The sequence below is a fragment of the Phalangium opilio genome, unplaced genomic scaffold, assembly GCF_054372755.1.
Source record: "Phalangium opilio isolate 3A_F unplaced genomic scaffold, DU_Popi_V2 ptg000055l_1, whole genome shotgun sequence".
Taxonomy (NCBI): domain Eukaryota; kingdom Metazoa; phylum Arthropoda; class Arachnida; order Opiliones; family Phalangiidae; genus Phalangium; species Phalangium opilio.
This window is the reverse complement of record NW_028324174.1, coordinates 3,411,859-3,483,947: the sequence shown is the minus strand read 5'-3', so window position 1 is coordinate 3,483,947 and position 72,089 is coordinate 3,411,859. Positions and strand designations below refer to the sequence as shown.

Genomic DNA, 72,089 nt, shown 5'->3' with positions numbered 1-72,089 from the left:
AGGCTTTCTTGGATAGCTTCTTCCTCTTCTCCTTCGGGATATGGACATAGCAATCAGTCCCATAAACTCGCAAGTGCTTTAGTGACGGATTTGGTTTGCCAGTCCATAACTCATACGGTGTTTTACCAACCACACGAGTAGGAGCGGTGCGATTGAGGATGCACGTCGCCGTGTTGACAGCCTTGGCCCATAGCTTGGGAGGTATATCCGGTTTTGAGTGGAGCATGGCACGAACTGACTCCATAATTGTCCGGTTCTCTCGTTCTGCAACTCCATTTTGCTGAGGAGTGTAAGGCATTGACGAGCCGATTTCTTGCGTCGCTATCTGTCGGAATGCCTCATTTACATATAAGGTACCATTGTCAAATACGAGTTCTCGTACGGTATGATCGTAATTCTTGCAGAACGCAAGAAAATCCTTAAGGCGTTCAATAACTTCAGACTTCTTTTCCAAGAAATGCGTGATACGGATACCGGAGTATTCGTCTTTGAATAGAAGATAGTAGAGTTTTCCCTTCATTGACGGCGTTGGCGAGGGCCCCCAAAGATCAGAGTGAATTCTTTCTCCTGGTGTTTTAGCCTTATTCAAACGAGTGCCAAAACTATGAGGGGTCATCTTCCCATATATGCAGCCTTCACACAACTTGCCAGCTGCTTTTTCGATGACCTCGTAACCGAGCTTCTTCAGAGTAGCCGCTACATTTCGCTTATCCTGATGAGCAAAACGTTCAAGACATACTTATAAATCCGTTTTCCTTTCACTTCCTGGATTAGCGGTATGGTGTACAGAACTTAGGGGCTGCTCTACTGTGATATCCAACCGGAACAAGGACTCGACTTTGCCCGGAAGACGGAGACGTCTCTTTCCCTTCACGTTCTCATACAGGCATCATGACGTCGCCGTAGCTTGAAATTCCAAATTTCCATTTCGGTTCATGGCACTTTTCAGAGAGAAGATATTACAAGCAAAACCACTGATATGCCAAATTTTGTGGATGATCTCATATCGTACAGTGTCTTCCATCATAAAGCTTATGCGGATATCTCCCTCACCGTCTGCTGTCATCCGTTCTTTATTTCCAACTTGTAAGGTAGCTGGATTTTCGATCTTCCTGAACGTGATAAACTTGGTTCCGTCATTCGTTACGTGATGGGCGGCTCCTGAATCGAAATACCAAACAGGTCAGGGTTGGCACGCTGGTACCCAGTCCGGTTTTATCCACCTGGATTAAACCGGTTTAAACCACGTTGAAAAATCCAGTGGATTTTTGAAAAAACATAATAACAGATTAAGCGCAGGCACCATAAGGTGAGATGGAAGGAAAACTTTCACCCACATGTCTTTACCACTTTATTTCATCGAAATGGTCTCACTGCCCCACCTGAAGCTCGTGAGACTGAGTTGATGTTCTTTAGACACTGACTCAAGGTTATTTCTTTGAATATCTTTGCTGGTCTCAATCCAAAGACGCTCTCACCCTTTGAACACGCCAGTCTAAAGTGTCTGTTATTTCGGTGGAGAAGTTGAATATATTTCTTGATCTGTCTATCGAAGTCTTGTTGTGGTTTTTTTTATAATGCTGATGATCATCGTATTTTTGAGCTGTGTAGGTTTAATCTTTTACTATACTGGTAATAGCTATGATGAATTATCTTTCTGTTGAAGCTTAGCAGTTGGCACGTGTTGATACGATACGCATGTAGTTGCACGAAATTTGTCTTTAAATTGTATGTTTCAAACTTGAAAATATACACTGCTTGTAGTATTTATGTCGAAATAATTTTAATCTTCGTTATATTAGTTATGTAAAGGGGCGGGGGTTGAAAGAAAACTTTACAATTTACTGGCAATTATATGTTCATTTAAATGTAAGATTTTGAGGGTCTATTTTTAAAATTTTGTCACGCAACTCTTAATTTTAAGTTTGGAAACAGTGCTGCTAGAACATGGCAATTATTGTTTTGCGCGTGGGTTACCAAAGGGACAATGAAAAGGTTATTAATTTTTGGGGAAAAAAAATATTCCAGAAGGCTTTGCAAATTGTACCCCTGTTGGATTTACGCAATGCAACCTGCCACGCAGACTACCCCAGCTGGTCAGAAACACAAAGAGACTATGCAAAACTTCCTGGAATATTAATTGGAAAAATTGTTTAGTTGTTTTAATTACAAGGGTAATGTCTATATATATTGGTAACCACAATTTGGGAAATAATTTTGACACTTTATAAAAACAAATTATACAACAATAGTTTGATATTAGTTATAGGACAAATTAATAAGTTCATATGGCTTTTTTAAGCCTAACTATTAAATAGTTTAAAAATCAATTTTTTTAAGTGGTATCGGATTGGGTCGGGTACACATTATTGATAAGTTATAGAAAGAAAAGGTTATATTAATAGATAATATTTAAACATAAAATCTTTGCTAATCTTTGATATTGTAACAGGATAATATTAGATTAGATTAATTTAATTTAATGTTGTTGAATGGTTTTAAATTGTTAATGTAATAAATTTATGGCCGTCTTAATTTTAAACCAGTTGGGAAAGCCAAAATATTACCTCTCCGAGTGGAGATGACTATCACTACCCCTTAAACAACCTAAATATATGCATCTATCGCTTTTTTTAATTCTTTGCAAGTGCAGGAATTCAATTTTAAAATAGTCAATTGTTCAAGCCTTTTCAATATCTCTCAATTGCTGTGGAAACTCTACTCTCTCGCTATACCTCAACCGTATTCTTAGTCTACCAGTATGATTTGTAGCATTTGTCCATATCAAAGCTGAATCATACCTCGCCACACAAAAAGCAAATCTCCCCAAAACATGGAAGCCACAACCCAATCACACATAAGCTAGGCTCCCACTTAACCAAAATAATTATTAAACAGTTAAATACTCACAAAGATTGGCAAAATCAATCTCCTTCAGTAATACGTAGCGCTTAAATATATTATTTTCCGAACAAAATTAATCGTGCAAATTTAACGCTTAACTTCTTCTCTTGAAATTCTATCAAAGAGTGATTCAACTGTTTAAAAAAAGGTTTTTTTCGCAAATAGGGCGCTATCATATCAACCGCAATTCCGTCATATTTAAAAAATATACATTGCCAACACTTTTTTAGACACAATAGTGGAAGTTTTAGCCTCATTTAAAACATGTAAAACAATTATCTCATCTACAAATAGCTTACACATGTCTTTTTTACCAATACCTAGCCGTTTGGATTTTTCTAAAGCAATCTTAGCACCAAAATATTTTTTGATACAAAATAAATGTTCTATATTCTTCATTTTTGAAAATATATTTTTAAGCGTTTTTAATGATTACTCTCTACACCTACACTAATCTTATACAAACAAGGAGTATAAATCCACTAGTGGAAGCGGTGTTTTTATTGAAAATATATATTTTTAAGCGTTTATCATGATTACGCTCTACAGCTACACTAATCTTACACAAACAAGGAGTACTATAAACCCACTACTGGAAGCGGTATTTTTATTCAAACGTAAAACAATTTCGCTTAAGTTTATCATCTCTAGACATCGGTAAAAATGTCTCTATCACTCCTAGGTAACTGTATGCAGAAGATTTTACGGCATTGTAACTCAAATTCACCTGATTATGTTTTAACAAGGTTAAATCTAACTGGGAGTAAGATGAAAGGAGTAGAAGCTTATCTGTCTTAGGAAGTATGAAATTTTATCTTCTCGGTTCGTTAAATCATAAGTTTAAAAGGAAAAAACGCGGAAGGGGAAACCGAGCAGACAAAAGCGATTTTTGGGGGTAGAAGGTTAAGAGCGCCATCTGTCGTCCGTGCCAAAGTTGAACTTCCTCTCGAAACGCAATGAGAAAGTGCATAAAATAATGCCATCAGCTATTTAACTGCGTCGATATATTTAACGACTTGACCCATGACATGCCCTTAACACTGGCTTCTATGAATCCTATTTATTCTTGGATGCTAGGAAACTTGGTATACGTAACAGTCTGTACCAAGTACCCAAGCATCCTTCAATAAACGCCTGGCAACATTGTGGTACGCATGGTACAACTAAAATATAGGATGTGTATTTATCTTTCGACTCACTCAATCGCTTCAACACTTACAGAGAGACGAAGTATTGAAATCCATATTATGTAGTGAAATTAAAGGTTGCGTTTACGCTATATATAAATGTAGTAAAGCTGAATTAAAAAGTAAACACCAAATTTGAAATGTTAATATCAAAAGATGTTCTTGGAATATTGAGATGAAACAGAGCTTTATAGCTACACAACTACTAGAAGAATCGTAATGCCGAAAATTATTTAAAATATTTCCATTTAATATTCTGCAAAAAGGAAATGTTATCGTTTTGTAAGAGATCTTATCATCCTACTCGCTTTATATTAACTTTGATATGCGTGTAGTGTTTCGATTCAGATGTAATCTTCATTACTCGTTCTATATAAACTCTCACTTGTGTCACTTCAAAGAAATAAGTTTATCTTAAATAATTAATTAAATATAAATGATATTAATTATTTTATTCGCCAGTAAATAACTTTAAAAATAGTTAAATCGTTTAAAATAAAGTTGTTCCTATTATCTTTCGAAACTTTGCTAATATTGACGTTCAAAGTGAAGGGTACCCCTCTTGCCCGCTTTCTTCAAATTTCGGGGTATATATACGATTCGTTTCCATTATAATAACAGATAAAAACGCATTCGCGTGAACCGATGGTGGAAGCCCTGCCATTGGGAGGCTAGACGTTTCTCGTAACCCTAGCCGATCGCCGCGTATATCTTGAAACCAATAATAGATAAAAACGCATTCGCGTGAACCGATGGTGGAAGCCCTGCCATTGGGAGGCTAGACGTTTCTCGTAACCCTAGCCGATCGCCGCGTATATCTTGAAACCAAACGATGACGAAGGAAAAGAAGCCAGAATTGACTGACTGGCGTCCATGTGGAATGGACAAACACCTGAAGATGGTGGTGCATAGAAGCTGGTGTCAATGTGAAATTGACGAAGAACAGAAGATGGTGGTGCTAGGAAACCAGCAAGTACAGACTAGTGTCCATGTGGGATGGACAAAGAACAGAAGATGGTGGTGCATAGAAGCTGGAGTCAAGGTGAAATTGACGAAGAACAGAAGTTGGTGGTGCTTGGAAGCAAGCACGTACAGACTAGTGTCCATGTGGGATGGACAAAGACTAGCAGATTGTGGTCCTTAGAAGCCAGTTAGTAAAGACTGGTGTTGGTAGATCAATGACCAAATTTCCGTGAACCGCGAACGCGTTCCGGAAATCGGGTATTTGTTTGCTCCGATTTGTAAATTGCGAACGCGGTCACGTGGGGTCTGACAGACAGACAGACACACAGACACACAGACACACAGACAGACACACAGACAGACAGACACGGCCGGTGTAATACCTCTCCGTGACATACGTCACTCGGAGAGGTAAAAAGAATATAAGCGCGCTTAAAAGAGAAAAAAAAATGGAAGTTTGAAACTTATATTTAGAAAACTCTTCGAATATATTAATTTTAATCAGTATTTATTTAAAATTTGGATACGAGTGTCTAAATCTCAGTTCAAAAAATCTGTTCAATGTTAACCAATAGTACGAGTTTGTCTCAATGGTTTCACCAGCTTATTAAAGAATTATATTTAATCACATAGCATTACCAACAGGGGTTACGTTTTTAGCGTGTTTTTTTACATAAAACACCATTGGGGCAAGACTAATACAGAGTACTAAAAACCCTTCACTAGAAAATTCTAAAATTAATGCAAGAACCATCGCCTTTTTTTCGTAACAATAGCATGGCCCTACAATCCTCCCTCCTCTCCCTTTCACGGTGATTATAGTAGGCAACATCAAAATTACTCCTGAACCATCGTAAACCTTAAATTTGCCCGAGGATTAACAATCTTACCCAATCATAAATTACTTAAAAGGGAATATGAAACTATTTGTATATCTTTGACAGATATGATGCTCCTTTCGGGTACGAATATTGAAATTTTGGGCTTTACTCGGGATAAAATTTGGTATGGATTCTTCAAGCACGTTAGATTCCCTTTAATGTGTCTGGACTCTTTCCAAGAGCAGAACAGTGACGTCAGTCAAGTTACTGACGAATCTCTCCCTTTTCCTGATCATTGTATCACTGACCTCGTACCAGCCGTTGTCTTTTCTCACAAAGTTCACATAATGTCCCTCGGCCAACGATTCACCTTTATGAATAATCACCCCTTTAGTTTTGAAAAGCATCTTACTCATAGTGACATTTTGATTTTCAAAACTTGATATTTTGGTCGAAATCTTAATTGGTCGACCATCTTTGTAATCGCCACGGAGAAGACACAAAAATACGTACTTCCCGCTGGATATCAATACATCACGCTCTTGTATTTTTGGGTTGTTACAAAATACGCATGGCACCTCTGTTAATCTCATCCTTTTTTCTAGAGATTTCCAATCAATTTTATCTCGGTTTTCTAGTGGAAGATTGAAAATGTTGCTTTCAACAATATTCTACGAATTTTGTTCAACTTGACATTGGGGGCATTTGGTAACGTTTCGCGACTTTGACCAAAAAAGATCTTTTAGAGCCTTAGAGTAATTGGCTTCTATTTCTTGACTTAGTGTCGTCAAGAGCACCATCAAAAATTCACTGGCGTCTTGTTGATCGTTTTGCGTAAAATGATTTCCGACAGCCATTCTCAGTTCCAACCCTTTTCGACTGAAACTTCCTTGAGAACTCTCGATGTCGTTTATCGTGTTATGGAGGCAACGTAAAACTGGTTTTTCAACGAATGAGCCATTGTAAGATTTAACCAATTCTTTTGATTCCGGCACTAATAAGAGTAGTTGCAAAACGCTATTAGAATAGCATGTTACTTGGTCATCGTTAGCTAAACCCTTCAAGGGCAAACTATCCAAACTCTGTTGGGCTTTCCTTTTCTTCTTCGGTGTTTCTGCACATCTCTCTTCCTCGTCTTCTAAAAGGCTTTTAGATAGTGTAGGCGCACTTCTTTTGCCACCTCGACTTTCTTTCGACTCCGTTATTTCCAAAAGAGGCAGATCTGGCCTATATTTTTTGCGAAGCCTGTTATACTCCATTATTGCTCGTCCATCCGCCTTAATTTTAGTCGGATCGAACTGTAATAGATGGAGTCCGGCCAAGGACGTCACTCTCGATAAAGCCACGTACACCATGCCCGTTCCGAATAAACTCGGACCCAAATCCATAATGGCGCATTTTAAACTCATGCCTTGGCTTTTGTGTATCGTAATAGCGTACACCAGGATGACGGGAAACTGGGAGCGTTTAACGTATATGTTTGCCATGAGCAAAAATTTGACGCAAATTTTCTCAACTAAAAAGTCAGTGTTAGCGTCGTCGTTATTAGGTTCGCGATCTACTCTTAGAAAAATCCCAGTAACGTTTCCTTGTTCGTCCTTCTTGAACCCAGTTACGAAACCCATCGTACCATTTACAACGCCTTTTTCAAAACTGATATTCCTTCTGACCATTATTCGGCAGCCAACGCACAGAACTAATTTGCTCTCCAAACCGGCCGTTTTGGACGGTTCGTTTTGTAGCCTTTGCAGTCTGCTGAGAATGTTTAATTCATTTTTCTGCCATAGTCAGCGAGTCTATCCTGACAAGGAATTACTTCAGTTTTCTGGCCGTTTTTTCGCAGCATATCAAAGTTGAGTTTTACGCACATGGCTAATTTAGGCATCAAACAAATTGGACAGCTTAATGAAAAGCTCCATAGCCACCTCGATGTTATTTCCTCCAGCAACCAATATAGTTCCTAAGGTTGCAACATCAGCTTCGGAAATATTTCCAATTCTAACTCTGCTTAGAATGTCGCCGTAACTTTGGTCGTTGGCTTGTCTAACATTTTGCGTTAGTTCATCGTATTTAAAAAACTTCCAAAGATCACTTCCTCCGATGCAATTGAATCTAAGTCTGGCTTCTTCGGAAGTGATTTTGATAAACGCGGGAGTTCCTTGAACCGGTGGCAATTGGAAAAAGTCTCCCAAAACAAGAATAAATACAACTCCACCAAATGGTTGGTTCATTTCCCAAAATTCGTTCAGCCTCAAGTGAACGTGAGTCAGTAAAACCGATGAGACCATAGAAATTTCATCAATAATTAACAGTTTTAAATTACCCAAAGTTTCTTTCATAATGCTTGTATTCTCAGAACTCAGGGAATGGTATTCGGCGATACGCCCATGATCTACCGGCAACATTAGTAATCTGTGTAACGTTACGCCATTAACATTCAACGCTGCCAAACCCGTTGGCGCGGCAATGGCCACGCTAGCAGGATTTTGAAAGCGTCGCCTTACAGCGCTGGCGAGAGTGTCGATAAGAAACGATTTGCCAGTTCCACCAGGTCCCGACACAAAAAGGCACTTGTTTCTAGATTTTTCTCCCTCTTGGGAGAAGTGATTCATGATCTGATCATAAATTCTCTTTTGATCAGAGTTAAGTGACGCCACATTGTCAACATCAGTCTCGAAATTCATTTCCATGGCATTTTCCACATCAGCCATCGCGTGTTCGGTTTCGATAACAATTTCTTTCCCTTGCAGCGCATTTTCATCGTCCTCACTTTCTGCCTCCGAAACTATGGTTTCTGGCTCTTTCGCCTTTTTAGAAGCCTCCCGTTTCTTTTCAACTTCTTTGGAAACCGAGAGTTTCTCGTGATATTCTCTCATGTCCTTCAACACCGAAAGCGAGTTTTCGAAAGCATCGGCGTATTTTTCAAAATCGCCCAATAGCTCAGTTTCAGCACGCCACGGTTTGAAGAGGATCAATTAGAGCGTGACAATACTGTTCTTTCTCCTCTATCGGGTCGTGAGTAAAGTGCTCTATTATGTAGGGCTTAATTCTCTTTCTCATGAAACCCAGATTGTTTTTCAACTGGATTACATTCGCATTTTTCTCGACACCCTCAGAGCGCATCGCATAATCGTAAAACTGACCAAATTCCCGCAAACTAAGATTTTCCAAGCTCACAGGACGATTCGGATATTTGTCGTCGATGAACCCTTTTTGGCAAGTGTCCGTGCTTTCGGGGTCAGTTTCCCCTCAAACGCGCGAGTTCCTTGTAACCTTTCAAAACTATCGATCGGTTTTCTTTTAAGTTGGTGTTAATAAATTTAGTGCTGTCGGACTTGTTGTAAAGGTCTTGGCCCAGCATCATATCGAGAGCTTCATAAATTCCTATTTGCTTGCACGTCAAAGATTTCAATTTAATCATTTCGCATTCTTGATAAGAATGGAACAAATAGGCGTAATCTCGTCTAAAAATTGGACTTTTGTTCAAAAGACGGGATAAACGATACTGGGTTTCCGTTATTTTCCCAAATGGTCTATCATCGTGCTTGCCAAAGCGACCCCGAGGGAACAAATGAACGAAGCTCATGTATTCCAGTTTCATGGAAGCGCAGCGGAACCACGTGCCACCGCATCACAGCCATCGTTGATCAGCGCAAGTGGATCTGGTACGCTCAGTAATTCAGCGGGAATCAATGAATTTTTCCCGCCATCAATATATTGCGTCCCACAAATATAATCCTCGTTCATTGCCGAAATATCAATATGTTTGTAAAAAGGATTATTTTTTTTTTCAGCACACTGAAAGCTTTCAACACTGTTTCGAGGCAAACAACCTGCTGCCAAACCTTTTTGTCCCCAGTGGGAACGCCATTCACCAAGATATGCAGTTCGTGATTTTTGGGCAACGTCTTGGGAATCATCTTCAAATTTTTTTCCACTGGAATTGGAAGATAAATTACTCTTCCCTTTAAAGCTTTAACCGTATCAAACTTGACGTTGGAATTGGTTTTAGTGCCTAACCGCACCACAGTGTGGAAGGGCTTCACAAGCTGAATTAAAACTTTCTCGAACATGTTTAAATTGGTGACATCTGGCGGAGGATTGTCAACCGCTAAGTTGTTCAGAAAACATCTAATGGGAACTTTACCCTTTCCCAAATCCGTAGCGCAGTAACGACATTGAAGCATGTCCGCTTCTCTAGCGTCCGAAGTATCCATTACCCAGCCAGCTCTTAAAATCAGATAGGCCTCGTTATCAAAAACAGCACTGTTTACTAGTTTTTCTACAGCTCTTAAATCAGTTTTTTTCAGTAATCTAAAACAGCAGTCGCAAGGCGTGTTGTGAAACTCGTTGGTGTTTAGCATTGCCCGAACGAATTGATTCTCGTAAATGTAATATTCTTTATTTATTTTCTTAGAATATCAAACTTGCTTAACCTTATTTAGTTGGTTAAATAATTGTGCACTGTCCTTTAATGTTAAGATAAACTTTAATCTTATTCGGCATACATTTAGACATCGACTAGGCGTCGATCATAACAAAACAATACTCGTTAATGCGCGATGTGGCGAGTCACGGGGACCCAACTGCTTATGCTTACAACGCCATCTTGCCATATTATAGTACACTAAAGTAACATATATATCACGCTCTTTTTTTTTAAATATTTAACAGATATTGTATAGATGACTTTCTATAACCAAAAAATTTTTTATGTGGAAATGTTTTAAATGTCTGTGAACCGCTAAATGTCTGTGAACCGCTTCGGTGGAATTACTACTCGACCACTCCTAGTTCGCCTGACAAGTGGAGTAGTGGGAGTAGCAACACGCTCGGTGGGTGTTTCTGCAGGCCTTTTTAGGACCGGTGAGGAAGACAAAACTGTGCTTTCCGGTGAAGATCTTTTGTGAGGCGATCGAGACAAAACCGGTCCTTCAGGGTTGCTGATTTCAGAAAGAGGGTCGGATCTACTCGGAGGCGATATCGCACCCGAACCTCTAGTCTCTGATTGCGGGGATGGCATGACAGGGTGTTGAGCCCATTGTGTTTTGGGCAGTGACAGTTCTTTTGACCTGTCCATCTCCTGTTGCAGCACTCGACGAGGTCGTAAATGCTCGCGGTTCCGTCGATATACGGCTCCAGTGGCTGTTCTAATCCAATAGCTATTGTCATCCGGACCAAATGATTGAACAGTGGCCGGTAACCATTCTCTGGTCTTAGTTGAATACCAGACTTCTTGATTAACTCTGAACTGGGAGAGTGGTTTAGTGTGATGGTTCCCGTATTTGTTCATGTGTTCCTGGCGTGCTTGTAATTGTCGAACATGATCGGCTATCGGAAACTTGGGCTTCAGATCGCTGCGGTGAATCGGTAAAGTAGTACGAAGTTTTCGGCCCATCAACATTTCACCTGGAGACGGTAATGTCGCGGTTCTCGATGCGCGATATTCCAATAAGGCTCTGTATACGTCATTTCCATCTGCTTGAGCTTTAATCAACATGTTCTTTACAGTCTGGATATGGCGTTCGACCATTCCATTCGATCTAGTATAATGGGGACTAGAGGTAACGCTTGTTATACCCCATTGGTCGTAAAACATTTTCATGGCTTGAGAATCGTACGGTGGGCCATTGTCAGAGAACACTGTGACTGGTATACCGTGTCGAGCGAATATGGCCTTCATGGCTTGAATAACAGGACCACTAGCTGCTGATGTTAAACGTTGTATTTCAACATATTTAGAATGATAGTCCATAACGATGAGGTAGGTATCGTTCTGTATTTTCATAAAATCTGTTCCTACTTTCTCCCATGGGAATTCCGGAACCTCATGCACAGTTAAGGGCTGGCGGGCATTACCTTTAGCTCTTCTTTGACAGATTTGACAGGACAATACATATTCTTCTATGTCCTGAGTCATTCCAGGCCAGAAAAGTCCTTGACGCACCTTTAACTTGCATGACACCACGCCTTGATGCGCACTGTGAATGATCTGCAATATGTCTGGCCTTATTTCTTTCGGAACCACTATTTTGGTTTCCTTGTAAATTAAACCGTCATTCATCCATAAGTCGTCTTTTACTTTCCAATATTCTTGGACTTCTAGCTTGACAAGTTTTTTATGCGTAGGCCACCCATCGTTTATGTATTTAGCCACGAGGTTTAGTGCAGCATCCTTCTTAGTTGCTTCTTTAATTCTGGCTTCTGTCGGTGGAATTACCACAGAAATAGCCAATACTGCTTGTCCTTCACAGTCCAAATAATCGGTGTTCACCAGGTCTGTTTTAATTGGGTTTCTTGACAACGCATCCGCTATCAAGAGCTGAGAACCTGGAACGTACTCGAGTTGAAATTGATATCGCATCAATCGAAGCAGCTTTCTTTGTAATCGAGGTGATATAGCATCCATGGGTTTTTTTCACAATGGCAAGCAGGGGTTTGTGATCCGTTTGAATGGTAAAATTGCGACCATAAACGTAATAGTGAAACTTCTCGCACGCTGTTGTAACTGCCAACATTTCTTTCTCGATTTGAGCATATCGCATCTGTGTAGGTGATGGCGAGGTAGAAGCGTATGCGACGGGTTTCTTATCTTGTAGCATGGCAAACCCAAGACCATATCAACTCGCATCCACGGAAAGAACAATGTCTTTTTTAGGGTCATAAAGTTGCAAAACATCTGCACTGCATATGATCCGCTTTAAATCTTGAAAAACTTGTTCAGCTTGGGAGTCCCATATCCATTGGGATTTAGTTTTCAATAGGGTTCTGAGATACGCAGTCTTTTCTGACAAGTTGGCTACAAATCGAGATACGTATGTGACTATGCCCAAGAATGTCTGCAGTTCCTTTAAGTTACTTGGCGAACTTATTGCTTGAATCGCTTCAAGTCGACTTTGGTTTATCTTGATACCCGCTCCGGATATCGTATGTCCTAAAAACTTGACTTCTGGAGTAGAGATAACTCTCTTTTTCTTATTAAATTTGAAATTGGCGGCTCTTGCTCGTTGAAGTAGCGCTTCTAACACGTCATCGTGCTGTTTATTATCTATGCCTCGAATAATAATGTCGTCGTAGAAATTTGTACAATTATCCAAACCCGAGATAATTTCTTGCACCGCTTTTTGTAATACTTCAGGTGCACTTGCTAATCCAAAGCTAAGTCGAAGAAAAGAATATCTTCCAAACGGTGTGGCTATCGTGCAGAGTTTAGAACTCTCTTCATCTAATTTAATTTGCCAAAAAGCATCCGAAGCGTCTAGTACTGTGAATAAGGTAGCTGCTTCTATTTGCGTTAAACCGTTTCTTGTGTCGGCATGGAATGATGCTCTCTCAGTATAAATTTATTTAGCTCTCTTGGATCCATGCAAATTCGAACCGTTCCATTTGGTCTGGATACCACCACGATTGGGTGAACCCATTCCGTAGGCTCATCTATTCTCCGAATAACTCCGATCTTTTCCATGCGATCCAATTCCGTCTTGACTTTGTCTTGAAGCGCTAACGGTATTTTTCTAGGCGCTGCGACGTATGGAATTGCATCTTTTTGTAGTCTAATGGTATGCACCCGTTTCAGTTCACCCAGTCCTTCAAAAATATCTTTATATTGTTCTAGAAGATCTTGAATCTAGGACTAATAGCCCAGTGCAATTAGAGTTGGACCTAGAACAAATTAGGGACAAGCAAATCGCGACGGAAATGCAAAGTACTAGTGGTTCTTGTTAAGGGAAAAAATTTTCCGGACTTCCGGTTGGGGGAAGGCACTTAAAAATGGCCGCCATTTTGAAATTTTCGGTTTTTCGGGTTTAACGCCGAACTCGTCTCTCATATCAAAAAATGTGTTCCAACATTAAAGATGGAGAATATAAAATTCTATCTAATGGTATATGAATTGATGTCCTACGAATATCCATTCGAAAGATAGACCCATTTTTGTGATACGCCATTTTGAATTTTCGATGTTACCTGCAAATCTTCTTTTGAAATTTGGAAAAGTACATGCGACATATATGGGAAAAGAAATTATACTATTTATTTTATTTATATTTCATCAAAAATATCATTTTCATCTTCGGACAAGTCTTTAAAGCATTTAAACAAGAAACCCCATTGCACTCCCCGCACATCGCAGAGCATTTCAAGTCGAATTTTCGACACGTAGATGTTAAAAAATAAAAGGGTCTACAATGCCATTGCCCGTTTTATTTTATAATGCCCTCTAGCAGTTATAGTTCTAGTCGATAGAATGCGGCGAAGTCCAACATCCACTTTGAATGGTGGCCATCCTTTGAGGACGCTCCAGTGTTGCCAATGGCAGATAACCCCGCCAGGAAAATGTTCAAAATTACCTTGGTGGCGTTTCGTCACAAAAAGGGGATTTTCGACTATGAGTATTGCCTCTTTCCGAGTTTTATTACTTGTTAATGTATTTTGAAACTTCCTATGTAAACCGTCCCGCTCAAACTTCACCGTCTAACATAGCCTTTTATTATATAGCTGCTATTATGGATTTTCTGTGTTTATAGTTTAAACACTCACCCTCTGGTTCCCAAGAAATTTTTTCAGTTCGATCTTGAATACGGATCCAAGATGCAGCGTTGCTATTTGTGCGCTAAAATATCTTAAATTTGTTTAGGGACTATAAGTTTTACTTACGCGAATAGCATTAGTATAATATTCATAATGGATAACGAAACGTGTGTTATTTGTGCCGCGCCATTATCAAGCCAAAAAACAGTTATTGTGAAAAAAAAAAGGAATACAGACGATTATTAACGCGAGTGTTGCTCGGGGTGACGAAAAATTTGATGACGTTTTAGGCCGACTGGAGTCACTATTAGTGCATCAGAAATGTCGTGTTAACTATACTAGAAAGGACAGTATAGAGAGATATTTAAAAACAGGAGTGAACCATCAACTTCTCCTACAGCAGCAGAAACTAGAACTCTTACGCCTGATTTTAACTTTAAAGAAGATTGTATCTTTTGCGCGAAGAAATTGCAATTGGGAAAGAATGAAAGAAGTAGTTCCATACGTCTGGTTTCTACTCTTGAAATTAAATCTTCAATTGAAAATAAATGCAAAGAACGAGGTGATGAATGGGGAAACGAAGTTCATAGACGATCTATTTCATGCATCGACTTGGTAGCGGCTGAAGCTAGGTACCATGTTAAATGCTACAAGCAATTTTTTAAAGCACCTTCAAAACATGCACCGGGAAGACCAAAATGTGATGTTAGAGAGGAAGCGTTCCACAAGCTTTGTTCTTTTCTTTTAAATTCAAAGGATAGATGTCAGTTTTCCATAAAAGAATTACAACAAGAAATGAAGTCCTACATTACGGATGGTATTTAAATCTTGTTTTCTTAATAATAAATTTAAACGTATAAAAATATAGACATATACATCACTGTTTATATAGACGACGAAATTTGGACTTTCAAGCACCTTAAGAGCCGATTAAAAGCTTTCTTTGGAGGCAACATTGTCATTACAGAAAACATTGGCGAAAATAATATTTTGTGTTTCTAAGGCACCATGGGAAAAGCAATTAATAAAGAATGGTACAAAGATAGAAACGAAAACGAAACAGAGGAACGGAAAAGAATTGTCGAATCAGCTGCTAAAATAGTGCGTGAAGATATACGTTTGAGGGTTTGCAAATGTGATACTTATCCATCCTACAACGATATCACTACTGGCGGTAAGAATGACATCCCAGAAACTTTGGAAATCCTGATGAGGACATTATTAGGCATCAATGATAATGATAAGTCAAAGATTGTTAAAGCAACAGCCTTGTCAAACTCAATAATGTCAGTTGTAAGAGCACGGTCTTACGTCTCGCCAGTTCTTGTCGGTTTATCCATTCACCTTCACAGAAAATTCGCTTCGAAACATTTGATAGACATTCTATCGAAACTTGGGTTTTGCGCTTCATATAAAGAAGCATTGAAATTTGAATCCGCCGCTGTCATTCACTCACAAATCACCTATGAAAAAGAAGCTTTCATACAATTCATATTCGATAATGCTGACTTCAATATCCGAACCCTGGATGTGCACGACACTTTTCACTCCATGGGAGGAGTGGTTTGTGTTACCACAGAACAATCTGCCCAAGTGAAGCAAGAAATTCCAAGACCGAAAAGTCCATTTAGCGCTACAGAAATTCGAAAGTTTGGAAACATGCCTGTTAAGGCTTTTAAAAGGACCTCTTCAAATGCAATTGGGGAGATTCGAGTAAATGCCTTAGAATTTAGTTTGGAAAGCACTGAAATAGTTAAGAGCACCAGACACATCAACACATTATGGGCTTCTGGAAAGTATTTTAGCAAAGACGGCACTGTATCTTGGAATGGATATATGAGCATCGCCGCTTCTGCTTCTGAATTCTCTACAACTAGGATCCTCGCCTTACCATTTATAAACTTGGATCCAGGAAACGTAAACACCATTTACACTGCCCTTAGCTACGCCAAGAAAATGTGTCAAAAACAAAACCAAAAGCATTGTTTGGTTACCTTTGATCAGCCATTATTTTTTAAAGCGGTTGAAGTAGTTGAATCGGTTGAAAAGAATGACCCAATTGTTGGAGTTATCGTTCGCCTTGGCGCCTTTCATACAGTTATGTCTTTTCTGGGCTCAATTGGCTATGTAATGGGTTCCAGTGGCCTTGAAGAGCTATGGAAAACGGTTTACGCTAAAAATACTGTGGTACACATGCTTAGTGGTCACGCCTACTCAAGATCTATCAGGGCTAATTTTCTAACGCAACATGCTTTGACTTTATTAATACTGAAGCAATGCGGATTAGAAGACCTGTCACTAGAAGAATTGCAATTAATATACGCGAATCCCACGGTCGAAAATGCAGAAAATGAAGTCCTGAGAAAGATCCATTATAAATTTGAATCCGAAATAGCTAAATGTGCTGAAGAAAGCAGAACTGGAAGGTTGTGGAAACAGTTTTGGTACATGGTGGAAATTGTCAAGCTGTTTATTCACGCTGAGAGAAGTGGAAACTGGGACATGCATCTCTTCTGTGTTTCGGAAATGGTTCCTTATTTTTGGGCAAGTGGTCACCTGAATTATGCTAAGTCATCTCTAATTTACCTCAACCAAATGGAAAAACTGAAACGTGACTATGAAAAGCGAGGGGTCGGACGTTTGTCAAAATCCCGTACACTTCGTTTGAAATCTGTTTAAAATCTCTCTCGAAAATCTCGAAATCCCGAAATCTCACGTCAAAATCTAAAAATCTTAAAATCTCACGTCAAAATCTACAAATCCCAAAATCCCTATTTTAAAATCTGAAAATCCCGAAATCCCTATTTTAAAATCTGAAAATCCCGAAATCTTCACCTAAAATCCCGAAATCTCACATTAAAATCTAGAAATCCCGAAATCTTAACGTAAAATCCCGAAATCTCATCCTAAAATATCAAAATCTCATCCTAAAATATCAAAATCTCATCCTAAAATATCAAAATCTCATCCTAAAATATCAAAATCTCATCCTAAAATATCAAAATCCGAAAATCTCCTCGAAATCTATAAATCTCCTTCAAAATCTGAAAATCTCCTTCAAAATCCCGAAATCTCCTTCAAAATCTGAAAATCCTGAACAAAATCCCGAAATCTTCGAAATCTGAAAATCGCGTTCAAAATCTGAAAATCTCCTTTAAAATCCCGAAATCTTAAAATCTTGGACTAGATTTCCAGATTTCTAAAATCTGAGTCAGAATCTCAAAATCTGGGGCAAAATCTCAAAATCTTTGTCAAAATCTTGAAATCTCAAAATCCCGTACACTAAAATGACAAACGTCCGACCCCTCGATGAAAAGTTTTCTAAACAAGGTATGTTTACAATTCGCCGAACAGAAACCTTTGGTCGGGAACTTGGATCGATATGATTATTGAACAAAATCTCATGCGTTCCATGAAAACATCTGGCGGACTTACTCAAGGTAGAGGGTTAAGCAATTCTTCACATGCTAAATGGGTAACAACAATGCCCCATTGTTCCGATGTAAGCAATGCTTCGGAGAGGTTAACTGGTGTTATAGCATCTACAAGCGAGCAGCACGTAGATCTAAGAAGTTCCCGGCGTCTTCGTGACCAAAAAGATCTGGAGCGGTTTGAGAACTGGTTTGAAGATCATTCTCCGTTTAATAAAGAACTCGGACCGAAACTTGTTTCTCTGTCAAGCGGACGAGTTGCTGAAGACGAAATTAATTGCGACATGACTAAAGAGGTGGGTGACAAATTGATGCAAAATGCCTTGGGGAAAAAAATGGCGGACGTCAAATTTCGTAGATTGGATCGAGTGAAAACTCTTAACATAACCAACAGCAAAACCATAAAGATTAAAAATGATCTAGTACTGGTAAATCCTCTACAACTGTTTAACCGGATTTTGTGTACCAGTAAATCCCCAGATGATCTCGAACATTGCTTTGAATTCGAACTAGCATCTTACCCACCATCTCTTTTTGTAGATGGTTTCTTAAGAAAAGGGATAAAATCAAACCTCTTAAAGGAAGTTGACAAAATTGAAAAATCTAGTTCATTGCTTCCTAAAGGTGAACAAATCTGCTGCGTTGTAGACGGTGGACACCTACTGCATAAAGTTGTTTGGCAAAGACCCTCAACTTATGGCGAAATTTACAGTCAGTATGTTAGATACGTGACATACCACTACGGAGAAAATAGCACAGTGGTTTTTGATGGTTATGAAGAAAATAATCTTAGTACAAAATGTCAAGAACAAACAAGAAGAACAACCAAGAAATCACCAGTAGTCATAATTCAAGATGATATCATTAACACTGTTAATCAATCGGACTTCTTAGCCAATATTCAGAACAAGAAATCCTTTGTTGCAAACTTATCTCGTAAGATGATTTCAGCAAACATATCCGTGGTTCAAGCCAAGTCTGATGCAGACACGGTCATAGTGTCAACATCACTAAAATGCAAGACTCGTGAAAACTTGGTATTTGTGGTGGCAGATGATACTGACATAATGGTACTTCTGGTATACCATGCAACAGAGAACCATTTTTTCATGATACGACCAGGAAAAAATTCCAAAGCTGATAGAGTCACCGACATATATGAGCTTCGTTGCAAACTTGGAGGACTAGCCGAAATATTTCCGTTTCTTCACGCATTCTCTGGTTGCGATACTACTTCGGCAATTTATAAGAAAGGAAAACTGCAAATTTTAAAACTACTTAAAAGTAATTCTGATCTAGTTGAACGATGCTTGGCTTTCAATGATAAAAATGCAAATATGGAAGATCTGAAGCAAATTGGCGAAGACCTTTTTCTAAAATTGTATGGGGCGGCACCGAAGACCAAGACACTAAACAAGCAAAGATACTTGCAATACAACAAGGTAGTTGCCAAACAAATATTGAAGTCTAACTTCGAACTGGCTTCCCTACCTCCGACGACATCAGCTGCTCAGCAACACATTTTAAGAGTATACCTACAAACGCAAGAATGGTTGGGTAATACACTAAATCCCAAAGAATGGGGATGGGAACTAAATAAAAGCAATGAACTAGTACCCATTTATTTTGAAAACTCACCAGCACCCGCAAGCATATTAAAACTAATTTTTTGCGGTTGTAAGGCCACAAACTGTGGCAAAGCATGTTCGTGTCGAAAATTCGACTTGAAATGCTCTGCGATGTGCGGGGAGTGCAATGGGGTTTCTTGTTTAAATGCATATAAAGACTTGTCCGAAGATGAAAATGATATTTTTGATGAAATATAAATAAAATAAAGAGTATCATTTCTTTTCCCATATATGTCGCATGTTCTTTTCCAAATTTCAAAAGAAGATTTGCAGGTAACATCGAAAATTCAAAATGGCGTATCACAAAAATCGGTCTATCTTTCGAATGGGTATTCGCAGGACATCAATTCATATACCATTAGATAGTTTTATATTCCCCATCTTTAATGTTGGAACACATTTTTTGATATGAGCAACGAGTTCGGCGTTAAACCCGAAAAACCGAAAATTTCAAAATGGCGGCCATTTTTAAGTGCCTTCCCCCAACCGGAAGTCCGGAAAATTTTTTTCCCTTAACAAGAACCACTAGTACTTCGCATTTCCGTCGCGATTTGCTTGTCCCTAATTCGTTCTAGGTCAATGCCATTTTTCGTCTAATTGCACTGGACTATAATAGTTTCTGCCAGCTTTGCTTTAGTTTCTGGAGTTGTGGTTATGTTGTCTAATCTAGCGATTAAGTGTAGATCGACTGAAGTTTTAGCACCAATCAAAGCTGTCGAGCTGACCTTGGATATATAGAATGGGACTGAGGCTTGTAAACTTCTATTTTGGCACATCAGGTTGCATTTTCCGAGAACGTTTACTTTGTGCCCGGTAAATGCTGAAATCGTTACGTCAGAAGCTTGCAGTTTTGGTCGTGACGTCAAGGAATTATAAATCTCCAGTGGAAGCAGATTAACCTGGGACCCGGTATCTATTTTACAAGTTACTAATTGATCTTCTATAGTGATATTAGCTGTCATGTTAGACCGGTCTTGTCTTCAACTATCAAGCGTCAAAGCTCCAACAAATAGGTTATCTTCTGTTTCCTCGTCATCTTCCGACTCATTTATATCCAAGGTGTGTATTTGTTTAGCCTTCCTACAAACACTTGAAAAATTATTAAGTACGTTACAGTTGTTGCAACGCTTCTCAAAGGCTGGACACTCTTTTATTTTATGGAATCGTCCACACTTGTAACAGGGTTTTTGGAAATGTGTGTTAGACCCTTGCGTCTGTGGCTTCTGCACAGCTGATACCTTTCTTCTAGATTGCTGAAATTTCTTATTTCCATTGTTTGACTGTTTATTTTTAGATAACATGTCTACGGCTAATTGTGAAGACGCTCCTAACTCTGTAGCTTGTTCTTTAGAACGTTCGTAGGATCGGCCCAAATCTATAGCCAGAGCCAATGATAAATTTGCCTCTTGTAGTAGCTTCTCACTTAATTCCGAACTTCTTAGACCTCCGATCATTCTGTCAACGATTAGAGATCCCTCCTGTGTATCGAATTCGCAGTCTCGTGCTTTCGTTTTAAGCTCAGCTACAAATTCATCTATGCTACGACTACCTTGTGAAACTTCATGAAATTGATGCCTATGGTATGTGCGATTTTTATAAGGTCTGTAATATAAACTCAAAGCATCCATAAGAATTTCCACTGTACGAGCATCTCCTTGTTGCGGAATGGTTATAGTTTTTAACAGCTCACGCCCTTCCAAACCGATGGAATGCAAAAAATAAGAGCGTTGGAGACTCACAGGCTTAGCGCTCAGGGCTTCAATATCGGCGTAAAGGCCAAAGGCTTCCTGCCAGAGCACCCACGATGAAGAAGGAGACTCCCCAGGTACGAATGTCGGCGGCGGTTTCATAATGACGCAGTAACAAGAACAAGCCAAGGCTTACCGTAACGAAAGGTGGGGGATCGAAAGTTGACTCTGACACCATGTAATATTCTTTATTTATTTTGTTAGAATATCAAAACTTGCTTAACCTTATTTAGTTGGTTAAATAATTGTGCACTGTCCTTTAATGTTAAGATAAACTTTAATCTTATTCGGCATACATTTAGACATCGACTAGGCGTCGATCATAACAAAACAATACTGGTTAATGCGCGTTGTGGCGAGTCACGGGGACCCAACTGCTTATGCTTACAACGCCATTTGGCCATATTATAGTACACTAAAGTAACATATATATCAGTAAAGACTCAAGATTTCACTTTCATCGAGAGTCGGCCGAGGAGCGTTAATGCTTCCTGTGGGAGCATTATTTTGTTCGTTATTTAAATTTTTCCCACGTGTGGCTAGGATTTTTCTCGATTGCACCATGACATTCGTCAGAGAATCGTAATCACCACTTTCAATTTCAGTTGAAATTTTAGTTAACGCTTTGAGCAAGGCTTTGACTTGATACATCTTATTCAGAATAGTTCTAATTCCCGAATAATGTGGAGCCAATTCAGCGAAAGAACGCAAATTACTTTGGCACTCTTCGCTATCAGTGCAGTAAGAGTTGTGTCCTAGGAACGGAACTATTCTCACCACTACTTCGTCCCCATCTGGTGGTATAAACACGTTTGATTTTTTGCAAAATTCTTTTCTTAATTCACAAAGGTCCAAATCAGACTCAAAAATTTTAGTCAAAGATTTTTCATTAGCATTGGCAACTGTTTTTATGAAAGCTAGTACTTTTGCAATGGCTCGAGTTCGAACATTACAAATATCACTGCATTCCCAGTATACAGTTTTGCTTTAGGTTTCAATAAACCCCCTTCATTGATCCCAAAATTTGCTTTCGGATTCTTCTCTTCAGTTTCAACAATTTTGAAAAGATTCGTAACAATTCTCGACTCATTAACTTGTAAAACTCGTTCAACGTTATTAGTTGCGTTATTGTTTTAATGTCAACGAAATTTCCCATTTCGTCAACAAACAATTCTTTAGTCGAACTGGTAGCACGGTCTCTCAGAACTTTTCGTACACGACCATCAGAATCCAATTGAAAAATTTTGCCGAAATGTGACTCATCGTCAGTTTTCAATATTTTTCCATTATTTCCCATCAGATAATAGGAAGTTTCATGGAAATAGGCCTCTTTCACGCTATTGTGAAGCCTTTTCCCACCCACAACTTCTGCCAAATGATTACTATCAATGGACCCAATTTCTTTGATTTTCTCAACAAAATCCTTAAATTCACTAACAACCCCCGTTAGTTGGGCGTGGTAATATAATTGCCTTTTTAAATGCAATATTTACCAGCTAGCACTTGGCATTTTAGCTTGTGAGAGATAGACTTCGTGCGTCTATTTTTGGTCTCGGTGTCAAAAGACTTTGACGCCGCCAATCTTTCAGTGAGACGTTTGACTAGAAACGTTTTATAGCTTTCGGCTATAATTTTTTGGTTTTTCGTTTTGAAAATCCCCGCATTGAGGAGCGTTTTCGCAAAACTAAATTTATCTTGTTTAGTTGGTTTAGGTTTGGGTTTTATTTTTTTTAGCAAAAACCAACATTAGTGGTGCCACCTGGTGCCATAGCCCTTTTACCACATTTTTCTGTACATAGCGTTGATTTACTTTTTCTAAGAAAATTATCTTTGTTTTTCAAATAGTACTTCTTGTTACTAAGTCGTTTAGCTTGCTTTTTTTGCGAAGCTTTCCTTTGAACAAGTAATTTTAACTTAGCTTCAGCTATTTTCTTTTGGTTTAATTCACGCCATTTTTTTTTCCTAAGTCTCTTCTGAGAAACCATTTCAAAATTTCTTAATGGACGCAAAAGAGCAAATTTTTTCAATTTCTGTAGAGTTTCAAAAAGTACAAATAGTACCGTATTTGACACAGATTGCAATAGGTCACAAAGATACCTTAATTCCACACTGGAATTTGCACTTTGGATACACAAAGAAATCCAGTTATTGGGAACACAGAGAACCCACTTACCAAACACAAAGAATTGGCAAAATAAAAGGCACAGAGAACCTTTTGGGCGCACAGGAAGAACCCAGTGTCAAAAAAAAACTCTGACAGAATTGCAAATCGTAAAAAGAAAAAAAATACAGTTTGAATAATAATAATAATAATAATAATAAATGTAATTACAAGGGAAAGTGAACCCTAAGAATTAAGGCAAAGAGTGAATAGTTTCACAATCTGGAATCAGAATAATAGTTATTGTTACAATAGGTAAATAAAAACCAAAGGTAATTAATTACTAGATTATATAAAACCTTTTAAATCTTAATATTTAAGATTCGTGGCAATTGAAATTGTCTTACAAGTCTTGAGAATTATAAGATAACGAGTTGGTAAACTGCTAATACTAGGAGTAAACGAGAAATTCCCGCCCAAAAGCAAACAATAAAAAAATTACCGCCTTCTGGAGTCTGTTGTAGTAGCATGGAGAAATATAGGTGGAAATGTTGCTGTGAAATAAAGTCTTCACTCCCCGTAGTTTAATTGCTCCATGTTACTGTTCCTAGGGCGGGAATTTTTGGCGGGAATATACTTGTTTTTTCTGTCTGAAACCCTTGCTTGCTAACCTCGTAAGTATGTTTTGAACTGTATTTTTAATGGTTAATAATATTAATTAACGGTTTTTGAAACTAAGTCATAAAATTTAAAGTTAAACTGTTGAAATTTATTGTGAAATTTAAAACTAGATAGAAAGTAATCAATATAAAATGAAATTTCTTGTTTGTCGGTTTAGTCGAGTAATGGAAGGCAAAAACATCACTGTCACCAACGCATATTTTAATGAAGTTGGTGGCAAAAGAGGACGTGGAGGTGCGGGTGGAGGTGAACGCGGTCGAGGTCGCGGTGGCAGAGGCCACAAAAAACGCGGCGGTCACTCGGGCCAGTGGCGGTTTGTCCGAACCTGCTACAATTGCCGAAAGGCAGGGCACATTAAGCGGGACTTCCCGCTAAATCGAGGTACAATTTTCGAGTGCTTTTCCTGGGGCCACCTAAAAACTCCTATGCACTTGGTTAAAGTTCTCGTTAAGGAAAACGAGCTTTTAATTTAATAAAAGGTTTTTGAAATTAAAAAAGCCGGTTAAGTTCCTAGGTGGCTCTAATGCGAAGCAGTCTTAGCTAGAGCCTTTTATCGCCACGGCTTTCATGGTGTCAAGTAATTTTGTACTAATATTTGGCAATGGGGTAGAAAAATATTCATTGGTATAAAAGTATCTAGAGAGGGTTATTTGAGAGAAATTGTTGGACAGAAATTATCTGCATGTAAGACCAAAATTAATTCGTTCAGTCTCAAAGTATATCGCACACTGAACAGCCAAAAGAGTTAAAGGCTAAAGCATATATAGTAGATTAATAAAAGGTTACATGGTAGATGTTTTGATGGAGGAAGGCGGTACGGGGGAAAAAGAGGAGGTGGAAGTGGTGGGGGAGGAAGTGGTGGTGGGGGTGGTGGGAGAAGAACCCCCATCCTCCAAAGTGACTGGAGGGGAGTCCCAACCAGCTCCAACAATGGAGACACCATTGTAAATATTTTGTAAGTATTAAGCCACATTTAAAAATTAAAAGCTTTTATTAAATTGGGGCTCATTAAAAGAAATTTAGTTTTAAATATCTCTAACAACCTCAATTCCTTTTCTGAGTTTCAAGTAAAACTTTTTGTTTACAACATATTTTTTTTTGTAGCATCATCAGTTCATCATCATATTTATCTTTAAAATTTTTCGGCTATTTTTTTTATGAAGCATTTTCTTGCCCAAAAATTAAAATAAATCCATTTCATCCATAAATCCATTCTTTTTAATCCATTTTAATGAAGTAACGTTCCTTTCTTAGTAATCCATTTTAGTGAACTAACATTCCATTCTTAATCATTCATTTTAATGAAGTAACGTTCCATTCTTAATAATTGACCTTGGCAAATTTTATTCTTTTAATTTAAGAAATGGTTTCGCAACTATGTTTTGTCCTTCGAACATTAGAAATGATTCTTAAGAAACAATTGTCCAGCCATTTCGTTATCCCTTGAACTTTAGAAACAGTGGACCAGCCATTCCGTTATCTTTTGAACTTAATAAATAGTTTCCCAGCCAGTTTGTTTTCTCTCGGCCTTAAAAAACGGTGGGGCAGCATAGCATTTAGCCCTTTCGCCTCGCAGCAAAAGGATCCCGGGTTCAATGACGGAGTGTGCCACTGGGTCACAATCTACGAACGAATCCTGCGTAGTTTGCAAGTTCTCTCCCCATTTAAAATTTTTCCTCCACGGCCTAACACTGTTTCTCCTTTCCATCAAAATTTGTAGAAGTTAACGATAATTGTTAGGGTAGGGCGCTCTTAGTTAGCTGTGGCATATGGGCTAGCTACAGCTCCTCTATGCATTGTAAAGGGACCCACCTGTAAACAAGGCACATGCTTAGTGTGGCCATCCCTTCCCAGACAAAAGCTTAGATTATATTTCGTTATCCCTTGGGCTTAAGAAACAGTTGACCAGCCATTTTGTTATCCCTTGAACTTAAGAAACGGTTGACTAGCAATTTTGTTATCCCTTGAACCGTAAGTTTATAAGATATGTTCCTTAAGTATAACTGATAGTTGAAGAACGACGCAAGAATTGGCCTCACACGTTTTCCAGCCCATCTTCCTACTTAGTGCATGATAAGCTTTTGACAGAACCTCACCAGCTGTCGCTTTACGAGAATAGACGTTCCGCTAGCGCCACTTCATTACAAGCTCTCAGTCACCTTGACAAATTTATGGTTGAAGTTAAGAAACGATTGAACAGCCATTTCGTTATCCCTTGAAGTTAAGAAAAGGTTTTTTCAGTCATTTCATTATCCCTTGACGTTAAGAAACGGTTTCACAGCCATTTTGGTATCTCTTAAAAAGATTCATTTCGCCATCATTATTCCATTTTTTTTTGATTAATTTTAATAAATTAACGTTCTGTTCTCATTAATCCATTTTAATAATTATTATCCCTGAACTTAAGAAAACGTTTCCTAGTCATTTTGCTATCCCTTTATCTTACAAATGGTTATCTAGCCATTTCCTTAGCAACACAAATGAATAATTTATTGTAACATAAATGAATCATTAATTACTGTAAACAAATATTAATTTTTATTAAATAATTAATTTCTTGTTCAACTTGCGTTAATCAATTTCTTCATAACTTAATGACATTTCGACGAATTTTTAAAGAAAATAACTAAATATTTGCCTTTCTTAAAGTTTCTGCCTGCAAGCATAGCCCACTCGATCCGCGCTCATGGACGCAAGCTGCTCGCGCTATATAATAATAATTGACCAGGTCTCGTCGTCTGCTAAATTTAGGAATTGGACAATTAAACTTTTTGAGTTAATGTCTGGACTCTGGTTACCCTTGAATTTTGTTAGTGGTCCCGTGGTTTTATTTTTAAACTGGTCATTTGCCCTGTGCCATCGCCTTATTTCCCACACTGGACAAGGAAGCATTTCTCATGAAGGATAATGGCCATCATTGTTGTGTAAGAGACAGCCTGGCACAGCGTGGGAAATAAAACGGTGGCACAGGGCAAATGAACAGTTTAAAAATTGCCTGAACCAGTTTAAAAATTAAATCGGAGGGGGGGTCAGTGGTCCACAGGACCACTAAGAAAATTCAAGGGTTTCCAGAATCCAGGCATTAGCTAATATATTGTAATTATCCACTTGTTCAATTTAGCAGACGACGCGCCCTGGTCAGTGGTCATGGACAAGTTTATTTATTCTAGACCAGAGGGGTCGCTGGCCCAATGTCCAGTTTAAAAAATCTTTATTTCCCACCCTGGCCTGGCAGCCCCGTATTTGTTTACCCTGCCCATAGCCCACTCGATCACGCGTAACACGACGCAAGTTGCAGAGCAGCGTCCGTGAGGATCGAGTGGGCTAAACCCTGCCTTGCCAAGTCAGCTGACTTAGGTGAAATATTTATTACTTTACTTCTATCATGAATCTATATAACGCTGTCTAACCTCTCGATAAGGTTTGGGCGGGGCTTAGCGAAAGGAGACATCAGTCACGTGTCTGATAGTGTTAGGAGCAGGAGAAGGGAGGGGGAGTCCGGGGGTGTGTAAATTCGAAACGTCACTTCCTCTGTCTCGTGATTGGCTATTAGAGGTACGCAAAACGCGTCAAAGGTAGGAGGGTAACACCCAAATCTAATCGACATGATAGAAGGGGCATATGATAGAGCTGCATATTCATAGTTATATAGATTCATGCTTCTATGCGACTTAATTCTAGACATTCTTGAACGAATCATCTTGTGAAAATTTTATAAGACAGGCTTCTGGCGCTGGGTTTTTTTGAGCCAAATTTGCTTTTAAAATTTAAAGAAAATTAACTTCAACCTTTTTTCCTCTCTTCAGAAATTTAATAATGATAGTGTGTTACATATTTATCCGAAATTAAATGTCGTTTTTGCATCCTTCAATACAGTTTTAGTTGTTTTAATTCCTTTTTAGTCACAGATACAGTCGATTATCCTAATACCACAGTTCCCACTGGCACTGACTCGGAAAAATCACTAAGCCTTGGCTCACTGGGCCGAATCTGTAACCGCGCACTTACGGCAAAACAAGTTTGAACACATTTTGAGGATTTCCCCGGCTTCAAATTGCAAATTGTTGACTTATCTTTCTTCTTTAAATCGCAGTTTTCTCGCGATTGAATATAATAATTATATTGAGTTGATTTATGAGACGACTTCTCAACATCGACACCCGCCAAGCTACTTGGTATCTTCCCATTGCGCATAATTTCATTAGACCGAATTCCCATTAGACCGAATCCAGCCAATGTTTTTAATGAATTTAGCCCAACCGCGGATTTGGTATTTACAATTCAATCGACGCTATTTGTCGAATTAAGCGACCCCAAAAAAAGCTATGTAGTTTAATTTCTATTTATGTCGTTTATTAATGAAAGCGTTTTAAATACATTTTTATTGCCTTGAAACGCCATTATTTGACGACTATACAACAATATGATAATTAAAAACGACCTTTGGAAGTTTTCATTACCGTGTGTTCTAAAAGTATAATATAATAGTATACAGATAAAGTGAAAATAGCACCTTATCAATTGGGCATGGGTTAATATATAATAATATATAATATATAATAATATATAATATATAATAATAATATATAATAATAAATAAATATTAGCAATTGGTTTTATTATGTCATATTTTGCTGATTTATTAATATTTTGTTCTTATAATCCTCAGTTTAAAATAATAATTTAGAAAATTTTTGGATGTTGTGCTCATTTTACGTAGGCCTTAAATTGTTTTAATTTTATTTAAATTTCATCTGGAAAAACCCGGAGTGCGGGTTTTTCGGTGCATGGGATTTTCCCATTGGACAGAATCGTAAATCCGCCAAAGTGCGGATTTTTCGGTCGAATGGTATTGGTTTCGGTTGATTGGGATTCGGCGCAATGGTAGTTTAACCAACCAAAATAAAAAAGGTAAGTATACAGTTTCCGACTGGGTTATCATGCTACTGGAAGTTGCGGAGCACGCTGCCATTGGAGCAGTCAACCTATTGGAGGGGAGGGCAAAGTCGTTGAGATCGATGAAAGCAAGTTCGGAAATAGGAAGTTTCATCAGGGCCAAAGGGTGCAAGGTACCTGGGTGTTTGGTGGTGTGCAGCGCGACTCGAGAGACTTTTTCATTGGTTCCTGTGGAAGACCGAAGCGCTGCCACCTTAATTCCAATAATAAAACGATGTATCAAGCCTGGTACAACGATCTATATGGATTGCTGGAAAGCATATGACTCGATAGACGAAGTGCCGGAGTTTGTGCATATGAAGGTGAATCACTCTATTGCTTTTAAGGATTGCGAAACGGGTGTCCATACGAACAAAATAGAAGGCAAACGGAATGCTGCTAAGAAATATCTGCCAAGATTTGGGTTTAAGAAAAGGTCTGTTCAAGGCTATTTAGCCTTGAATATGTTACATTATAAAGCTACAAGTACAAAAAGTTGGGAAACCCAACGTATTACCTCTCCGTGTCGAGATGACTATCACTACCCTCTTAAACTACCTAAATATGCATCTATCGCTTTTTATTGCTTTGCAACCTGCAGGAAGTTTATTTTAAAATAGTAAATTGTTCAAACGTTTCTCTAACTTTCTCTGGAAACTCTACTCTCTCGCTATACTCCATTTTACATACAAAAATCAAATACCTACAAAAAGAAGTGGCAAAAACCTAATGGATCTTAACAACCACTTAATTTGACTTAATATCCAACTTCCAAACACAAATATTTACTGGTAGATAAATTGACATCCTACAAAAAAAAATTCTCAAGAATGGCTCCCGCAAATTTAAAAGGTCTATTTCCAACTAGGTGGGCGTATCTTATTAGATTTAAAATATATATTTTTGAAATTTTTGGTCTGACTGTTATATACACCTAGATGGTTTTCAGTCAAACAAACAAGGAGCATAAACACAATAGTGGAAGCTTCAGTCTCATTTAAAACATGTAAAACAATTATCATCTCTGCAAATAGCTTACACATGTCTTTTTTACCCGTTTAGATTTTTCTAAAGCAATCTTAACACCAAAAATATTTTTTGATACAAAATAAATGTTTTATATTCTTATCAAGAATAAAACAAGATGATTAAAAGGTCTGTCCTCTCGTAATTGTTTGAGCTTTTATCATGATTACTCTATACAACAGTAACAAGGAGTATAAACTCATTAGTGGAAGCAGTATTTTTTTCGAAACAATCTCGCTTATGTTTATCCTCTCTAGACTTCGCTAAAAACGTATTACTCCTACGTAAAATATTAATAGACAGGGCAAGGATTCATACCATTAAAGAAGGAGAGCAATATTATCCATATTTTCATTTCATACACAGAGAAAAGAAATTATTATGTTTCTGAGAGTAGCTTCCCATTTTGGTTGTTGTTTTGAAAAATATATCGCAATGCATGGGCCTTGATAGATATAGGAGGCAAGGAAGGAAATATATCACAATGCACGGGCCTTGATAGATATAGGAGGCAATGATTTAATCTCTCTCTTTGCACGAGAGGTTGATCTTTAATATTTAAATGAATATAATTATTTTAATCTTCAATAATTAACATTAATAATAGTTAAATCATTTAAAATAAAGTTATACCTATTACCTTCTCAAACTTTGCTAATATTGACGTTTAAATTGAAGCGTACCCCTCTTACCCTATTTTTTTAAAAATTTTGATATATATATAGAAATCGTTTCCCTTACAATAGTAAGGAAAAAGCGCGATTGCGAAAACCTTTGATGGCCGATCCCACCTTAGGGAGGCTAGACGTCTCTCGTAACCCTAGCTGATCGCCGCGTATATCCTAAAACCAAACAACGATAATATAGGAGTAGAGGCCAATGACACAGATTGATCTCTATGTGGAATAGACGGAGGACCAGTGGATGGTGGTGTTATTAGAAGCCAGTGTAAGTGCAGACTGGTGTCAATGTGGGATTGACAAAGAACAGAAGATGGTGGTTTTGGAAGCCAGAAAAGTACCAGACTGGTGTTCATGTGGGGTGGACGAAGACCAATCATGGTGGTGTGAGAACTCAAGTATAGAGTAGCTAACGGAGAGAAATACAATTTTCCAAATTTCTGTGAACTGTCAATGCGGTCCGGAAATTGGGAACACCTTTGCTCCGATACGCAAACTGCGAACGCGGTCACGTGGGTGTAACAACGGACAGACAGACACACACACACACCATTTCTTTTGAGGTGCATACACTCTTAAAAAAAGGGTGTTTCTTGACACCCCAATGAGGACTTTCTCCTGCTACAAATACGTCACCTTTTGAGTACAAAATTAACACCTTTTCGATTCTGGAATAACACCCTTTCTGGTATTAAAGTATTCCTTTACAGGCTTAAAAGAACACTCCATTGTGTGGCTATATACACCCTACACTGTAAAAAATAATGGTGCATTCTTACACCATATATGCTGTTTTTTTTTGGTGCCAAAAATGACACCATTTATGATGTACTTCAATACCATTTTTATGATAAATTCACGCCATTTACAAATATTATTTGCCAGTTTTAAGGAAATATTAGGCATAAATGCACCATTTATAATGATTTTTAACATCTTTCTCGGAAAATCTGTTCGACTCTAATATTACTACTTAGATTAATGGTCTTAAACGTAGGCAAAATTACGCCACGTGTGTCAAATAACTATACCAAATGAAAAGAAAAAGGTGTTAAATATTTTTTCTATAGTTAGCACCACATTTAAGGTGTAAAACAAACTCATTATTACACCATTTCAAGTCCCTATTTACTCCATTTCAAAGCCCTATTTACTCCATTTCAAAGCCCTATTTACTCCATTTCAAAGCCCTATTTACTCCATTTCAAAGCCCTTATTACTCCATTTCAAAGCCCTATTTACTCCATTTCAAAGCCCTATTTACTCCATTTCAAAGCCCTATTTACTCCATTTCAAAGCCCTATTTACTCCATTTCAAAGCCCTATTTACTCCATTTCAAAGCCCTATTTACTCCATTTCAAAGTGCCATTTCAAACCCCTATTCAGTCCATTTCAAGTCCCTATTTACTCCATTTCAACGTGCCATTTCAAACCCCTATTTACTCCATTTCAAACCCCTATTTAGTCCATTTCAAGTCCCTATTTACTCCATTTGAAACCCATATTTACTCCATTTGAAACCCCTATTTACTCCATTTCAAACCCCCTATTTACTCCATTTCAAACCCCCTATTTACTCCATTTCAAGTCCCTATTTAAGCCATTTCAAGTCCCTATTTAAGCCATTTCAAGCCCCTGTTCACCCCATTTGAAGTTGATTTAACTACGGTAATTAACAGAGTGTCTTCCATTAGGCTGAAAAACCCCGCAATTTGGCGGATTTTGGATTCGTTATTACTACGATTAAAAGTTACCTATGGAAATATAGTAATTCTCGGGAACACGAAGATACCCGCGTAAATCTGATTATCTAATGAAGATTGAGTGGTTGGGTAAAATGAGCAATATTCCTTGTGTTTTTTAAATATTAAGCGAAATTTAGAGTTTAGAAGAACGAAATGTTCTCATATCGGAGAAATGTACCTTGATAAAGCGATTCGCAAATTGATATTTTTAAAGTTATTAAGAGGTTTGAACATAGAATGAGTACCCAAAATCAATTTTCTAACGTAATATAGTGCCTATAAGAAACGACATAAGCAAAAAAATATAAAAACGTCTTGGTTTGGACCAAGGCCGAAAAAACAAACGATATGTGTGAGGTTTATCAATTGACTGAAGTTCAGATATTGAAATTTTTTTGTAGTTATTTTTATCCACTCAATCCTTAATCACTATTTAATTCAATCAACTGATTTTACTGTTAATCGATCTAGTCCCTCTAAATTAATTGAAAAAATTACATATCTACGCTTTTGCAAGAACAATTACATTTTCCGAAAACATTTTATCATGAAATTAATTGTTCTTGAAAAAGCGTAGATATGTAATTTTTTAAATTAATTTAGAGGGACTAGATCGATTAACAGTAAAATCAGTTGATTGAATTAAATATTGATTAAGGATTGAGTGGATAAAAATAACTAGAAAAAAATTTCAATATCTGAAACTTCAGTCAATTGATAAACCTCACACATATTGTTTGTTTTTTCGGCCCTGGTCCAAATTAAGACGTTTTTATATAATATCTGTCACTTCAGTCTTAATGTAATTAAATTTCGAATAATTATGTTTGCTTTACCGTCATACATTTGCACTTCAAAATATAATGGTGCATTCAAACACCATATATGCTGTTTTTTCCAGTGCCAAAAAATACATCATTTAGGGTGTACTTTAACCCCATTTCTATGATCAATTCACGCCATTTACTAATATTATTTGGAAGTATTAAGGAAATATTAGGCATTTAAGCACTATTTACAGTGGCTTTTAACATCTTTTTTTTGACAATCTGTTGAACTTCTAATATTACTTAGTTTAATGGTTTTAAAAGTAGGGAAAAAGTATGCTACCTATGTCACATTATTAAACCAAGTGAAGTGAAATAATTGTTAAATATTTATTATAACCACTAACACCACAGACACGTGGTAAGTCTAAGTTTTCCAAGAGATCTAACTAATTATTATGTCCAATCACGATGGTTAAAACATGTATCTACCTGGGCTCGAACCTGGGACTTTCCGTGTGTGAAGCGGACGTGATAACCACTACACCATAGATACGTGGTAATGCTGAGTTTTCCCAGAGATCTAGCTAATTCAAGCGCCCAATCACGATGGTCAAAACATGTATCAACCAGGGCTTGAACCTGGGACCTTCCGCGTGTGAAGCGGACGTGATAACCACTGCACCATAGATACGGGGTGGCACTGAGTTTTCCAAGAGATCTAGCAAATTATTATGTCCAATCACGATGGTCAAAGCCGTACTTCTGTAATTAACTAAAATTAACATACTTAAACTTAATTGTTTAGATCAAACTGGCTGATAGCACACCCTGAATACTTAATTGTTAATTTAAGATAATTCCGAAAAGTATCTTCGCTGTAGTTTTTAAGTTATCGGTGGGGAAAAATCACGAAAAACCCATGTTAATCTCCATAGGAAATTAGCAAAAGCGGGTGAATATTACTTTAACGTTACAAAACGGTATCAAGTCATATCTACAAGGGCCTACCGGCCCTGTAGAATAATTATTGTTTCGAAATTGTAAATAAAATAATAATGCACGTAGATGACGCTGCAATAGGGAAACGCCGGTAGGGATTTATTTGAAGGCACTAGACGCGTCTGCTAGAGTTCTTTCTTCCTCTTTCAAGGGAATTGAAAGCATTTTAAGATCAAACAGTTGATTAAATAATGTTTTTCACTTCTAACTATGGCGTAAAATGATATTTGTTATGCGGGAAAGATGAAAAGATTTAATAATCAATGTAAGTTTTTTCAAACATAGTAAAATCATGTTGGTTTCATCACTATGCGTTAGAAGTTAAATTAAATTTTTTTAAATCAAATGATTAATCTTTTCAATCGTCCTTGAAAGAGGAAGTAACAACTCTAGGTGACGTCTAGCGCGTTCAAATAAATCCCTACCGGTGTTTCCCTATTGCAGCGTCATCTACGTACACTATTATTTTTGCAACAATTTTGAAGCAATAATTATTAAATATTAACTCCATATGAAATTTAGTGTTTCAATTGCAAATTTTATTTGTGAGCAAAATAGTTTAAAATAACTTTGGCATATGTATGCAAAATTAGGCCAACACGATGGCGCTAAATAGGGTCTAGTTCTGAGGTAGCCCACCTGCATTTCGTCCCGAGTATTCCTCCCCATCTTTAGCGTCCCACCAGACCCAATCGTTTCCGAAGTTACGGCGCGTATATATCTCGTATATATATAATTCGTATCCAACCCCTATCATCCTTGGTAGATAACGCAGTGATTGCGTAAATTCCATTGCCTCTCAAAATAGGAAAAGCAAAATGGTTCCGTGTATCTGAATAGCAACGCAAAAGTTTTTCGTGATCTGTTGCGAAGATGCGAATAGACGAAGGGCGAACACGCGACCGCGAGCCTGATGCGGACGATGCTTTACGTAGGGCGCTCATTCTTCGACCATAAAAGTTAAAGAGAAAGCAAGACTTGGCGTCGAAAAGGCTTTCTTTTAACCGACGTTCTGTTATCTCTATTTATCTTTGTAATTTCAAATTTAATTACTTCGTTCTGCACGGCGTCCATGGAATAAAGCGACGACGATTTTACTCCTTTGCCGTTAGAGATTATTTTGGAGAGAACAGTGATATGGGTCGATCCGATTGGATGCGTGAAATCGATCAACTTAAATCTTTTATCGGTCATAGACATAGGGAATAATAATAGATCCGCACTCTGACAAAAATAATTTCCAAGGTGTAAAGTGTTGTAGAATAGCCGCAATTTACTACTAAATCGTATTTTGAACCAATAATACGTACGTTATTGAGCATTTCAAGGGTTTCATGTCGGATCTGAGGCTGCACAGGTTTAATTTGCCAGCTTGATTAAATATTAGAAGCAATCGGTTAGAAAAATTAAGTATTCTTTTCCTATAGAACGTAAGCCAAGATCACTTAAATAATTCATAGATTTTCTCTTTAGAACTACTAAAAGTCTGTAAGATATGTTCCATAAGTATGACACTACCTATACCTCGTAATGCTGGAGCCTTACTGGGAGCTAGTTCGAGAACGACAAGCGAGAATTGACTACAATCGGTTTTGAAGTTCATCTTCCTATTTTAGTCGGTACTAAGCCTTTGACATCGCTCACCATCGTTTCGTCTACGTTTCTTCATGACAAGCGCTCAATAACCAGTGACAAGCTTACGGAACATATCTTATTAACTTACGCTAAAAGTAAGTTCTCTTGAAAGCTATTGCGAGAAAAAACTCGCTAAAAGTAAGTTCTCTTGAAAGCTATTGCGAGAAAAAACTCGCGAGTGTTTTAAAATTCTACTTTTCAAATCAGTCTTAAAATGTAAAATTTCTTGTGTTTAATTCTTTCTAATCGAAACTGTGCGCAAAACATCAGAACTATAAAATAATTCTCTTCAAGAGAAGTGTTATATGAAATATAATTGTAACATGATCCTTCTCTACATAATTTTACATTTGGGGCAAGGTTACTGAACCGAATCACATACGTGATAAATAGTTCCCTCATCGTTACTCTACTATAGCACTTAGCTATTTGCCAAGGCGCGCTTGTTCATGGATTGTTGTCCCACGTGAAGACGAGGTTTCTGCGGAATGATTGCTGGAGAATTATTACCAACGGTTTTAGAATTCACCCTAGCTCGTTGCGATGCCTATCTGAAGTTGGATGGGCGGAAAAGCAAACAAAAAGGGTGAGCTTAGGAAGAATCACGTTACATAACAAAAGAATCAAGAGGATACAGAGTGCCATCCTTCTTCTATTATCTCCTTCTGATAACATGTACACTTGTACAGCACATGTTTTTCAGCACTTAAGTTTCTAAAACGAGCCAATGGAAATTCTATTCTAGTTCTATATTAACTGTAAGAATAACTACATAATTAAATTACAAGGCCTCGTATGAAATAGAGAAAAACTCACGTTGAATGGTTGATACGGTTTGTATTTCTTGTCAGTACATGATAGTAGTTGCTCATGCGACCCAGCACTTACAACTTGCCATTCTCATCAGTTGTCAGATTGATAAATGGCGGATACTGAAATAATTTTTCTTTAACTTTCATTGTAGTTGAATTTCTAATAACAGTTTATGTTCAAACATAACATTTAGATTTCATAATTTAGAAATCTAGTCAAAAGACAACATTATTATGATTTTTAAGGTTGTGAAACAAGAAATCGTTTTAATTGGTTTTAAGAAATATATGTGGAACTTTCCGAATGCACTATTTTTGTCAAGCATGCACTCTAAGAAAGGGAAGTGTTAAAAACGTGTAAAAAGGGTGTAACTTAAGAAAACACTTTTTTTACACCGTAAAAACACCCAAAACTGAGTTTTATTATCTTGAGTTTTTCTTGGCCAGTTTTAGGCGTGAATTCGGTGTAAAATAAAACTTTTAAATCACCGTTTTGAACTTAAAATTGAGTAGATGATTTTCATGAACGTATTAAACACCATAAAAATAACTATTTCCAAGTTATCGACCCCATCTTTAAAAATGGTCACTGAAAGATTATATCCTAAAATCAGAAACAAAGAAAAGCAAAGCTATATCTGATGCAGGAATCAGAGTGGTGTGAATGGGTCTTTGACTTAAGCGATAGCCAACCCATCCGCACTGTTTGGGATTAAATCGTTTTCTAGCTATTGTTGACTTAATATTTTCATTAAATACTCTCGACGTATTTGTAAGATGTTGATTATCTATCAATGCTTTAAACCCCGCCTTATCATAACCACATCCAGTTATCACACATCCTGTGTTCTCTGAACCTTTTTTTTCTCAAATGCCTCCATTTGGGATTCTCTTCTTGGTGTCGTTTTGGTTTCAGATTTAAGAATGAAGACTTTCCAATTCGTGTGTGATAGTCTAGCAAAAGAACCAAGCTATTCCGCCACTACAATAGCTAGGAAACCATTTAAACCGCCAAGAATGGGGATGGGTTCGCGATCCCGAATCCTAAGTCCCGTTCACGCCACCAACGATTAATACTCATTATCTGTAACTGCGGAACCTCTTGTGTGAAGAACTGTGGATGTAGACGGTCCGAATTAGTTTGCTCAGCATTGCGTAGACACTGTCGCTGTACTAGCTGTGATGGATCAGAGCAAAAGGGCTTCTTTGGCGGAGGGAGCCCGAGTTCGGTGTGCCGGTTCGGGAGTTGATTGGGTTAGCCCTTGGTTCAGACCGTTCCTAGCCCCGTTCCCTGAAGGTTTTGCTCGGCCGCTTCACCCCCGCCCAGGTGTTGCCTTATTTGGCTCACCCCGCTATTGACAACCCTGCATTGTTTCGATCGTGTGGCACTGATGTGCTTGGACGGAAATCCTCCGACCCCTTGACCCTCCTGCTACCATAATCCTTCTCTAGCTGTCACCGACCACCTTCTGGTTGGCTCGCCGCTGACGGTGTCCAGCTTCTGTCACCTGCTCAAGGGGCGTTTGTCGGGGCCACTGGACGATCCCGTGTGCCTTGACGGCGTTTCCGCAGGTTCAATTTGAAATATTATGAGCCCCCAGCTAGGTGCTGCGTCTAATCAAGGCATCTGATATGCAATTATTGTGAAAAAAATCTTCAGGCTGACGAGATGAACATGAACGAACTGTTAGAGATTTGTCTTAAATCTAATCTTTAACAACACGAGAATGTGTAAACCCTATATTAAATTATATACCCTAATCACCATGTTGATAATTACAGCTTTGAATAACTTTGCTTTCTTTCAGAATTTAGGGTAATAATTTTCGAGTGGCCATTTTTAAAGATGGCGTCGATAATATCGACTTGGAGATGGCTATTTTTTGGTGTTTATTACGTTAATGATAATCAAATACTCAATTTGGGAATTTAGAAAAGATTTATATGTTTGAAATATATTTAGTATTCCCAGCAGTCATTTTCCAAGAAGGCGCTCAAACTATCATTAGCACGTCTTCAATATTCAATAATGATGTTTAGACTGTCTTCAACATAATTATTACCAATTTTCATAATTTATGAATAATATACTGTATCTAAATCACATTCCCAGCGGCCATTTTCCAACATGGCGGCCAAATTATCTGATGAATGGCTGCAATATTTTACTATGAGGTTTACACAGCTCTGATTATAATATATATCAATTTGCATAATTTTCCAACAATATGGTGAAATATACTGTATATTCAAGGCGGCCATTTTCCAATATGGCGACCAAACTATCGAACACAGAAGTGTAAATTTTTTCTATGACGCTCATGTGGTCCCAGTCATAATGTGTACCAATTTTCATAATTTTTGATGAAAAATGTGGAATACATTGAATATGGCATTCCCGGCTGCCATTTTCCAAGATGGCGGCGAAAGCTCGCGCTCTACAGCAGGGGACTTTGAGTATATTTTTTGTTGGGTCGAAAATAACACATGTACCAATTTTCATCTTTATGTTCAAATGTTCTAGGTCAAATCCTAAAAGTCCAGGCCTATTGTGTTTTGCTTACAAGGCTGTCGTACCCAAATAGGCTAAGTGACTTGTGTAACTTTTTTCATCGGTCAACGGCAGAGTTATCTTACATTATCAAGGAAACCCTGAATCAGCTGTATGATAAACATCGCCATTTGGTGCAAAACTTAAAGAGGCAGTGGTTGTTGAGGGACGATTTGGCGAGATACTCCGCAGCTATAGCTTGAAAAGGTGCCACATTGAAAAACTGTTGGGGTTTACAGATGGCACAGCAAGACCGATATGCCGCCCTACAAAAGAACAAAAACTGTTTTATAGTGGTCATAAGCGCATACATGCTTTAAATTACCAAACCGTTGCAAAATAAAATGCAATGTTATTTTGGATGCAAATATTCCAAAGCGTGCCCTAAAGGTGAGTTTAATCGTTATTAGATCCTAATAAAAAACTGCAGTGTTATTTTGGATGTAAATATTCCAAAGCGTTCTCTAAAGGCGAATTTAATCAGGATTAATTTCTGATCAATTAATATCATTGTTAGTTTGGATGCAAATATTCCAAAGAACTTTCTAATGGTGAGTTTAATCAGGATTAATTTTAATATATAAATTGCAGAGTTATTTTTGATGCAAAAATTTCGTATTAGATCATATTTGCCATATTTTGCATCCCTGTTAGTCATGGGCTATCTTTGTCATAGTGGTATCCATACTTTTTATTTATGTAAGAAATAAATTTCATATGAATTTAATCAATTACGATTTTATTTTTACGATTTTATGGTAAATAAAATCGTTTTTTTTGGCCAACAAGAGTATAATAAACTTTGATTAATTAGCATCCAAGCTTTTCACTCATTTTCTGCAGGATTTGCAACATCATCATCCTCTCCTTTTTTTCCAATTGATATTTTTCCTCCCTAACCCTATTTTCATTTTCTTCTTGCATTTCTCTAAAGGCAAACTCCCTTTCTTTTAGGCCCAATTAAAAGTATTGTATTGCATATAGCATTTAACATACCATTTACAACATATCGGGAAAAGTGTGCCGCTTTTCTGATTTTAATCCCTTTGGCGTTTGCTTCTTATGCTTTTTTTTCTTTGAGATTGTAGAATTAGGTATGCAGTGGCTTGAAGCTGACAGTGCTTCTTCTCTTAGCCCCTTTAGCTCTTGCAAGAGCTGTTCCCTCTGATTATATTCTTCCTCTGTCCCCGATTTTTTCAAATTCTAGGAGTCTTCGCTCTCGTATGTTGAAAGAAGCAAAGTTGTTCTTTCTCTGCAATGACGAGCAGTGACGTCAAAAAAAAACTTTAACATTTTCAGCAACTTTTTGCCATGCGTCAGTGGATGTTTCAGCACTGAAAGGGTTCTGGGCTATTACTTCCTCCAATAATTTTATATCGGCTTGCATATTAAATCTAAATTGCCTTTTCTTCCCTTTAGCACTGTCATTTCTATTAGATTCCAAATTTCAATTGGACTCTTTGATATAACAAAGGCTTACGTTAAAACATACTTAGGTTTCTTCTTTAGAGGTGATGGAGATGGCGTATTTTCTTTGTCAAAATGACTGATTAATTTTATGGAAGTGAAAACCACCTTTAGCAACTTTATTTTTTATAAAATAAACTATTAAATGGATCTCTTTGAAATTTTAACCATATAATGAGGGCCCGAATTGTAGTTCTGTGGAATTGTTTCAAACCAGTAAATACGATACAAAAAAAGTTATATCCAATCAAAAACTGTTCCTTATACATTAAAACCAGTATGAAGTTAGGTTTCCCAAATTGTTTCCTTTAGCTCAAAGACCATTTCCAAAACGTTTGTTCATTGGTGGAATACCCAGAATTTACGCCAAGTTCACCCGAAAAAATATCAAACAATTTCTGTCCAACTGAACGGCAAATCCGTCATGCAATTGGCGTGAAATATTTCGGTCGAACTTCCTTTCACCGTATTCCGTTCTGATTTTTCCGCCCCGTAAGTTAAGCATCCGAAACTTTAATTACCGATATGCTAGCTATTTTTCCTAATATTGAACCATTATTTCCAAAGCAATCATTTTAGCTTTTCGCCAGTAAAGTGAGATTATATCCGTGTCTCTAAATTAAGGGCCATTTTCAGTTAACTTCTTCCAAGCTTTTTGCCTTTGACCTTTTCTTTCGAACTTTTCACGCACTTTCGAACACAAATGAAAATCGAAAACGAAAAGCCGCAACTCGGAGCGTTTTCAAACAAGCATCTAATGAATAAAATTGACTAAACAGGGCGTAACTCAATTACTTTCACTTTGAGCAGTTAAAACTAAAATAAAATGAGAAACAAATGTCTTAACTCTTTTAGATATCCGCTTCTCGAACTGAATTTGAAGCTTGTTTGAAAACCATCTACATTTAGTGTTCCTGCCTTTGACTGAACATTACTTTAGACGCAAAGACTTATTTTTTGATCGAAAAAATATTGATTGAAAATGCGTCTTTAGAAATGAACATTTTAACTTCACGGCGTCATAACACTGTCGAGTTTTAAAATTTTGATATCGCAAATGTGCGTGCAAAACAAAGTGGACTCTAAAATGACTATAATAACACTCCGTGATTGCTTCTCGTATATGCCATCATTTCAAAAAGTAATTATTCCAGCTTGGCGTCGAGGGGTCAGGCACTCAGTGTAATCAGTGAAAAACTCTGCACCCTCGTTATTTTTTACAAAAATGATTACGTCTAATCTTTTAAAGCCTACTCTTGGCAGCGCTAGAATTATAGCGCGTAATTCGTAATGGGTGGAGCGGGAATCTGAGGGTGATGAGCTCCTCGTTTGGCGCTGTTAATCCAAGTCTGTTTTCTTGATTAGAAATGAACGTTTTAACTAACTGGTGTCGAAACACTATTAAGGCTCTGTTTTGGACAGGCTAATGATGACAGTAAAATGAGCGTGCGGAAGTAATTGGACTCTCCGGTCGATTCCGGCGGTAATACTCGTTTTGACTTTTCGTGGTGAGGACACGCTGTAGATTCGAACATTTTGTGACTCTAAATCGTAGCATAAATTTGCTGTTTGACAAGGGGCTTCTATTTGCTTAACATATGGAAGAAGAGGTCTATAACGTAAGCGTAGCCAGTTTGTCTGAAAAGGTAAGTTATCAATATCTGCAAACGTTTTAGTTGTGAATATCGTACAGATAGTGTTCGTTGTGACGTTAACTTGACGCTGTACCATTGTTGAATTAGTGCTTCGGAGATTTTTGAGTTTGAAGAAATCACGCATTGAGATTCCGCGTTCCAGACTATAGTTGTGAACTTTATGATAGCTTATTAAATTTAATCCTCATTTTTGAATGAAATTTAAATTGGTAAAATAAAATTTAGTTCTATGATAAATTTTTATTTCCTAGCCGCTTTGGGATTTACCTAAATATTCTGTCCAAAGAATGGTTTATTACGTATTTGAAAATAATAAACATCTCCGGTAAAGTATGCCAGGTAACCGTGAACCAAGAGCAAATGGAAGTGGAGTACAATTCTCAGCTGTTAATAATTGCCTCGAATACGCGTCTAAGCAAAAACAAATTTAATCTTGTCCGTACACTCTAAGAAATTAACGTAAAATTTACGGAAGCAAAACGATACCGAAAAACCCTGTAGCTGATTTAGCTTTGGGAGAGCTTAAAAGTTTCTGTTTTTACGGTTCCGACGGACTGAAACATCAGTTCCATAAGCGCGGTTGGCTCGGTTCGGTGTTGGTAGGTGATAAAATTAGATCGGTACACAAAACGGGTAAAATTTAACAAAAGGCCAATTGATTTATTTGTTTTAATTGTTTATTTGTTTTTAAGGGGGCCTAGCGCGCGCTAATTTTCTTACCAACTTAAGACTCTAAATTTTTATTTTTATTTTTTGGTAGCTACTTTTTTTCTTAGACCCATAATTCCTTTCTACAAAGGGCTTTGATCTTATTGGCTCAAAAATCGAAAACACCTCTTTGGGCAAAAATACCCCCGCTTGCACTGACGTAGGGGTTTTTCCTACCTACGTTTTTTACTATTTATCAAAACAAATTCAAATTAAAAAACATGTTTACAAAAAATATCGAAAACAACGTGAAAGGAAATTTACGAGAAAATGAAACTGTGACAAATTTTTCGAATATTAACAAGGAACATTGCTTAACAAACTTAATGATTACAATTTTAAATATTGATTTTAAATTAACTACAGAAAATTTTACAACAAAATATTAATAAATTACACACTTAAATTTTAAACTAAATTATTCAATTATGATTATAAATTAATCGTCCTAAATTCTAGGTCGCCCCTAAAATATCTCATTATTTTACAAACGCTACTAAACAAGAATTAAATTCACCGCTTTAACGTATTTTAGTCTATGATTAAATGATATTAATTATTATCGAATAATTGATATTAAATTAACGGTTTGTTGCTTATGAAATTTAAGGTTACGTCTTCTCAAAAAAAAAAACAGTTATAACGCACTCATTATTTATAATGGCTTTGATGCTGTTATATTTTATAGTTGTCGTTGACCCTTCAATCGGTTGTTGTAATCGGTTTAGCTACGAGTGGGAAAGACATTTTAGATTATGATGTGTGAGTTTGTATGTTTGTGGATTGTGTGTGGAGGCTGGATAGACGAAAAGACCGTTTTAGCTAGGCGTGGTAAGAACTTAGAGTACTCCAACTGTTGGGTAATCTTAGCGAAACAGAAATGGCGAATAATGTATTACATTAGCTCATACGAAACTAACAGGCCCTCCCCACCCCAACCACACGTAGCTAATACGGAAATTGTATTTGCGTGACTTGTCTTCATAACGGTTTCTATTTTACCCTCAGTTCTAAAAAATATTTCTACGTTATCTCTATGGGAAAATTTTGTGTTTCTCACCAAAAAGTCGGATTCATTTTATGGATTCTAAAATTACCCTAAGCAAACTTGATTTTCGATGAAATTTGTTCAAGGTTCATAGTTTGGTACTCCCGCTTGGTTTTGCTCTTGGTGTTGTAAAAGACGCTTTCCTAATTGAGCTTATATTTTAAGGTACATACACGAGATAAGCAGAGAGGACACTTCCTATTTCGTACGTAACAATAAATAAAATATTTTAGCTCTAAGTTTGAAGAAAGTGCCCCACCCTCGGTTTCATTGTGTACTATTCAAGTTGCCATGCAGATCTAATCTGGATTATAGAGGAAAATTTGAAAATTGGCACAACTCCCGCTGCGCAGTCTGTCTTTAACTTCTGGCAAATCTCACTACGATAATACGTAACCATAGCGCGCTATTCATATCGAGATTGCAACAAGCTCCGCCTTGACTAAAAAACTTAGGGCTCAAATATTGCACTTACGCGTGAATTGAAAAATTATATTCTGACTTCGCTGATCGATTAAGCTTTAAAAAGAGCTTGAAGGGTTGAAGAGAGAACTTGATAGCGATGTCCACCGACTGCACTAGAGCACTAAGTGTACTCTGTGCGAGTTCTCGTCCGTCACTGGGAACACGAGTGCAACACTCACCCTGAGTCAAAAAACTGATCTCAAAAACTGCTAGAGAATTGCTCTTTCTTGCTCTGAAAAATTCGACCGAGCGACGGTGCGACGGTGCTCGAGTGTTTTTACGTTCTTTTATACATGTTAGGTTTCTTTGACTCTTAACAAATTATAATGGCTTGTTCTTTCGAGTGTTAATTAAGAATGAGAAACAACAACCACGATGTTCGGGTACCATATTTGTTTATTGTAGCCTGCTTTGATTAATTCGTTAGCGCCCCTAGCGATGAGGAATACAAAACAATTTAACCCGCAAAATTTAAATAAGTCAAATACATAACAAGTGTGACTTAGTAGCGTTTTAGATCGTGTTCTCCGCCAAAGCTCGTCTAGTAGGTGAAACCTTCTCAACCTGAGAGCACTCTGGTTTTCTTGACAAGGACTATCTAAAATGGATGGTCCAGCTTTGCTTGGAAATCAGAGTAAAAAAGGTTGAGAATACATTTAAGGCAACATGACAATCGTTTAAAAAGCAACGCGTTATTCTTCATTACCTTTTTTCATGTCACTGTATAATTTTAAAGCTAATGAGTTCAACTTCTTTCAACCTTTCATGCTCCTATTAAGGCCAAACTACATACAAACTGTTTTTCAAATACGCATTTTCAGAAAGCGGACCTGACAGCAATTCCAATCAGTTACGAATTTGCAATGCGAGAATATGAGTACACAACATTGACAGTGCCAGTCATATACGACCATCAAAGATTACTGTCTGCCAAAAATGTGACGTTCAACGCTGCTCCAGTCGGAGCCTTCAACGATTTAAAAACTATTTCCATTGGTGTAAGTATACACCTTTACACCGGTAGAGCGAGGGTAAAAAGAGGGTAAAATTCTCGAGAGATGAGTATGCGAAGAAAGAATGTTTGTTGCCAGTCGTATTTTTGTAACCATTGCTTTTGCCCATTTCGTTTCCCGTTCGAGTTTATTTTCATAAACCAGTGTTTTATTACCGGTTGCTAATGTATTAATTGAGCTTTCTACGTGAAATTTTATTGAATTCAATTGATAGATGTAAGATTAAGGTAGCTAATGAAATTCTACACACCAAGTTAGGCGATAAGATTAAGAGCATTTTATACGTAGCGCTTTCGGCACGGCATCGGCGGCGGACATCGTCACATCGCCGATGACGCGATGGTCCCATACAGTCGCCGAGGGAAACATTTCATTTCTAAACATGGTGTTAATTGAACTTTATTGGTTTTAAGTACTAGGCATTTTATTTTAGTATTAAATTACAAAAGGTTCGCCCACACGTCCATCGTAGTTAAGTTTACATGTTAACTCCATAGAAGCGCAAAACTCATGCCGCCAAACATTGCAACTGCTCATGCGCGGCCATAAGTGTGAATAGGTCTATAGAGATACGAGTCCTTAAATTACCGCCAATTTTACAATGGTAATTCACCGGTGTATTACGTAAATTACCACGGTAATAAGCCTGTCATAGTATAAAATACCATACTGTAATTTTTGTTATTCCGTATTTTTAATCGCTAACTTACAGGTAATTTTGCTAGATGTGGTCATGTAACCGGACCTTGCTTTGCGCCGATGATCTGTGGGTGTGTGTTTGTGGCCAGGGTACGCCAGGAGCAAGTGTGTCTAGATACCGATTAAGCAAAGTTTTATGTCTCTTATAAATAAAAAAACTCGTTGTACATCTTAACTTCAAATGCTTTAATACAAATAATGATATAGTTACACGAATGGGTTAGACAACGGTCCCGACATAGTTACTCGTAGGCTACTGGCTCTGCAAGTGTAATAATGTTCTCTACTCAACATTACGTTATATGGCGCCATCTAGCTAGGGCTATAACACAAATAATTTCGATAAAAAGTACATTGGGGCTTTTGTTTGCGTTTGCAGCAGTTTAACAGACTTCAGACGGACAAAAAATAATTATTCGAGACCCATGTTGAGAAACGGTCCTCTTCCGGCTCTTGGGAGTATTGGGAAAGAAACAACATTGGTATCGTCATAGAATTCACCTTGTTATATTGCGGCAACCCTCCAATTTGGTTTAATTTGATGGACAGCTGTGGCGAAGACATTTGTTGAAAGTGTTCCAAATTAAAATATTTTCTTTTTACTACGGTTTCTGGGGTTAGCGCGGGGAGGGGGATAGGGAATGCGGTCAAGGTAACTAGAGTGAAAGATAAATTTTTAGGCGGAAAGGGCACTATTTGTGAAGGCTGGGTTGCAGTTTACGACCTGCGAGTGTGTATGTTTGTGGTTTGTGTGTGGCATTTGAGTGGACGAAAAGACCTTTTTAGCTAGGCGTGGTAAGACTTTAATGTACCCCAATCGAATATTACCTAAAGTCTTATCATACTTTTGGTGTAACATGATTACACCGCGATATTGAAATCTTTCCCTTCATGTAAGCTATGACCAAACGTAACGTAACAATTAGAGTAATGAAATGTCAAACTACTCCAAGCAATCAGATTTTGTCGTCGAGGAACGAGTTACAATTCGGGGCAAACATTTTCCCTCAGTTCCAAATTATCTTCTGTTCGTGTAAAATATTTCTTTCAAAATAATGATGTAGAATGGAGTGTATATAAAATATGTAGAATTTGGTCTTCCTGTAAATCTGTAGAATGTATATCTTTATGTTTGTGAAGCGTATCCAAGAACTCTGTTGTTAGTGCCGGTGATGTTCAGGTTAAGCCCTTTGCTTGAGAGCCATCTATTTATTAGCAAAGTAATTCATAATAGTAGCTTCTCTGAAAACACTTTTTTTCAGGTTTGGAGCGGATTGTTTTGCGTCATGGGAGTGTTAACGATGATTGATAATTCACAAGAGAGTCAAGGGAATTCCAGGATCAACGATATCCGTCACTTCTCAAAAACTCTTTCTTTACTTCGGAGCCATTTTGGGAAGCGGTAGAGTTAATGTCATAAATTGCGAAAGCTAGAGTTGGCCTGATTTTTTTTTCATCTTGATGGTAGAATAAGGCGCTTGGTATAATGTTTCTCAGAGAGACAAAAGCACCCAATTCGAATTTCAAAAGAGCTACTTCATGAACGCTCAAAAGCCTAATTACTAATTTAAACACAATCTTTAAATCATTTGTAAGAAAAAATGCGCGCGATTCCAGTCAAATCCACAAAGGACTTGAAATTAGAATTTTGAGACCAAAATATAAGCCATCTGAGTCGAGTGGACTACCACTATCGATTTATTATTGCAAACACGTTTGCTTCGATTTGCAAACTGGAAACGCGCTCCCTTTGCGTGTAACAATGCACACAAACACACCCAAACGTCCAGTACAGTTAATTGTTTTAGTCAAAGTAAATGAATAGTGCCTTCAACCACACAATTTTTCTATTGGTTTGTTTATCTCTTGATAATTGTGGTTTTCGTCAATTTGTTCAACGGAGTCTTGAAAGCCAATTTCTCATCTCAGAAGATAGAGAACATTAACAGAATTCCGGATTTATTGAGAGTACCCGACGTAAAAGTTTACATTTCTGAGTTAATAGAAGACAGTGTTAAACAATCGGTGGAGGTTTTTGAACACTTTAATCTCATTCCTAAAGTCCATTAATAAAATTTCAATTCTAACAGACTGAAGTGAAAACTCTGTGGCATCAGCGAGGAAAAAGCTTTGAAGCGGGAGATTTACCGTCAGGAAAGCAAATATGGTTTGGAGATTTACCTACTTTACAGATGGGCTTGTTAATGCACTTCGATGAGCCAAAGCTGAAACTATTGCATTTTCATCTTGGTTCGGCCAAGTACTTGCAACAAGCTCTAGTGTTCCCAGTTCGTAATGCAACAATGAATCCGAACCGAAGGTTCGTTAACTTTCTTAATGCAAGAATAGTCAGCGTTTTCGTGCTACTTGAGTCTTCTTCAATAATTCTATACCTCAACTGGCGTTCACGCGCATTGACTAATAACGTTGGATAGCTGCTAATTATTATACAACTACTCTCGAGCACACAATTTCGAGTTCAAGAGCTAGGTATCGAGTAACGTTATCGCTCGTGGAACAGATGCGTAGTAAAATGGCAATTTTTAGCAGTTCCACTTCCAATTGCCGATTGATCCCATAGACCATTTTCTTAGCACCGCTTAATTTAGACACCGCTAAACCAATCAATTGCTCATTTGGTATTCCGCTGTCAACAAAGTCCAAATGAGAAGCGTGCAAATCACGAAACACGCTTTAAATAACGGCTTTTGTTAAATGTTCACATCGGTACGCGCCCGTGAAATCCACCCGAATTCATTTAATAAATCGCGTATTTTAATCGAAATCGGTATAATTATCGTCAACTGTTCATAGGCCTAGTGTCAGTTGAAATCTTTGGGCAATATCATTTTTCAAGTCCCGGCCAAAAGTGTCGTGTGTACCTTGAAACTATCAAATAAAGTCAGCATTAATCGCGCGGAGAAATTTTGTAACCTGATTTAAGTTACTGAATTGAAAAATTAAAGTTTCTCACCATTTGGTGACTGCAGGTTGCGGTTTTTCTTGGAAACCAGCCAAATCACAGCATTTCATCGCGTGTTCGAGAGAGACTTTCACATCGAGTTGGAACCTCAACATTCAACGGCTGAGAATGAAGTGCATGCAAGTTCCGATTGTGGGCGGCAATGCTTGGAGTCGCTTCTTTCGTCTTCACCGTCGAGCTACTGACAAGGTTTCAGTTCCGTGAACCACTGCACATCATTAGGATGAAACGAAGATTGTAGGAACGTAACACCTAGTAACAGAAATTTAAACCGGAAACTGATTTAAAACGATTTTAATCCGAAAAAACACATGGCTAAGAATCGGTTCAGACTAGTATTTGCACAAAGCATAGGCATTTTCATGATTAAATCGCACATGCAAAATAAAATATTTGAGGAAGTTTTAGCATACACAATAGCAGACGACGGTAACCGCGAACTAGCACAAGGCCTACTTTTAGGGAGTGAATAAACCTAATATAGCTACGCCGATTCAGCGGCCAATCATGGCGAAACCCTGACGCCTCACGACTTTTGGCCACTTTCAAACTTTCCCCTCATCCACTTTTGGTGATACTAAGCTAGGGCTTATTTCATTTATTGTCGTTCGAGGATGAAACCAAGTTTATTTAATTAAGTGACACTTGGAAATGACTATAAGCTAATGTTACTATAATAGCGTGTAAATAGCTAACGCGATCTTCGACAAATTCTCAACTGACCATAGATCTAAGTGAAACAAAATAGAAGTTCTTACAATAATTGTAACCATAAACAAATTCTTCTGTCGGCGAAGGAAAGCAGTCATTTTCAAAATTTTAAAAAATTAGCATGACCTAGTGATAGTGCGTTCCAATTAGAGAATCCAAAGTTAATAGTATATACTACTAAAATTAATTAGAATATTGGAATTACTAATATTTTTGTAAAACCGTGATGACTCTTAAATCGAATATACGCGTATGAATTTTTTAACGAGATATATAAATTAGTAGATAGAAAGTATTGGTTTGGGGACATGGCGTCAGCCAGTGCCAGATGGCACATAATCTGGCACCGATAAATATGGCGTCAATGAATCAGACATGGCGTCCACCGCATGAATGAAACATTTTTCCCCCAATATTGTTGTGACGTACATGACGTGTCTTCCTATGGCGCCAGTGAATCAATCATGGCGTCAATGTAGTGCCAGCATCGTGCCAGATGGCACCAATAAATATGGCGTCAATGGGCGCCCACAACATTTTTCCTCTTATGGCGCCAGTGAATCAAATATTTTTTCTCACAATCCTGCTATGACGTCAGTGAATCAATCATGGCGTCAATGTTTGGCTTAAGCGTCATATTCGACAACGTGGTAAATAGCCCTTATCATACACGTGGTTTAAACGCCATGTTCACTATAAGAACATGATTGGTCCAAAAAGAGCGCCATGTTTATATGGTCAGAAAGTCACGTGACATTAAAGTATAAAAGACGAGGACGGTTTAAAGATAAGACATTTTACATCCTCCCCTGAAGTACCGATCCAGATCCGAAAAATGTAAGTATAATTTCCCCCATAAAATCTTAGTACCATATTCTTGGCCCGCATCCTATTTAATGTGATTACCATATTTCTATTTAATGTGAATATTTAGGGATAACTCCAACGTGTTTGAGATTTCTTCAACAAAATCAGTCAGTGTAACGCCGGATTGTAGGATTAGACTAGGAATGACCGATGGCTCAACTGGGATCGTATTAAACGAGGAGGAATATATGCAACTTTACGGAATGAAGGACTCCATAAACGGATTTTTCGAGAAGGACGACGCTCAACCCACCACGTACTTTTTCGAGGGATCGATGGACAAGCGAATTCAACTTGTAACTTATCAGGATAGGAAGATGTTAAATATCCGCCAAGTGATCCAGGGACAAGGAGCGAACTACGGAATCCAATACCCAACTAGGAATGGATTTGCCATAGGACCATTCCTATGGGAGAAGTTATTGGAAAAACACATTCAGGTGACGACATTCATTACCGAAGCGAAACGTGTGGAGAGTGCGATTAAGGGGATAGTAATACAGCAACTAACTGAGGGAATAAAGAATTCGTGCAACGGCTGCATTATCGACCATCCTTCACAATTACAGCATGACTGTATAATGACGGAATGGAGTGAACGTGTAGATGAACATTATTTTTATGCCGTGTCCAATTTAAATATCGAGCTGATAGTTAATATTTTTAATAATTCCACTTTCCTAAGTTTTCAATTCTGTAAGCAAATGGTTTCTCTAAGTGTATGCAACTCTAAAAAATTCTTGTAATACATTGAAATGAATTTAAATAATAAATGTTCAGATTTAATACATTGAAATAAATTTAAATAATTAATATTCAAATTTAATACTTTTTTATTTACCTAAATATAAGCCTATTTCAAATTTTAGGGGTTATTTATATTCAAATTTAATACTATTTAACTAAATATATAGACATATTCCAAATTTAAGGGGTTATTTAACTTAATATCCGAATTTAATACTTCTAAATATAAACTTTAGAAATTATTTCAACTTAAACCAATTTCCCTTTATTGATAGACCTATTTCGCATTTTCAAGGATAAGAAATGTAAATAACGAGGTCGGTGAACTGGAATGGAGAAACTCGTATGGTAAATAAACGGCGTATGTCAATAATTAGAAATCATGATAAGCGCTTGTATGAAACTCTAACGCTGAGTGTCGACATGGGATGATAGTTGGGGTTGCAATGTTTGTTTATGCTAGGAAACGTTAATAAATAAACTAGATTGAAACTTGGCGTGAATTTCCAAACATGGCACGGTTTTCGAAACATGGTGTGGCTCTCATCGTGACGTCAATGGGAAAACCCATATGATAGTTCAGGCAGAGATTAAATGGACGACGCCGCAATTTTTGTTTATGCCAGGAAACTTGTAAATAAAACAAACTAGATTGAAACTTGGCGTAAATTTCGAAACATGGCGCGGTTTTCGACTTGACGCCAACGGAAAAACCCATCTGATAGTTCGGGCAAAGATTAAATGGACGACGCCAAGAGGCAAGAGTATAAAAGCCCAGCACGTGTCCAAACTCAGTCACTTTTGATCCTGACTTCAGACGAGTTCCAGCCCGCTCCTTTGTTGCTTTATAGTATTTTTCAATACTTGGTAACATTTGCCGTTGGAAGTTATTTTGCAGAGGGTAAGAAAAAAAGTTTACGGGCTAGTACCGAAATTACTTGTGATTTTTACAAGTACTTGCGTATTTTTTTTTCACAAGTACTTGCGATTTTTCTGAGATTGTCCTTATCTCATTCATTCTTTGAGAATGTTTAAGTGTAATATTTGTGAGCGTTCCTACCAAGGGAACAGGGAGCTTTTGAGACATAAAAGGGAGAAACACGGGGATGTTAAATACCCATGCTCGCAATGTCCGGCCATTTATACCAGACTTGCGAATTTAACGCTACACGTGGCTACCCGACACTCTACCCCTAAGGTTCCACTCCCCCTCATGACCAATGCAGGTCCATCAACTTCTACCTTTGTCCCATTCACGGGGCCATCAACCTCTACCTTTGTTCCTCCTGTTATCCCATTCTCGGGTCCCTCAACCTCCACCTTTATCCCTCCTGGGACGCAGAGGCCGAAACGGTCCACGTCCGACCCATCCACTCCTGAGACGAAGCGGCCGAAACGGTCCACGTCCTACCCTATTCCTTCCCTAGATGAACTGTCCGACGATGAGAATCGTGCCCTGAACGCGTTCATGAACCGAGAAGAAGGTGTCATCAACGGATCTCTACTGGGAACTCCTCCACCCGCCGTTTGCGAAAATCTTGATGAGCTGTCCGACGATGGAAATCGTGCCCTGAACGAGTTCATGGACCAGGAGGATGACTTCCCAGCCCTTTCCAGCCAGGAGAACCGCGACATCCATCGCTTTATGGATCAGCAGGAGGGTCGTGGTGGTCAAGAGCAGGAGGAGGAACCCATCGTTGCGTCACCGGAAGTTCCTCTTTACGACGAGCTAGAGGAACTGGAATCACTCGGTAGGGCTATTTTTGTGCACGTTTCACACCCGTAGCGACTGAGACAGACGTAGAGCTGTACGTGGGTAGACATAGGGTAGCGATTGAAAATTACTTGCGCAATAAACTGGCTAGGGATAGAGGGATTAAGTGGTATTTAACTGTCAGGGCTCGCTACACCCGTCAGTTAGCTGACACTGACGAGGAAGTAGAAAATTTAATTTATCATCGAACCCAAAACCTTACTATTTTGAACTCCGACGTTATCCCCGGACAGATAGACTTTAGTATTAGGACTCTGAAACGATTAATGGAGGAGTACGAAGCGCAAGGTAGCGGGTGGGTTTTAGATAAAATTATCTTCCTGCAGATTATTATCATAGCGTACCTCCCGCTTCACGGGGGTACGTACTTTGAAACCCCTAAAAATCTTCTAGCTAAAAAAGCCCTATTAAATGTGCAAAATACGGACATTAAGTGTTTCTTATGGTAAATTTTGGCACGTTTACACCCTTTAAACGTTAACCCGAATCGTGTAACAAAGTACCTAGATTATAGTAATGAATTGGACATGACCGGTATTACGTTCTCCGTGGAAGTAAATACCGGTAAATTGGAGAATTTCGAACGGGTGAATAACCTTTCGATTAATGTATTCGGATACGAGAAAGAGGTCTTCCCCCTTTACGTGAGTTCCAACAGAGTTGAGGAACCACGCCAAGTAGATTTATTGCTATTAACCGAGGGTGAGAAGAAGCATTTCTGCCTAATCCGAAGCATGGGTCGACTTCTAGCTAAGTCATTCTCCACACACAATCGCATGGACCATTATTGTCGTTATTGCCTGCATTGATTCTCCGGTGTAAACTCGGAGAAGAACTACAGGGAACACATCAAGGAGTGCAGTATACACGGTCCCCAGAAGATCGAGATGCCGGTAAAGGAACCTATTCTGGAATTCAAATACGTCGCATGGCAACAGAAGGTAAACTAAAATTTTTGTTATTTATCAGGGTATTTTGAATAGCGCGCCAAAATAGTTTACTGAGGCTAACGTTAGACGGCGCCTATAGCAAGATAAATTAAGCAGACGATAAGATGCATGGGAGAGAGAGAATGTTTTTTTACATTTTATCTAATATAGTTTTATTTCTATTTTTTCACAGGTTAAATACGTCATCTATGCCGATTTAGAGTCCATTCTCCGTAAAGTTCACCGATGCGATCCCGATGTCGACCTCTCTTCAACCACGAAAACTTCGCAGCATATCTCCTGTGGGTTTAGTTATGTCATTGTTAGTCACGACGGTACAGTCTCTAAACCAGTTACTTATCGAGGGATAGATGCCACGGAAAAGTTTTTAGAAAACCTTTTGCGTGAAGGCGCAATTATTCAGCGTATGATTAAAGATAACGCCCCCATGAATCTATCACACTTAGAAAAGGCGCAATTCGCCTCGGCCCAATCCTGTTACTTATGTAACAAGCCTTTCACTGTAAATGACTGTAAAGTTCGTGACCACGACCACACTAACGGAGCCTACAGGGGAGCTGCCCATAATTCGTGCAACCTCAAACTGAGGACCCGGAATTTCGTTCCGGTCTTCATGCATAACTTATCTCGTTACGATGCCCATCTTATTATGGACAAAATTATATTGGTCAAAGATCACGAGATTAAGTGTATCCCCACGAATTCCGAAACGTACATTTCGTTTTCTCTGGGTAATTTGCGATTCTTAGACTCAATTAGGTTCATGCCGGAATCGCTAGAGACACTCGTATCGAATTTGGCTCGTGGAGGAGCCGATAAGTTCAAGTGTTTAAACTCTGCCTTCAGCGCTGACGAAGTACCGCATCTGCTGAGGAAACAGGTTTACCCCTATGATTACTTCGACTGCGAGACGAAATTCGACGAGACCGAGTTGCCATCCAAGGATGCCTTCTTCAATTCCTTAACTGACGAAGAGGTTAGTGAGGAAGATTATTCTCAAGCTCAAAAGGTTTGGGAAAAATTCCAACTCACTAACCTCGGTGAGTACCATGATTTATACGTTAAGACCGACGTTCTGCTCCTAGCGGATGTTTTTGAAAGTTTCAGGGCTATGTGTCTAGAATATTACAAGTTAGATTGCGCGCATGCATATACAGGTCCTGGTTTCGCTTGGCAAAGCGCACTTCACATGACCCAAGTGAAATTGGAACTACTCCAGGATCCTGATATGCATCTCTTTATTGAGAAGGGTATAAGAGGGGGTGTTTCTTTAATTACGCATAGACTAGCCATAGCCAATAATAAGGATCTCCCCGAAACATTCAACCCAGCAGAACCTAGCTCTTACATTACCTACCTAGACTGTAATAACCTTTACGGCACCGTCATGTGTCACCACCTGCCGATGAGAGGATTTCGATGGATTCAACCATGTCAAGATTTCACTAGTGAAATTATCTTGAATCACCCAGACGATGATCCCCAGGGTTTTATTCTGGAGGTTGATCTTGAGTACCCGGAAAGTTTGCACGAAGAACATAACTGTCTACCCTTAGCACCCGAACGTAGAGTTATTAACGCGGATGAGCTTTCGCCGTATTCGATTGAACAGTTGAACAAACTGAAAATTAACGTGCGGGATAGCCTTCCAAAGTTAGTTTCCTCGCTCTACAATAGGGAGAAATATGTTCTCCACTACCGGAACCTCAAGTTTTACATCGCTAAGGGGATGAAATTGGGGAAAATCCATCGAATACTCACATTCGAGCAGGGTGCGTGGTTAAAACCATTTATCGAGTTCAACACGGAGAAAAGGAAGCAGGCAGTGAACGACTTTGAGAAAGATTTTTTCAAGTTGGCCAACAATAGGTACGCATCTACGCTACGCTAAGTTATTATTTCACACGTAAATTAATCAAAATTTTTATCTATTAACAGTGTTTTCGGGAAGACGATGGAAAACCTCCGCAACAGGATCAACTTTGATCTTGTCCAGACCCGGGAGATGGCAATCAAGAAGGCCAGTTCGCCGACATTCCAGAGGTTCACCATCTTTAGGAACGAGCTGGTTGGGATCCATCGTCTGAAGAAATCCCTCAAGTTGGACCGACCCATTTACACCGGTTTCGCCATCTTGGACCTCTCAAAGTTGGTCATGTACGACTTCCATTACAACATTATGAAGGCAAAATATGGCGACGACCTCAAACTTCTTTTTACCGACACAGGTATGATTTTTTTTAAAAAGTTTACTAGATTTAAATCCTTTTTTCTACTTCCAATTTTAAAAAACTTATTAAATGTTTTTACGTATAATTGCAGACAGCCGGACCTATCAGATTTTCACCGACGATTTGCCTCGGGACTTTGTTCAGATGAAGGAGATGTTCGACTTTTCCGCCTACCCCAAGGAACATCCTCTCTTCAGCGAAGAGAACAAGAAGGCCCTCGGAAAGTTCAAGGACGAACTCAACAGCGTCCAGATTCAAGAGTTCTGCGGCTTGCGGCCGAAAATGTACAGCATCTTGTCGGCAAAAGGTGAAAAGAAGACGGCGAAGGGAATCTGTCGTCGCGTCGTCAAAAAGAAGATACGTCACGCCCAATACAAGGAATGCCTGCTTCAACGTAAACTCACCACTGAGGAGATCAAGAGGATAGTTTTAAAATTTTGGTGCTATCGGATGGGATAAAGATTACGGTAAATCCGAAAGGACTACAGATCCCGAAACGGGGGATTTACTAATAAACCCCTCACCGAATGAAGTCTATAATGTAGACGATGGTGAAGGTTATATATGGCAATACGTTAACGGCCCTAATATAAATTTTGGTTTGAAACACTTAGCGATGTACAGATTACTAACTTCTACAGTACAATTACCCGCAGGGTCATTAATTGACATGTTTGCTAGACGGTTTCCATGTATCATAAATCAGAAGACCCATCAATTCAAATTGAAAGAATTTGCGGGAGATACTATCCTCGTATTTCCGGTACACCTTACACCACACAAAATGTACGGAATACCAAACCCAAATATTTGCCAGTTAGGCAGTTGCCACCCTCGCAATGAGGAGGAATGTAAATTTCGTACCTTTTATTACGGTGGATACGAATTTCATTGCCCATATCAGTACTTAAGAGTTTTGAACTTAGCTCTTCATATGTGTATGTTTATGGTATATAAAACTAACAAAACCGTAAGGAAAAATTATAGTGATGAAAACGACCTAGCTAAGCATTATATATTCAAGGCTCTGCAGATTTGCAGGTTAGCCGAGTGTCTGTGTGATAACACTCACAGTTTAATGTTTTACGAAGTGCATTATCACATGATATCCAATGACGCGAATAATTATTTCGCGAATAAGTATTTCGCAGACTTTCTTTAATTAATAAATCGTTTGTAAGTTCTACATTTTGTAGGCGAAGGATAGTGTTAAATGCTAAACAATATTTGTAGAATCTCAAATAAAAAGAAAAGGTTTGAATGATATAGGTTTCTAATTATTTTACGTAGGTTTAATATAATTAATATTTTAAACCCATTTTAAAACTTCATCTTTTGGGTATTTATTTAATTTTCAGCATTAATTTACATATGAAACGATATATATATCAATAATAAGCACATCCGACATTAATACTTTTTCATTTACTCAAATATAAGCATATTTCAAATTTTAGGAGTTATTTATATTCAAATTTAATACTATTTAACTAAATATATATGCATATTTCAAATTTTAGGAGTTATTTCAACTTAATATCCGAATTTAATACTTCTAAATATAAACTTTAGAAATTATTTCAACTTAAACCAATTTCCCTTTATTGATAGACCTATTTCGCATTTTCAAGGATAGGAAATGTAAATAACGAGGTCGGTGAACTGGAATGGGGAAACTCGGATGGTAAATAAACGGCCTATGTCAATAATTAGAAATCATGATAAGCGCTTGTATGAAACTCCGACGCTGAGTGTCGACATGGGATGATAGTTGGGGTTGCAATGTTTGTTTATGCTAATAAACTTGTAAAAAAACAAACTAGATTGAAACTTGGCGCGAATTTCGAAACACGGCGCGGTTTTCAAACTTGCCGTCAACGGAAAAACCCATATGATAGTTCGGACAAAGATTAAAGAGTACAAAAACCTGGCACGTGTCTTTATAACTAGTTAAAAGGTTTATTTGTGATATTTGTAATGCGAAGTTCTCCAGGAATCGTGACGTCAATAGGCATAAACAGGTAAAACACGCGAAAGTTGGTTTCCCATGTTCGGTTTGCAACAAAGTTTTATCCAGACGTGACATGTTAAAGGCCTTTGCGTGGGTAATTTAAATCTCGGGTACAAAACAAAACCAAACCTAACCAATTCTAAGCCTATCGCACTGCGAACAATCTATTTAAATTGGGATAAAGCCAATCAACTAATATACTTTTAAGTAATTTAAGTGGGTGTTTCCGAAACGAAACATATGAGTAATAAAAACTTTGTAAGAACCTTTTGTCAATATAAGTTATAAGCTGGATATTTAGGCGCGGATCTCTCTTAAAAGTGTCGTTAAATAACTAAAAAGTGGTTGAAAGTGTCGTTAAATGACTAAAAAGTGGTTGAAAGTGTCGTTAAATGACTAAAATGTCGTTAAGTTACCATAAAATGATAGGAAATTATGTTGTGCCAAAACTTTGACTGGTAATTTTAGAGGTGTGCGGTTAACCGTTTCAATCGAATAATTCGATCAAATACCGAACCGAATTATTCGATTCGGTATTCGATAAGCCCATTTTCACTATTCGATACGAATATCGAATACCGAACTGATTATTGGGTTAAAGTTCGACTACCATAAATTTAGGTCCTTGGCACTAGAGAGACCCACCTTATTTTAAAAATTATAATCCCGATTTTATTTTTCCTCCATCAAAACCTACCATCAAGTGCCTAGGAAAATTTTAAACAACACTTGGCCACCAATGAGGAGAGGTATTTTGAAATTTATTTAGGAGCTTCTAAATGTTTTTCTCCTTGCTTTGTATTAACTATTTGCGAATATAAGGGTTAACTATTCGCAAATACTAGGCTTAACTATTCGCGATTAATCGGTTTGTAAAATATTTACCAAGGGCTAACTATTCGGTATTCGATTTGGAATAAACTATTCGATTCGGTATTTGATAAGGCAAATTTTTTAGTATTCGATAACCGCTTCGATACCCAAAAGTGGTATTCGCACACCCCTAGGTAATTTGAAACCGTAAATGACTAAAAAGAGGTTAAAATGTCGTTAAATGACAAAAAGGTGGTTACAGTGTTGTTCAACGTTAAATCGTGCATGAAAGTGTTGTTAAATGAATAAAAAATCGTTGAAACGGTTGAGAAAAGATGGTTAAACGTGTTGATAAATGACTAAAATGTGGTTGAAAGTGGCGTTAAATGAATACAATATAATAGAAATGATGTTAAATGACTGAAAAGCGGCTGGAAATGTTGTTAATGGCAAAACACCAAAAATAGGTTTACGTTTCGTTAAAAGTCTAAAACGTCCCGCTATACGACTTAAATGTGTTTGATATTGTTATTATATTACTGAAATAAAACTGATAATGAAGTTGAATGTCCAAAAAGTGCCCGAAAGTGTTGTTAATTTACTAAAATGTGTTTGAAAACGTTGTGAAACGAAAACATTCAATTGAAAGCAAACTAAAAAGTGGTCGAAAGTATTGTTACTCGTGACTCAAATCGTATTCAAAGGAACTAAAAAGCAGTTAAACGTTCATGAAACGACTAAAGTGCAACTGTAAGTATTGGCAAAACAACAAAAATAGGTTTAAGTTACGTTAAAAGTCTAATAAAAGCCTCGCTATTCAACATAAATGTGTTTGATATTGTTATTATTTTACTGAAATAAATCTGATAATGAAGTTGAATGTCTAAAAACTGGTCGAAAGTGTTGTTAATTTAATGAAATGTGTTTGAAAACGCTGTGAAACGAAAACATTCAATTGAAAGTTCAAGGAAATTCCAGTCAGACATGAGGCGGATTTTGCGTATATTTTATATTAAAATTTGTAAAAGATAAGAGTTTGAACGATAAAATGATATTGGAATTTATGTATAAGAGATTTTTAATAAAGTTTTTTTGATTGAATTGTATGTTTTTCTTTAAGTCGCGCGCGAACTTATTCCTGAACGCGCGAACGCGGGAAATTTAAACACGCGCACGCGGCTGGTCCCACGCGCTACACCTCATTAACCAGGAAAAATTTGCCTAAGTTGTATGAAATTAGAGGGAAGAAATTTTTATTTAAAATTTTTTTATTTTGAATGAGAAACCGTAGTGTCACGGGGTAAAACTCGTTCGAGAAAAACAACTTATAACTATACAATTATACTTTGGAATCCTAAAATATATACATTAAATTATTGAAACTTATAAACTATACATTAAACTATGAAATTTTAAAGGAAAAGGGTTGGGCGTGGACCGATTCGGCCACTTCGCACCAAAATTGTATGGGAGGGGAGCGTGGACCGGTTCGGTCACTTCGCTCCCAGGAGGGTATGGGAGGGGATAGGGTTACAGAAAGTAATTATACATTTGAAATTTTATTCCTTAATTTTAAAATGACCATGCGCGTATGTTGACACTCCATCGATGATGAATCTCTTATCATCGCAAGGGTTAAGAGCGAGTTTTTTTCTGGGTGATGGAAAATAGTTCGTGTTTAACACTGACTATCCTCTTGATCTCCTCAGTGGTGAGTTTACGTTGAAGCAGGCATTCCTTGTATTGGGCGTGACGTATCTTCTTTTTGACGACGCGACGACAGATTCCCTTCGCCTTCTTTTCACCTTTTGCCGACAAGATGCTGTACATTTTCGGCCGCAAGCCGCAGAACTCTTGAATCTGCACGCTGTTGAGTTCGTCCTTGAACTTTCCGAGGGCCTTCTTGTTCTCTTCGCTGAAGAGAGGATGTTCCTTGGGGTAGGCGGAAAAGTCGAACATCTCCTTCATCTGAACAAAGTCCCGAGGCAAATCGTCGGTGAAAATCTGATAGGTCCGGCTGTCTGCAATTATACGTAAAAACATTTAATAAGTTTTTTAAAATTGGAAGTAGAAAAAAGGATTTAAATCTAGTAAACGTTTTAAAAAAAAAATCATACCTGTGTCGGTAAAAAGAAGATTGAGGTCGTCGCCATATTTTGCCTTCATAATGTTGTAATGGAAGTCGTACATGGCCAACTTTGAGAGGTCCAAGATGGCGAAACCGGTGTAAATGGGTCGGTCCAACTTGAGGGATATCTTCAGACGATGGATCCCAACCAGCTCGTTCCTAAAGATGGTGAACCTCTGGAATGTCGGCGAACTGGCCTTCTTGATTGCCATCTCCCGGGTCTGGACAAGATCAAAGTTGATCCTGTTGCGTAGGTTTTCCATCGTCTTCCCGAAAACACTGTTAATAGATAAAAATTTTGATTAATTTACGTGTGAAATAATAACTTAGCGTAGCGTAGATGCGTACCTATTGTTGGCCAACTTGAAAAAATCTTTCTCAAAGTCGTTCACTGCCTGCTTCCTTTTCTCCGTGTTGATCTCGATAAATGGTTTTAACCACGCACCCTGCTCGAATGTGAGTATTCGATGGATTTTCCCCAATTTCATCCCCTTAGCGATGTAAAACTTGAGGTTCCGGTAGTGGAGAACATATTTCTCCCTATTGTAGAGCGAGGGAACTAACTTTGGAAGGCTATCCCGTACGTTAATTTTCAGTTTGTTCAACTGTTCAATCGAATACGGCGAAAGCTCATCCGCGTTAATTACTCTACGTTCGGGTGCTAAGGGTAGACAGTTATGTTCTTCGTGCAAACTTTCCGGGTACTCAAGATCAACCTCCAGGATAAAACCCTGGGGATCATCGTCTGGGTGATTCAAGATAATTTCACGAGTGAAATCTTGACATGGTTGAATCCATCGAAATCCTCTCATCGGCAGGTGGTGACACATGACGTGCCGTAAAGGTTATTACAGTCTAGGTAGGTAATGTAAGAGCTAGGTTCTGCTGCGTTGAATGTTTCGGGGAGATCCTTATTATTGGCTGTGGCTAGTCTATGCGTAATTAAAGAAACACCTCCTCTTATACCCTTCTCAATAAAGAGATGCATATCAGGATCCTGGAGTAGTTCCAATTTCACTTGGGTCATGTGAAGTGCGCTTTGCCAAGCGAAACCAGACCTGCATGCGCGCAATCTAACTTGTAATATTCTAGACACATAGCCCTGAAACTTTCAAAAACATCCGCTAGGAGCAGAACGTCGGTCTTAACGTATAAATCATGGTACTCACCGAGGTTAGTGAGTTGGAATTTTTCCCAAACCTTTTGAGCTTGAGAATAATCTTCCTCACTAACCTCTTCGTCAGTTAAGGAATTGAAGAAGGCATCCTTGGATGGCAACTCGGTCTCGTCGAATTTCTTCTCGCAGTCAAAGTAATCATAGGGGTAAACCTGTTTCCTCAGCAGATGCGGTACTTCGTCCGTATTTTGCACATTTAATAGGGCTTTTTTAGCTAGAAGATTTTTAGGGGTTTCAAAGTACGTACCCCCGTGAAGCGGGAGGTACGCTATGATATTAATCTGCAGGAAGAGAATTTTATCTAAAACCCACCCGCTACCTTGCGCTTCCTACTCCTCCATTAAACGTTTCAGAGTCCTAATACTAAAGTCTATCTGTCCGGGGATCAGGGGCGTGCCAACCACGGGGGCAGCGGGGGCAAAGGCCCCCGCTCTAATTTTACAGCGGGGGCACCGCCCCCGCTCTGGTGACTGAGTCTAAATAGTAAAAAATTTCATTGAAGGTGAAATTTTCATTACCCAGTGTACAATTGTTGTGAGAGGAAGTCAGTTTTTGGAAGTGATTAAGAAAATACAGGTCTTAATCATTAACATGTTCGTAATATTTATAAATATATTTGGAGTTCTTCAATTTTTACTCCGCTTAGTTATGTAATAACCAATGGAGTCCCAGTTATTAAGTGTGATGCATGCGATTAGACAGTGCATGTAATTCTATAAATATATATTGCAATCGTAAATGGGATTGGTAAAAGTGCCAGCTTTGATAGTTCAATAATCGTCGCTCGAGGACGTTTTTGAAGTTCAGTATAAAGCTCAGGTTGTAAAAAGAATTGTGAAACATATCCTAAGAGATTGTAAAAATGTAGAATCATTTTTGAACTAGTCCTGGAAATGAAGAATTTAGCATTATTTGATAGTCTCGAGAATATATCGTACCTGACTTCCACCAGTTTTTGTTTACACATACTGTATAGACATAATAGCTATAGCAACCACGGGTTTGTATACAGTATAGTGTTGCAATTATTTCGCATATAACCGTACGTGGCTAATCATAGAGCTGATTAACTGCCAGCTTCAAAGGAGAAAGGGTGTATAGCCGATAGCGCTTCAAATTATTGTATTATCATATTTGGAAAGAATAGGTAGGCAGAAGACATATTTTCTTTGCATTTTTACTATTTTCTACGATGTACGAGAAGAGAAAAATGTATGCTCAACTAGAAATGGCACTTTATAGAATCGTAGCCACTATATCCCACGAGTATTGAATAGGTCAGGCATTAATTCTCACGTTCATGCGCACCTCTTCGTAACTTATAGTGCATGCGAGATACTGTATAGCCTTAGATCATTTGGAACAACATTGAAGTACTGCAAAATAATTTTTGCTCTTGTATGAGTTTGGAAAGAGGTTAAGGTGGCTCAAAATTGTTTACACAAGTGCAAAATTTTTTGCACAACTTTCCCTACCAGTGTGGGATTTTGCCCCCGCTCCCGTATAAAGGTTGGCACGCCCCTGCCGGGGATAACGTCGGAGTTCAAAATAGTAAGGTTTTGGGTTCGATGATAAATTAAATTTTCTACTTTCTCGTCAGTGTCGGCTAACTGACGGGTGTAGCTAGCCCTGACAGTTAAATACCACTTAATCCCTCTATCCCTAGCCAGTTTATTGCGCAAGTAATTTTCAATCGCTACCCTATGTCTACCCACGTACAGCTCTACGTCTGTCTCAGTCGCTACGGGTGTGAAACGTGCACAAAAAATAGCCGTACCGAGTGCTTCCAGTTCCTCTAGCTCGTCGTAAAGAGGAACGTCCGGTGACGCAACGATGGGTTCCTCCTCCTGCTCTTGACCACCACGACTATCCTGCTGATCCATAAAGCGATGGATGTCGCGGTTCTCCTGGCTGGAAAGGGCTGGGAAGTCATCCTCCTGGTCCATGAACTCGTTCAGGGCACGATTTCCATCGTCGGACAGCTCATCAAGATTTTCGCAAACGGCGGGTGGAGGAGTTCCCAGTAGAGATCCATTGATGACACCTTCTTCTCGGTTCATAAACGCGTTCAGGGCACGATTCTCATCGTCGGACAGTTCATCTAGGGAAGGAATAGGGTAGGACGTGGACCGTTTCGGCCGCTTCGTCTCAGGAGTGGATGGGTCGGACGTGGACTGTTTCGGCCTCTGCGTCCCAGGAGGGATAAAGGTGGAGGTTGAGGGACCCGAGAATGGGATAACAGGAGGAACAAAGGTAGAGGTTGATGGCCCCGTGAATGGGACAAAGGTAGAAGTTGATGGACCTGCATTGGTCATGAGGGGGAGTGGAACCTTAGGGGTAGAGTGTCGGGTAGCCACGTGTAGCGTTAAATTCGCAAGTCTGGTATAAACGGCCGGACATTGCGAGCATGGGTATTTAACATCCCCGTGTTTCTCCCTTTTATGTCTCAAAAGCTCCCTGTTCCCTTGGTAGGAACGCTCACAAATATTACACTTAAACATTCTCAAAGAATGAAGGAGATAAGGACAATCTCAGAAAAATACGCAAGTACTTGTAAAAAAATACGCAAGTACTTGTAAAAAATCGCAAGTACTTGTAAAAATCACAAGTAATTTCGGTACTAGCCCGTAAACTTTTTTTCTTACCCTCTGCAAAATAACTTCCAACGGCAAATGTTACCAAGTATTGAAAAATACTATAAAGCAACTAAGGAGCGGGCTGGAATTCGTCTGAAGTCAGGAACAAAAGTGACTGAGTTTGGACACGTGCTGGGCTTTTATACTCTTGCCTCTTGGCGTCGTCCATTTAATCTTTGCCCGAACTATCAGATGGGTTTTTCCGTTGGCGTCAAGTCGAAAACCGCGCCATGTTTCGAAATTTACGCCAAGTTTCAATCTAGTTTGTTTTATTTACAAGTTTCCTGGCATAAACAAAAATTGCGGCGTCGTCCATTTAATCTCTGCCTGAACTATCATATGGGTTTTCCCATTGACGTCACGATGAGAGCCACACCATGTTTCGAAAACCGTGCCATGTTTGGAAATTCACGTCAAGTTTCAATCTAGTTTGTTTATTTACAAGTTTCCTAGCATAAACAAACATTGCAACCCCAACTATCATCCCATGTTGACACTAACCGCTTTCATACAAGCGCTTATCATGATTTCTAATTATTGACATAGGCCGTTTATTTACCATCCGAGTTTCTCTATTCGCGTTCATCGACCTCGTTATTTACATTTCCCATCCATGAAATAGGCCTATCAATAAAGGGAAATTGGTTTAAGTTGAAATAATTTCTAAAGTTTATATTTAGAAGTATTAAATTCAGATATTAAGTTGAAATAACTCCTAAAATTTGGAATATGCCTATATATTTAGTTACATAATATTAAATTTGAATAACTCCTAAAATTTGAAGTAGGCTTATATTTAGGTAAATGAAAAAAGTATTAAATTTGAATATTTATTATTTAAATTCAATGTATTACAAGAATTTTTAGAGTTACATACACTTAGCTTACCATTTGCTTACAGAATTGAAAACTTAAGAAAATGGAATTATTAAAAATATTAACTATCATCTCGATATTTAAATTAGACACGGCATTAGAATAATGTTCATCTACACGTTCGCTCCATTCCGTCATTATACAATCATGCTGTAATTGTGAAGGATGGTCGATAATGCAGCCGTTGCACGAATTCTTTATTCCCTCAGTTAGTTGCTGTATTACTATGTCCTTAATCGCACTCTCCACACGTTTCGCTTCGGTAATGAATGTCGTCACCTGAATGTGTTTTTCCAATAACTTCCCCCATAGGAAGGGTCCTATGGCAAATCCATTTCTAGTTGTGTATTGGATTCCGTAGTTCGCTCCTTGTCCCTGGATCACTTGGCGGATATTTAACATCTTCCTATCCTGATAAGTTACAAGTTGAATTCGCTTGTCCATCGATCCCTCGAAAAAGCACGTGGTGGGTTGAGCGTCGTCCTTCTCGAAAAATCCGTTTATGGAGTCCTTCATTCCGTAAAGTTGCATATATTCCTCCTCGCTTAATACGATCCCAGTTGAGCCATCGGTCATTCCTAGTCTAATCCTACAGTCCGGTGTTACACTGACTGATTTAGTTGAGGAAATCTCGAACACGTTGGAGTTATCCCTAAATATTCACATTAAATATGGTAATCACATTAAATGGGATGCGGGCCGAGATTATAACACTAAAATTTGGTGAGAAATTATACTTACATTTTCGGATCTGGATCGGTATTTCAAGGAAGGATGTAGAATGTCTTATCTTTAAACCTTTCTCGTCTTTTATACTTTAATGTCACGTGACTTTCTGACCATGTAAACATGGAGCACGTTTTAGACCAATCACGTTCTTATAGTCGACATGGCGTTTAAACCACGTGTATGACAAGGGTTATTTACCACGTTACCGAATATTACGCTTAAGCCTAACATAGACGCCATGATTGATTGACTGACGCCATAGGAAGACACGTCATGTGCGTTTCACTGACGTCACAACAGGATTGGGTGAAAAATGTTTGATTCACTGGCGCCATAAGAAGAAAAATGCGGTGGACGCCATGTTTGACGCCATATTTGCAGGTGCCATCTGGCACTGTCTGACGCCAGTGAGCCAGCTCGCACACTTTCTATCTACTTGTAGCATCAGCGGCAGTGTATGTGACGTTTAAACTGATAATTCAGTGCCAAATGAAAATTAGTACTCTAAATTTAGCCGGGAGTGTGGCGCACTTCTGTAAGCCAAGCTTCTGGGCGGCAAAGTTTGAGGGAATAAGACACATGTCGGCGATCCTACCCTATAGGTGCCGACTGCCCCGTGTCCGCCGGAGGTGACTTGACCCCCACACCCAGTCCGTCACCTCCCAAGTAAACCTCATTTACTTCCCCTGCTTACACACATAATGAAACCTGAATAATCACATCCTTGCCGCGGTCCTCTGACCCACTTCGCATTGAAACCTCAAAAAAAAATACTCGAAATTTCTTGCAATGGATGAACCACAATTTTCAGAAGAGAATATTTTCAAAAATGGTAATTGTTGAAAACCTAATCACCCTAATATTAACCAAATTAGTTATGTAAACTCTTAAGCCTTGGTCATAACATGAGTATAAAAATTGGTAATACTGTTTTCATTTTGTTTAGTACCTGTTGCTCTCTCTCGTGTCAAAATTGCTACGAGTATTACACATATTTTCCAAAAGATCCTACTGAAAAAATTCGAAAAGCTCTTCAGTCAAACTTTAAGGCAAATTAATTGACACAGTTTGGAAATATAAACGGAAAAAACTCTTGTTCCTTTAAAAAAAAGTCTAATTTAAAAGTAACGATGAATGGTTTTGAAGTCAACCTTTCTTATCCATTCTTGGGGTGTTCCCCTGACGGTCTAGTCAACGATAATTTGGTCGAAATGAAATTGGTGAAAAAGGAAACTTAGAAACAGTCCTCAAGAAAACTCCTTACGTAATAAAGAAGGATGGAACATTTTCTTTGAAACCCAAACAAATGTATTATGGGCAAGTGCAACTTAGTTTGGCCCTTTTAGGACTTCAAAGTTGTCATTATGTAATTTATTCTAAACTGGAAGATGATTGTTTTGTTATTGATATGCCTAAGGACCAAACATTTATTAACAATATTTTACCAAGATTACAAATTACTTATTTTAATTACTACATTCCAAATTATTTGAAATGAAAAAAAGGACAGAATGTAATGGCGCAAATAAGGCTGAAGTGATATTTTTAAGTTCCTTTAAAATGTGATAGAATCTTACAAATTTATTAAATAAAATTGTTTTACAAAATTTCAGGAGTCTTGGGTGCATTATTTATTTGCATTTTTTTTTCACGGGTTTTAACAACCTTGGGAACTGCGTAACAGTTAATTTAAAATGATTTGAGGTCTAAACTTTACTTATTCCAAACAAAGCTGATAGAGCGGTGAATGAAATGCCAAGTTTTAGTTTCATGAGTGTCAAATATACCCTGTCTCGAGACTCGTAGTTTCCGCCATTCTTGGCCCATGCTTCCTCTCTACCTTATTTGTCCATGAAAAGGGGTATGAATTTACTGTTAATTTTTTTAATGATCGCATCAAATAGACCAGCACTTTGTAATCCTGTTAATGAAATTATAGAGGTGGCATTCAATATTCCATTAGAAGCATTAACATAACATGTATGATTTTCCAAGGTGTTGACCGTAATGCATTTACATGGTTGCCACGGAATATTCAAAACCAAATTCCCTGACTTTTCCAGGTTTTCCCTGACCTTTTTCTGAGATTTTCCCTGACCTTTTAGGCCGAAAGTGTAAATGTTTACGGCACGTTTTAAGTCCTTATAATTAAATAAAGTCTCTACATTTAAGTTTTCCAGTGTATTTTTCTCACCAAAATGATTAAGAAACATTTTCACCAAAATGATTAAGAAACATTTTCACCAAAATGATTAAGAAACATTTTCACCAAAATGATTAAGAAACATTTTCACCAAAATGATTAAGAAACATTTTCACCAAAATGATTAAGAAACATTTTCACCAAAATGATTAAGAAACATTTTCACCAAAATGATTAAGAAACATTTTCACCAAAATGATTAAGAAACATTTTCACCAAAATGATTAAGAAACATTTTCACCAAAATGATTAAGAAACATTTTCACCAAAATGATTAAACAAAATTTTAACTATAAATAACAGTCTGAGAGATTTCTTTAGAGAGCATTAACTTTACAAAAACAATTCTAGACATTTTTTAGGATTGCTCTAGAGTTTTCTGTGTTAAGAGAGGATGAGAAGAAACTTTCATTACTCTTTCAATAAAGACTTATCCCCAGAAATTTTACCTACTAAAATAAAATTCTCTGACTTTTCACTGACTTTGCTGAAATTTTTCAAATTCCCTGACTTTTCCCTGACCTTTTTGGCCCATTTTCAAATTCCCTGACTTTTCCAGGTTCTCCCTGACCCGCGGCAAACCTGATTTATCATTGGGGTTTGGAGTGGTGCATTTGTCGGTCGTAGTTTCCTCGGTAGTTTGTTGAACAGCATCAATCCCCAATCTTTCAGCTAGAATTTCTGCGTCTGCTGGTCCATTTATTTCAGCTGTTTCACTTGCATGCAAAGTTGGAGATTGTGAGAGCTGATTCCTTTTTTTCAGTTTTTCCAATCTCCCATTAGCCTTGAACTTTTGTTGATCATGTTTCCTTAACGGGAGCTTTTTGGAAGGAACAGCCAAGGGTCTAAGTCTGGGAGGGTAACTTAACTTATCTACAGTAATAACTCTTATTATAATTGGTTTTAAATTAATATTATACGCTTAAAACATACCTGAATTTTCATATTTCGGTTGAAGGCGGTAATCCTCTAATTTAAAATGAACCATGGACTTGGTGTGTGGTTAACCCATTTTTAAAGCTATATCCCATTGTTTCGACAATTTAACGTCGCGTGGAAATTTACACCCATACACGCTGCAGTATTTAACCATTGTTTAATTACGTTTAAATAAACAGCAAAACTGACAAAAACTAGCCTAATTATCGTTGAGCAGATAGTTGAGTTGTTGATTTAATTTTATAATTATCTTTGAACAATTCAATTTAATTAACTTTAATTAAACCATGAGTATGTTGATTGCGTTTGTCATTAATGGTATCGCCGGAATTAAGTTACATTTAAACACCTGATTAAACTATCTAATCATCGATCATCCGTTAAGCCTTAGACCTTGCAATAGCCAGATAAAATACTAGACGGAGTTTGCAGTCTATTTATGATACCTCATATTGCCCTCTATTGAATCTCTCAACAACTATCGTTAAATTTATTACTTAAATAATATAATTTTTTTATTATAATAATCATGTTAGCTAATTATAATTATTTAACTTTAAAATTAGTATGTTTCATTGATTTAAATTACATTGCTTATTAAAAATATTTCGCGCGCGCTAAGGAAAATTCTCTCTACTCTCTCTCCTCTCCCGTTTACAAAATCCAGTTGCAGCTGGTTTTCGCGCGTCGGGAAGGGGAGGGTGGGTGGGTGGGTGGGGGATCCACATGCTTCTACCTCTCTCTTCTCTAGACTCTAACTTAACGCGCTATATTTCCTAAGCGAGCGTGGGTCGATTGGTAGAGTGTTTGGCGTCTTCACTGGCGTCATAGTATGGATTGGGACGTCGCAGGTTCGCCTCCCGGCACCGACAGGAAAATAATTTCAATTGAAATAAAATACGTTACTCCACCTATGAGGTGTAACATGAACTACGGGTGAATTTCGAGTTGAAAATTCGCGGGAAATATAAAATTCGAAATATTCATTCATGTCAAAATTCATCAGGTCACAACATTTCCAGTCACAACATATCCAGCCAGCCGTCCAGCCAACAGAGATCGGAACAATACGTTTTCCACTCTAAAGAGTGGCAAAACGTAAAAAGGCAAAGTAGTAGACTAGACTTCGAAGTTCCGGTTAGTTGAAACAATCAGCCTTTTCAAATATTTGGTAGCCGAGTGGTAAATTAATTCACCAACGGTAGGCGGGTGGTAACTTAATTCACCATTGGTAGGCGGGTGGTAACTCAATTCACCATTGGTAGGCGGATGGTAACTTAATTCACCATTGGTAGGCGGGTGGTAACTTATTTAACGATTGGTTGTCGGTTGGTAACTCAATTCACCATTGGAAGGCAGATAGTAACTAATTTCACCATTGGTAGGCGGGTAGTAACTCAATTCACCATTGGTAGGCGGTTCGTAACTCAATTCACTATCGGTAGGCGGTTAGTAACTTAATTCACCATTGGTAGGTGGTTAGTAACTTAATTTACCAATGATAGGTGGTTAGTAACATAACTCACCTTTAGAAGGCTTTCGGTAACTTCATTCACCATTTGTAGGCTCTTGGTAACTTAATTCACCATGAGTAGGTGGGTGGTAACTTAAGTCACCATGAGTAGGTGGGTGGTAACTATATTCACCATTGGTAGGAGGGTGGTAACATAATTCACCATTGGTAGGCGGGTGGTAAATAAATTCACCATTGGTAGGCGGGTGGTAAATAAATTAACCATTGATAGGCGGGTGGTAAATAAATTCACCCTTGGTAGGCGGGTGGTAACTAAATTCACCATTGGAAGGCGTTCGGAGACATAATTAACTCTTTGTAGGCGGGTTTTAACTAAATTCACCATTTGTAGGCGTTTGGAAACTTTCACTATAAAAAAACGTCTTTCAAGTGTGAAAGATGTGTTGAAAGTTAATTGCCTGAAGTAACAGATATTCATATTTTCAGTTTTGAAAACATGATTATAAAATATCAATTATTTGAAAAATTCTTAGTGTTTTTCTCCAAAATTTCATTTTCCCGAAATATTTTCCAACGTTATTTACCCAATTATTAGGTATGCTCTCAATAATAGGCCTAGAAAAATTGTACCTTAAAGG

General features: G+C 38.0%; 2 protein-coding genes and 2 non-coding genes across 4 annotated transcripts; 1 reads left to right on the top strand and 3 right to left on the bottom strand.

The window, feature by feature from the left end:
- Window positions 1-12,495: 12,495 nt before the first annotated feature.
- LOC149668653 (uncharacterized) lies at window positions 12,496-21,313 on the bottom strand. Its single transcript, XM_089840867.1, has 8 exons — window positions 20,449-21,313; window positions 18,408-18,528; window positions 16,619-16,762; window positions 15,868-15,989; window positions 15,716-15,787; window positions 14,827-14,936; window positions 13,176-13,502; window positions 12,496-13,092 (listed from the first exon to the last, which is right to left on the bottom strand). The coding sequence occupies exons 1-8, from the start codon at window positions 21,311-21,313 to the stop codon at window positions 12,496-12,498; spliced, it is 2,358 nt and encodes a 785-aa protein (XP_089696993.1).
- Window positions 21,314-33,630: 12,317 nt separating this feature from the next.
- TRNAV-CAC (transfer RNA valine (anticodon CAC)) lies at window positions 33,631-33,703 on the bottom strand. Its single transcript has one exon. It is a non-coding gene; the product is annotated as a tRNA-Val (tRNA).
- A 65-nt stretch (window positions 33,704-33,768) lies between these two features.
- On the bottom strand, window positions 33,769-33,841 carry TRNAV-CAC (transfer RNA valine (anticodon CAC)). Its single transcript has one exon. It is a non-coding gene; the product is annotated as a tRNA-Val (tRNA).
- A 20,330-nt stretch (window positions 33,842-54,171) lies between these two features.
- On the top strand, window positions 54,172-57,308 carry LOC149668650 (uncharacterized). Its single transcript, XM_089840866.1, has 5 exons — window positions 54,172-54,225; window positions 54,407-56,103; window positions 56,173-56,462; window positions 56,557-56,891; window positions 57,147-57,308. Exons 1-5 carry the CDS (start codon window positions 54,172-54,174, stop codon window positions 57,306-57,308), a joined length of 2,538 nt encoding a protein of 845 aa, XP_089696992.1.
- The last annotated feature ends 14,781 nt before the right edge of the window (window positions 57,309-72,089 follow it).

What these genes read in the sequence shown, in the direction of transcription:
- LOC149668653 (XM_089840867.1), bottom strand. Translation starts at nt 21,313, where the DNA reads ATGAAACCGCCGCCGACATTCGTACCTGGGGAGTCTCCTTCTTCATCG. An exon ending in TGGAGCTTTGACGCTTGATA is followed by an intron (nt 18,529 to 20,448) that starts GTTGAAGACAAG and finishes TTTCGCCATAAG; the next exon opens with TTGAGGGTCTTTGCCAAACA. An exon ending in CCATGCCGACACAAGAAACG is followed by an intron (nt 13,093 to 13,175) that starts GTTTAACGCAAA and finishes TTAGATGAAGAG; the next exon opens with AGTTCTAAACTCTGCACGAT.
- LOC149668650 (XM_089840866.1), top strand. Translation starts at nt 54,172, where the DNA reads ATGCCGGTAAAGGAACCTATTCTGGAATTCAAATACGTCGCATGGCAA. An exon ending in ACTTCTTTTTACCGACACAG is followed by an intron (nt 56,463 to 56,556) that starts GTATGATTTTTT and finishes GTATAATTGCAG; the next exon opens with ACAGCCGGACCTATCAGATT. An exon ending in CTGAGGAGATCAAGAGGATA is followed by an intron (nt 56,892 to 57,146) that starts GTTTTAAAATTT and finishes CATGTTTGCTAG; the next exon opens with ACGGTTTCCATGTATCATAA.